This window comes from Podarcis cretensis (assembly GCF_951804945.1).
Source record: "Podarcis cretensis genome assembly, chromosome: 6".
Taxonomy (NCBI): domain Eukaryota; kingdom Metazoa; phylum Chordata; class Lepidosauria; order Squamata; family Lacertidae; genus Podarcis; species Podarcis cretensis.
The window spans coordinates 70748856-70820944 of NC_137175.1; the positions used below are offsets into that span (position 1 = coordinate 70748856).

Here is a 72089-nt window from a genome sequence, read left to right on the forward strand (position 1 = left end):
AGCATTTTTATGAAAGGTAATTTTATCCCCTATGCCAACCTGTTTAATTGTCAAGGGAGGATTTATTAGTTTCCATGACTCCAGACAATACTTTATTCTCACTGAGTTTGTAGCCAGCAGCAGCAGCAGCAGCTAGTTCCTTATTTTATCAAATGAAAGTAGAGAAGTGGTTCATTAAAAAACTAATTCTGACTGGTGATTCGACATTTGCCTGTTTCTATCTCTCCATCTGGACAGAGGAAAGGTGCAAAATGAAGGTATTTCAATGTAACATGGATCCTAAAAATGCCTGTGATTTAAGAGTTATCTCCTTCATTTCCTACAAACCTGGAACCTGGAATGCTTTCCTGAACAGCAGAAATACAATTGTCTCTTAAGTCCTTTAACAACCAAATAATAATAATAATAATAATAATAATTTATTATTTATATCCCGCCCATCTGGCTGGGCCTCCCCAGCCACTCTGGGCGGCTTCCATAAAAACCAAAAATACAGTAATCACACGTTAAAAACTTCCCTGAACAGGGCTGCCTTAAGATGTCTTCTGAATGTCAAGTCAAAATGTCAATGTCAAAACAACAACAACAACAACAATTTTTGATCATGCATCCTACCCATTGAGGAAAATAGATTGTTTTATTACAGAACTCTGGTGTTTTGCTCTTTTAAAAGCTTGATAATAAATGTTTTCCCTTCAGTAGTCCAGAATGTGTCAGCTAGACTGGTGATAGGGAGAGACCGCCGGGACCATACAGTAAGGTTACCAGATGTCTCTGTTTCCCGGGGACATTCCCCAGATTTACAAATCAGTCCCCATACAAAATCATGGAAGTTGAAAAGTGTCCCCGGAATCATTGAAAAAAATCTGGTAAGCTTACCATATAGCACCGGTTCTAAAAGAACTACATTGGCTCCCAGTACATTTCCTAGAACAATTCAAAGTGTTGGTTGGTGCTGACCTTTAAAGCCATAAACGGCTTTGGCCCTGTATATCTGAAGGAGAACCTCCACTCCCATTGTTCAGATCAAAGGGCTTTCTGGCGGTCCCCTCATTGCGAGAAGTGAGGTTACAGGGAACCCGGCAGAGGGCCTTTTCGGTAGTGGCACCCTCCCTGTGAAACACCCTCCCAGCAGATGTCAAACAGATAGACTATGTGAATTTTACTGTTTGATGTTGTATTGTGTTTCTACTATTTTTGTTGGGAGCCGGCCAGAGTGACTGGGGCAACCCAGTCAGATGGGCATATAATAATAATAATGTTCCCCCCTGCACTTTATAACTTCCGGTTCTTGTTTATGTTCATCACAGATACTACTACTGATCACTAGGAATATAAGAGGCTGCTGGATCAGGCCAATGGCCCATCTAGTCCAGCATCCTGTTCTCACAGTGTCTAACCAGATGGTCTGTAGGAAACCCCACAAGCAGGACCCAAGCAGAAAAGTACTCTCCCTTCCTGTGGCTTCTAGCAACTAGTATTCAGAAGCATGGCCTTCTCCTGAAAGTGAGGCAATCTGACTGGTCTCGTGGCTATGTCAGGAACTGTTCCTCTGAACTATGCCCAGTATATCGGAGAGATGTTCCATAGGAACCTAGGAAGCTGCCTTAGACTGAGTCATTATGCTGGTCTGTTTGCCCCAATACTGCCAACACTGACTGGCATTAGCTTTCCAGGGTTTCAGGTTTCCATGTCTACCTGGAGATTCCAAGGATTCAACCTGGCACATATTGCATGCAAAGCAGAGGCTCAGTCACTGAGCAATGGCCTTTCCCCAAACTTCCATGTTTATATGAGGTTGCTGCTGCTGCTGCTGCTGCTGCTGCTGCTGAAGTGTAGGTGGGTTCCCACTAGGCAAGGGACAGTGATTACAGCAAGAACCTTTGTTGAACTACAGAACTGGATAACAGGGGCAAAGCAACTGCTTATATGCATTTCTGAAGGCCTGGGCCACTCCCACTGCCAATGTGATTGGCTGTCTAAACTTCCAAACTGCGAATCATGACTCAGAGTTTAAGGGCCAATGGCAGAGGCCCAAATCCTGAAATGTTCTGTGACTGGATATCATGTATCAAATCAGAACACAGGAACTCAGAATCCTTAGTCCAGACTCAAGCTCAGGCAAACACAGACCACTGACTACATAATGCCACTCATCTGACCGGAATGACCAAGCCATTCTGGGTGGCCTCCAACATAATAAAAACACAGCAGAACATCAGACATTAAAAACTTCCTGATATAGTAAGTCTGTAATTAAAGGGGAGAAATGCATTGTTTGGTGGGAGGCAGGCAACTGTCAAGTTGGCACTGGGTTCTGAAAGCCCTATATTGAATCCCAGGCTACTGAATCTCTTTCTTGATGCGACAAGCCAAATGTGCCATTTAAAACACTTCTTTTGATTCCCACACCATATTTTTATTGCAGAGTGGCTTGAGATTTATGATGACAACGCCAGGTTTAAGACACTGAATTATTGTCACTGCCTCATCTCCTTCTGCTTCTGTTCAGATTCTGTACTGTAAAGACCTGGGAGTAAGCAAAGCTGCATTGCAAAGAGGGGGGAATCTAACCTTTCTTGTGGGGGCAATCTTTCAAAGCTATTCACCGGCCACCTAAAGCAAGGCAGTTGGGAGGGAGGGGCTCAAGGGAAGACTATTGCAATAAGAACCAGGCACAGGTCTCACTGCCATCTTTCACCCATCATTTTTCCGGGTCACTTGTGTGGCCAGAGAGGGATTTGAGAAACAAAATGACAGGTCCCTGTGCAGTAGACACAATTCATTTCCAGAAAATTTTGCCAACAGCTCCACTCACCTGTGCCATCCAAGCCGGCTTCCTCTATCAATTGCCAGCTAATGATTTCTCTCATTTTGACCTTTACTTCACTCATGCTGGCATTCCCTTCCTGCCCTGTGTATTTTCGTCAACCAGTTTTCAGGGTATATCAGGGCAAGTGTGTATTTGAAATAAAGGATAAATTTTATGGTCTCCTTGCTCATCCTTAGAAAGGATTAGCTATTCTGAAATGGTTTCCAAGTGTTTATTATTATTATTATTGCTTTTCCAGCAGAGGTGCTATGAACCAGAACCACTTTGGGTAAGCTCTCAGTGCTGAAAAAGTGCAAAGTTTAGAAGCGCAGTGGTTCAGGCAGGCTTTACATGCCAAAGTCTGAAATAGCTCATACATTTGTATCACAGACTCTTTTACTTTCCTCCAAACAGGTTAAACAATACACAGTCTTTGGGGCAAAATGTGACAATGCTTGAGAAGTGAAGAGATTCGCTGATAGCACTGTATCGAATAAGAATTCAGAGAGAGCTGCTGCAATAAAGGACTCAGAATGGAGATAAATTAAACGGAGGCGTGTAGAAAGTTGAAAATCAAACAGATTCTTCAAATTCAAATGTATGGTATTGTTGCTGCAATCCAGAGCCACGATGCATACAAGAGGCAAGATGTCGACAATCTAGATGGTACAGTTCCTTCCCCCGGCAGTAAGCACCACGGAGAGTGTGACAAGAGAGACAGATGTTCAATTTAGGCAAGACTACATTGCAGACTTTGAGCGAAGGCCACTGAATGTGCCAATCTCATCAACTGAGCCCCCTCACAAACTGTGGCTTTGTTAACAACCTCCATTTATTTTGCAATAATCTTTGTTGTTGCTGTTGTACTTATTAACGTTGTTTAGAGAAGAGGGATTACAAAGGCGGGAGATAAAATAGGAAAGGGAAGATTAAGTTGACAAAGTGTTCGAAGAAGAAAACTCAAGTGCTTTAGGAGTTCAATACCTCTCAGAAATACCACTGTCTAAAGACAAAAAATAAATAAATCTGATTTCAAGGAGAGGAAAACAAACAATATCACAACAATAATCTTTGGACGACACAGCTCTTTCCCTGCCCCACCTGCTTTGCACTTAACAGGCTGCCAAAATATTGTCTGTCTGACAGCCGAGAGTTAAAGTCTATAATTTGTTTGTGGTGGCAAAGAGAATGTTGTAGAAAAATATGTGATTCACAAGAACTAAAGCGTGGAACTCACTCAAAAATGCCTGCCTGATTCCAAAGTATTGATGCTTCTTGGGGGGGGGGAGTTGAATGTCAATTAAAAGCCATTGACAGAGAGAACAGGATATGGTATTAGTACTCTCTGACTAGTTCTTGTGCTTCTAATACATCCGTCATTGTCAGCTGAAGGGTTATATTTAATTCTGAATCATTAGGCATGTCTTCTCACGAAGCATAGGAAATCCACAAAACCAGAATCTTAATAGAATATCGTTGGAGGACAAGCTCAGTTTCATGTCACCATCTTGGAAGGTAAGCATACGCTATTAATATACCAGGTACCCTAAATGTCACTCAGTATAATTGCATCCATGGCAACAAGCCAGGTGCAGACCCTCAAACCGCCCCCCCATGACACCGACGGTGCTTTACAAGTGTCAGTAAGTCACAGTAACCAACAGGAAGAACTATTTGATTAGAATAATTTCCTCTACCCCGATCTTTTTGGGGAAACAAAGAGCCGGCAAAACGAACGAACAAAGAACACTCAAAATATTTGGTGGAAATGGTTGAGAATGGTGGCATGATGAAGAGGTCACAATGCAGCAGCCTATAAACTGATATTCTGCATCTAGATGGGGAAGATGCAGCTGTGTTCCTGAACTACAACTCCCATCACCCCTGACCATCTGGGCCCCATTTTGTTGAACTGCATTCTAGCTAAGTTCAAACAGGCCCCCTTCCTGCTGAACTTACTTAAGATTTTATTTATTTTAGCAAGCTTCTAACTTTGATTTTTATAGCTTTCGCTGATTTTAGTCTCATTGTATTAGGTCTCCAGAGACAACCAATATTAAGCGGAATCCAAACGGTTGAAATAAGTGAATAAATATAGGATTTCGACCTAAATTCCAGAGCTGCAATATTTTAGATTTGTTGGCATCACTTGTTTGTTTTGATTTGGACAGGCTTCAAAGACACAATTTCAAAGGTTGTCAGCCACCTACTATTATCAAACACTAAGGGTAGTATTCAGCATAGTGCTAAATAGATTGTTCTGGCAGTGTAAGCATTTTTGCTTGCCCAACAAAATCATTTCTCCTCTGCTCCCCCTGCACACTTATGGGGGTTCCCCTGACCCTCCACAGCAGATTGCGGTGGGGGCACAGGAACCACGTGGGGGCGGGAGTCCCATTGTGCTATAGGGCATAATACAACAATTTGTTGAATGTGGCTCCAAATATTACTGTATGTTGACTGTAAAACAGAGTCAACAGCTAAACACTATTATATCTAGTTAGATATGAGAAATACATATTAAACTATCAACTATCAACTATCAAAGACTGTCAATAACATTAAGTACTATGATGTGATCAAGTACAAGCTCTCAAATATTAGCATAAAAGATCATTGGATGTAAATTACAGATATCAGACATTTGGTAAACAGGAAAAAACAAACAAACAAGCAGTCAAGAGAATATCTGGGCACTATTCCATACCCAAATTTGTAGAAAAGTATTTTAAAGAGAATGTTAGGAACAAATTCGTTTCAACTGTGCTTAGGACAGCTCAAAGAAAGAAAGTATGCCAACCTCATTTCAAACGGAATGGGGTGAAAAAAATGAGGCATAATTTCTATAGCTTTGTCATGGCGAGAACTCAGGAAAGGAACACCCTTTTCACAAGTCTGCTTAAGATGCAGTTTGCAGAGAGATAGTAACATGTGGCTAAGTTGAGTTAAAAAGCAGCAGTCTGTACTAGTCCTGTCATTTGAACATGATCCTGATTGATCACTCCTTCAAATGGCCTCGATTGTAACGAAAAGCTTTGTGAATATGGTAGGGCTGTTTTTAACCGGTCACAGGAGACCAAAGTGTGGAGGCAACATGTCCAAACCTACTTTATCTAGAAGCTATGCATAATATGATATAAATAATGAGGTGCTATGGAGAGAAGGGGGAATATTTTAACTGGTATTTTTGTTTCCTGACACATAGATTTCTGTGCGAGAGTCCACCAGCAATTGATGGAGTGTGGCAAAACTATGAGATGACATTTCAACAGTTCAACTGATCACATAGTTTAAGATGTTTCTGCACAGGTAAAGCGGATGGCTTTGTACATTAATAATAATAATAATAATAACAGTCAGAAATAGATATGAAAGAGTACAGTAAGCTTTTTTGCTTATATTTGGCTGGGAATGTCCTCTTGCAAACAATTAACCAACACTGTATAAAACACACCAGCTGGCTTCTGCAAGAAAATGCTGCAAAACTGCTGCAGAGATAAGCCGAGCAACTATCCTTAATGCGTTCCAAGCAGAACCTACATAATACAGTTTTAATCAGTTGACACTGCCTATTCACTCTTTGGGGGGGGGGGGGAAATTAAGTGTTTTCTGTTGATGAGCAAGTAATATTTCCCAAGTTGCTTCATTATCAGCACTGTAAATGTTAGCAAGACATTTGTGCCAGAATCGGATGCATCTGTTCTGACAATATACCTAGATCAGGAAAGAGGGTCGAACAGAGTACATTACCATCTCATTGTTATGGACAAACCCCTTGAAAGAAAGGCTGGGACAATGGGGAGCTTTTCTCTTGTATCCATATTTTACATACTGTGTTCTAAGGTTCCTTACTTTCTCATTCATACTAGAGATGTGCATCAGATCTGGACAAATCTTGCTTCAGACAGACTTGAGGCCTGCCTAAGCTAAAAGAAGAACCGTTCCTTAGGGTTCTGAGCTGAAGAAGGGTCTTCCAGTGTGATTTGGAGATGTGGATTTAAAACAAACAAACAAAAAAGCAACAACTGGACAGCCAGTGTTTCTGCACAAATTGAAACATTTCTCCCCAATGTTGTTGTATGAGGAAAACACCAGTGTGGGGAGAGAGTTGAAGGAAATCTCTTTTGAGACTGACAAGTCTAGCTACTACTACTACTACTAATAATAATAATAATAATAATAATAATAATTTATTATTTATACCCCACCCATCTGGCTGGGCTTCCCCAGCCACTCTGGGCGGCTTCCAACAGAATATTAAAATACAGTAGTTGGTCAAACATTGAAAGCTTCTCTAAACACGGCTGCCTTCAGATGTCTTCTAATAGTCTGGTAGTTGTTCTTCTCTTTGGCATCTGGTGGGAGGGCGTGAGAAGGCCCTCTGCCTGGTTCCCTATAACTTGGTTTCTCGCATTGAGGGAACTGCAAGAAGGCCCTCAGCGCTGGACCTCCGTGTCCAGGTAGAACGATGGGGGTGGAGACGTTCCTTCAGGTATACTGGACCGAGGCCTGCTTTACCTGGGCTCTCCAATCACAGTGCTTTAGGAAAGGGGTGCTAAAATAATGAATCAGCTTGTGAAGGTCTATTCTGTGCTCTTTGCTAGTTTTGCTGGTTCTACTTCCTTGGAGAAGGCTGGGCACTTTCTCATTTCCCCAGTCTTAGGTTCATGGAGATTTTTCAGCATTTTACTGCACATTTCTCCAAATACACACATTTTTGTATTCAGTTTTCCTTTCAATATAAGATATTCAAAGTGTTGGTGATTACCTTTAAATGGCCTCAGCTCTGTATACCTGAAGAGGTATCTTCACCCCCATCGTTCAGCCCGGACACTGAGGTCCATTTCCAAGGGCTTTCTGGTGGTTCTCTCACTGTGAGAAGTTACAGAGAACCAGGCAGAGGGCCTGTGGAACGCCCTCCCATCAGATGTCAAGATCAACTACACAACCTTTAGAAGATATATGAAAGCTGCCCTGCATAGAGAGGTTTTTAATGTTTAATGTTTTATTATTATTATTTTTGTATATTCTGGAAGCCACCCAGAGTGGCTGAGCAACCCAGTCAGATGGGTGGGGTACAAATAACATTATTTTTATGTATTTATTATATTTATTATATATATTATATTTATTATTATTATGCCTGGTATTCTACCTTCCTGGCCCTTTTACAAACTGCACTGCAATTCATTAAAATTTTCATTTACATTCTATGAATTGTACAAATACCAAGAAAAGGGAGCTTTTGAAGAGACGTGGGAATCAAGCCAGACCCCACAGGTAAGTAATGCTTTAGAAATGGCCAATTAGGCCAGTGACAGCAGCTTGAGTTTGTGCTTTCATTTAGCCTGCGGGAGCTATTCATTGCCAGCCTTCAGGAGATAACAAAACTACTGGCACACTTGTGGAGAACAACTTAAATTACATAGTCATTCCACACTTCTCATGTATTTGTCACCACTGGATGTAAATATTTATGGCTGTGATAACAAACCACTTATACCTTATTTGGCGATGCTGAAGTACTAGCCAAATTCTAGGGTCACCAGTTGAGAGTGTAGCATTTCTGTTGCAAGCAAAGCTTTATCAGGGCTGTGGTATCTCCAACAGCTGCAAATGATAATGTGCAAGTGTTTTCCCCTCCAGAGAAGTTCCATGTCTCACAAAATGGGTGCAGTGGGGGGGGGGATAATTGCCAGTAGCTGCGATTCACTGAAACAGGCCTAACACCACCAAAGAGACCTGCTCAAAATATTTTAAGCCCTATATCAAAAATTAAAGTAGAAAACCTAATGAATTTTGAAATGGAATCCCATAGATAAGAGTACTTATCCATATCTCAAGTTGAAGTGAATTTTCAAATACAAAGGCCCAATCTATCTCCAGCTGTAGAAATCAGTCACACGCTGTAACTAGTAACCCCAAAATGTGATACACTGTACTGTCTACATCCATTTAGCTCAATGGGGTCCAGGTAAATATTGCAATGTAAAAGCCTGCTTCAATAGGCTGCTCTGTCTTGCTGGTTCATAGTAAATGAAAACTGGACCAATTGCTAAACCACTCTGAGAAATGTAGCTCTGTGAGGGTAATAGGCACCTCCTAACAAATCTCAGGATCCTTAACAAACTACAGTTCCCAGAATTATTTGGGGAAAGCCATGGCAGATGAAAGTGGTACGATACTCCTTCAAATGCATAGTGCCAATGGGGCCTGAGTTTGCTAAATGAAAATGATTTTTTGGATGCCAAACATTGATGTTGAGTACTAATAGCTGAATATAAGCAATATATTTTTTGAGACTATATTACATCAATGTTCTGCAAAGCTGTTCTAGTATTATTGTTTAATACATTGTACTTTCCCCAGCTATAGATCAGTTCAGCTAAATATAGTAGGCCTTTCTAGGGACCAATATATGAATTATTACTAGATCAATTTCATCACAGGTTTCAGCATCAGGTCAGGTGGATCTGAATTGGAACCAAGCAAGTGAAAGGACACAAGGTTGTTGTTGTTGTTGCTGTTGTTAAAATTTATTTGATGCCTTCTCTCACCACCAGCAACACAGACTATCTTTAGAAAAACAAAACAACAAGCAGCACAAAAAATATACATTCATTAAAACCAAAGAGGAAAAAGAAAACATTTAAAACAATCCATGCACCCCGTTTTGAAGGGTCATAAATTGTTTACAGCCATTATTCCTGAATATGGGGGTGATAGCTAAGGAGAAAACTGAAGCAAAAAACTGAAATGTCCACCTCACGCTCTGGCTTAATTATGTGAGGCTTCCAGTGAGTAGAAAGTTGTTTTTCACCATAGTAAGCAGATGTAACACTGAATATACAGAGATGTGGAGTGAGAAAACGCTATTTCTACAGTTTTGTTTTGAGAACTACTGTGAAAAGGACTGCCTTTTGGTTTGCTTGCTTTTAAAAAAAGGAATGATGGAAGCAAGTAGACGAGTCTTTCAAACTTTGGTCAAGATTAGTAGAACACAAACAGGTTTACAAAATAATACACTAGATCAATAAGTATTATTTTGAAGATTTTGAAGGTATTTCATGAATGGCATGATGAAATCTGGAAGACCAGTTTAATGGGAGTCAGAAAAATAAAGCAGGGTTAGAAAGTGTTTAAGAAGTGTAAGAGAGATTCTCTGTTTGTTGAACTGATATTTAGGAAAAATATCTGACCTCTCGGTTTTAGTCAGCTGGATCCAGGCTTTACCATCCATGGATAGAAAGGCTCTATCAAGCTACAGAAAGTTTTTGATTCAACAGAAGGACCTAGCTGGCAGAGAACAAGTATACAGCTTTTGTGTATTCTTGCACAGCTTCCTAGCACAGTTCTGGAGGGAAGAGATGAGTGAATCTGTCAATTTGTGTTTCTTTCAGTTTCATTTTTCCTTTCTCGAGTTCAGATCTCCACTTTCAACAATGGTTAGTGATTTTTTTAAAAAACAAAAAAACCCTCTCATGAAAAATCACCAGAACTTAATGTGACATTCTCAGTATAGACACATTTTTGTACGAAGTTTTGATTAACACCCATTTTTGCAAAGTGATTTCCCCTAATGCAATGTATTTTTGCATGCTATTTTCACTAATTTGTAGTGCAATTCTATAGCTACTTTACTATATGCATTTTTGTACACACCATACAAATTACTTGGCTGGAGAACCACACTGCAAAATTCAGAGAAGTGTGATTTTCAGAGGATGACTAGGTTTCAGTTTGCTTTTGCTCTCCTTTTGCTCTTCTTCTTGCTGTTGTTCAAATGTAATAATTCTGATTTATTTATAGCATGGTTATATAATTATAATTCATTCTGATTTGCTTCTGTGGTGTTTTTACTACAGAATGATTTGTTGTTAATGATTTGTTCGTCCCACTCTTTTCTGTGCGTTTTCCCTTCCCTTCCTAACTGCTTTCCTTTTTTAAAAAAGTGGATTTTCTTTCTTTCTTCTTCTTTTGGTATTAGTGCTTTAATCCTATTTAACTACACAAACTTAAATTTGCAGTATGTGCTTGAGTCCCTCCCATAAGATAGTTGCACTAGGTCCTGCTGTTATGAGATAAGTACTTTAGAAGTGGGACACGGGTGGCACTGCTTGGGCTTGCCAATCGAAATATCATGGTTCGAATCCGTGCGATGGGGTGAGCTTCCGTTGCTCTGTCCCAGCTTCTGCCAACCTAGCAGTTCGAAAGAACACCAGTGCAAGTAGATAAATAGGTCCCTCTGCGACAAGAAGGTAGATGTCATTTCCGTGTGCTCTGGTTTCCATCATGGTGTTCTGTTGCACCAGAAGCGGTTTAGTCATGCTGGCCGCATGACCCAGAAAGCTGTCTGTTCCCTTGGCCTGAAGTGAGATGAGCGCCACACCCCATAGTCGCCTTTGACTGGACTTAACTGTCCAGGGGTCTTTTACCTTTTAAGTACTCTAGAGTTGTACTCTAAGTACTTTAAGTACTCTAGTGGAATATTGAAGCTGCGCAACTACTGGGGGTTTTTTCCATCTCTGGACTTGGGGATTTTCCATGTGAAAAGCAGACCGTGGGATTGGCCTTGAAGCATAGACAGAAGTGGGATGAGTGGGAAGACAAGATCAGCTAAAGCCAAACAGTCCAGCATAATCTCACAGCAACGCAGATCATCTGTTCCCACTGTTCCAGTGGCACAAGAGGAAGACTTAGAACAATATAGACTTGAAGGAATGGCCACAGGTGGGGACTTTACTACAGTTTTGAATAAAATTTATGAAAAATTGGACGCTGTAAGTAAACAAGTGACTGAACAATCAACTAAAATTGACCAGAATACAGCTAGTATTAACAATTTGACCCAGCAAGTTAGATCAAATGCTGAAACTATTGGAAAATTACTGGAAGACACCACAGTAAATCGTAAAACGGCTGAGGAGGCTAAACAAAAAGTAGAGGCTGTGCAAGAAGAAATAAAACCTATGCGCAAACAGATTGGTGAACACCAGGCACTTCTGTCTATGATAGAATTGAAAAATAAGGAGAATAATTTAAGAATTAGGGCGGTACCAGAATTGGAGAAGGAAGATTTAATTGAATATTTGACAAAAGAATTTGTGGAATTTTGGCCTTTGGAAGAGGATAAAGACTTTAAAATTGTAAGTGCATTCAGACTTGGAAAGGGAGGGAGGAAGGTTAAGTCAAGAGACTGCCTGATCTCCCTCAGAACGAAGGAAGAAAGAGATAAGATACTGCGCACTTTCAAAAGACCCTTGAGATTCAGGATTCTAGAGTGGAAATTTACAAGGACATCCCGAAACATCTATTGGAACTTAGATCCAACTACGGAGATTTGGTGACATTATTGAGAAGTAACAGAATTATCTTTAGATGGGAGTTCCCCCAGGGACTATCTTTTACTTTTAAAGGGAAAAAAGTTAAAATCAAAACAGTTGAAGATAAGGAAAAATTTGTGAGTGACTATGGAGAAGACCTTCAGAAAGGGACCGAAGAAGAATTAAGAGCCTTAGGATTTGGACCATCAAGTTCTGTACGTACACCCTTGGGTCTTGACGAACCCGAGATAGCGATACCACCGTCAAAGGGAGAAGATTTTTTGGGAGCTGTAGGAGGAAAGTAGAACTATCTCAACATGTCTCTGCAACTATTAAGTTGGAACATTCATGGTTTTAACTCCCCTGAGAAGAGGAAGAAGATCTTTCATTTATTAAAAAAGGAACAATTAGACTTAATTTGCCTACAGGAAACGCATGTGATTAGGCTTCATAGGAAAGTTTTAATTAATAAGAGACTAGGCCAAGAATTTATCTCATCTGACAGTGTGAAGAAGAGAGGAGTTGTCATCTACGCAAAAGAAAGCTTATCACCAAAATTCCTTTTTAAAGATGAGCAAGGAAGAATCTTGGCAATTGAAATCCAAATACAAGGAGAAAAAATTTTGATTTTAGGAATTTATGCACCAAATGAGGGGAAGTCGGAATTTTACAAGAAGTTGCATGAGACAATGTTGGACTATATGGATTATAACAACATCATTATGATGGGCGACATGAATGGGGTGGTATCTACGAATATGGACAAAGCATAACAAAAGAGGTCAGGCTACCAAAAACGTTTTTTGAACTAACTGACAATATGGATTTGATTGACATCTGGAGAACAAAAAACCCCTTAGGAAGAGAAGGGACATTCTTCTCTGAAGCCAAAATGACATGGACTAGAATTGACCAAATATGGATAACTAGAGGACTGGCACCTAAGACTAGAAAGGTGGAAATCTGCCCAAAAACTTGCTCCGACCATAATGCTGTAAAGATGGAAATGAAATTAACATCAACTGGTTCCTTCAGATGGAAGATGAATGACACCTTATTAAGAGATCAAGAGATCGTTAAGAAGGCCCAAAAGACTTTGAGAGACTAAGACTTTGAGAGACTTTGAGGTAAATTTGAAAACTACAGTTGAAAAAAGAGTAATCTGGGACGCAAGTAAAGCGGTGATGAGGGGGTTTCTGATACAACAGAATGCAATAAAAAAGAGAACTCAAAATGAGAAAAAAGATAAAATTTTGGAGAAAATAAAAGAAGGAGAGAAAAAACTAAGATCGAAACCAAAGTCACAGGAGATTCTGAGAGAAATTAAACTATATCAAGTACAATTTATGAAATTGATAAATCAGGAAGTTGAGTGGAAAATTAAACAAATGAGACAAAAGACTTTTGAATCGGCTAATAAATGTGGAAAACTGCTAGCGTGGCAGTTGAAAAAAAGACAGAAGTTGAATACGGTTACAAATCTCGAGATTGAAGGGAAAAACATTCAGAATCCTGTGGAGATTAGAAAATGCTTCCAGAGATACTTCTAACAACTTTACACCCAGGGGCCACAGAAAGAGACTGATATAGACCAATTTTCAAGAAAATAAGACAATATTGAACAATAAAATAACAGAACAGGAGATTGAAGGTGCCATTCAGAACATGCAATTGGGCAAGTCTCCAGGGCCGGGCGGGATAACCTCTAAGTACTATAAGACTTTAAAAGACTATTTAATTCAACCACTAAAGGGGGTGTGCAACGAGATTATGGAGGGGAAGAAGGCGCCGGAGTCGAGGAAAGAAGCTTTCATCACACTCATACCAAAATCTGAAGCTGAAAAGACACAACTCAAGAACTACCGTCCCATATCCCTTTTAAATGTGGATTACAAAATTTTTGCAGATATTTTAGCTAACAGATTAAAAAGAGTGTTAAATGAAGTGATACACAAAGATCAGGCAGGCTTTCTCCCAGGCAGACATTTGTCTGAAAATACAAGGAACATTATTGACATTTTGGAGTTATTGCAAATGAACATTAATACAAAAGCAGTTTTAATTTTTATTGAGGCGGAGAAGGCCTTTGATAATATTTCTTGGAATTTTATGAAGGAAAATCTTAAGGGAATGGGAGTGGGACAGGGGTTTGAAAATGGTGTAGTTGCAATTTATTCAGAACAAAAAGCAAAATTGATAGTCAATAATGTGGTGTCAGAAGAGTTTAGAATAGAAAAAGGAACACGACAGGGCTGCCCTATCTCTCCATTGCTATTTATTTCGGTCCTGGAGGTGCTCTTGAATATGATCAGAAGGGACCGGTTGATCAAAGGAATTCAGGTCGGAGCTAAACAATATAAACTTAAGGCTTTTGCAGATGACCTGGTTTTGACATTACAGGAGCCAGAATCTAGTACGAAAAGGGTTTTAGAATTGATTCAAGAATTTGGTTATGTGGCAGGATTTAAATTAAACAAGCAAAAAACTAAGGTTTTAGAGAAAAATTTGACAACAATGGAAAAAGAAAGGTTTCAGAAGGAGACAGATTTAATTGTGGTCAAGAAAGTGAAATACCTAGGGATTAATATGACGGCTAAAAATTTGAATTTATTTAAAGACAACTATGAGAAATCTTGGTCAGAAGTTAAAAAAGATTTAGAAATTTGGTCAAAATTGAAGCTTTCCTTGTTGGGTCGGATTGCTGTTATAAAGATGAATGTATTGCCAAAAATGTTGTTTTTGTTTCAAACTTTGCAGATTGTGGACAAGATGGATTGTTTCAAGAGGTGGCAGAGAGATATTTCTAAATTTGTCTGGCAGGGCAAAAAGCCCAGAATAAAATTTAAAATATTGACTGATGCTAAAGAAAGAGGGGGGTTTGCCCTGCCAGACATGAAATTGTACTATGAATCAGCAGCATTCTGCTGGTTGAAGGACTGGCTACTTCTTGAGAACACTGACATTTTGGACTTAGAAGGGTTTAACAATGCTTTTGGGTGGCATGCATATCTGTGGTACGACAAGGTTAAAGCTCATAGAGCATTCAAAAACCATATTGTCAGGAAAGCCGTGTTTAATGTCTGGACCAGATATAAAGACTTATTGGAAAGCAAGACCCCAAGGTGGTTATCACCTATGGAAGCTAAGGTGTCTTACCAGACATATTGGAATAAGTGAATGGTAATTTTGTTAACAACTGAATTCTATTAATATGTGCAGAATTACAGATATGAAGATAATGCCTAGCCATATGACTTCTCCTTTTATGAACTCTTTCTAAATAAATACAAAGATCCTGTGTTCTTCCTTAAAGATAACTAACTTTCTATTGAAACAGACTAAAGAACTAAAATGGTCTTTGTTGGCCTGACTGTATGATATTGTGAAGGTGAGAGAGGGCCTAATTTTTACCTTGAGGTCTTAAATGAAGATCTACCCAAATATATACGTCAGAGAATCTTCTGGCATTAACACTAACAGCTAGAGCAAACACTTTGTATTTGTATTAAAATAAACCCACCAGGAAAGACACACACAAGGGTGCATGTGTGTTTGTGAGTGAGAGAGAGAGAATGAGTGAGAGACAGAGAGCGCTGACAACTACTCTTAATTCACTTGCCAGTGTTTCCTGTTTGGAATTGTCTTGAGAAAAATAATTTGATAAGCATTGGCAGGCAATGCATTTCTCCCCAGATATTCAAAAGAGGAGCTACATTTTTTTTAAAAAAAACCTTTACATTAAAGGAGGAATTTTTTTATAGCAGTCTTGCTAAAATAATTATAGCAATTACATACGTTTGGCAGTGTTCAAGAACATGAGAAATGGCAGAGGGGAAGAATAAACTATTTCCCCTTCGAGGCTGCATTCTCTACATTCCCTCTTTCTAAGTTTACCCCTGAGAACTACATTTCTACCTAAATCAAATTGTATTGAATCCATCTTGAATTCAGATGTTCCTAATTTTAGGGTCCTTGTCATATTATTTGTCTAATGGGTGTTCTCAGCTCCTTTTATCTTTATGCATTTCAAACCACTTTGCTAGTTCATTCCCCACCCCGACTGCCTAGAAAGTCTGTACTTATGACCCTCGGACTTTATCACTTTATCACCATGGATATCTAATGAGAATGTGCTTGTAATTGTTAGATGCTATACTACTGCAATTAAAAACCACAGATAATCACTCCTATTTTTCTATATATATATATATATATATATATATATATATATATATATGATAACGCTAAACAGATTTCCACATAAATGAAGTCCACAGTCCTATGTACTGAGGTAATTATCTATCTACTTTGTTAATGGCCTACGTTTATAAGGGTGAACAAAAATAACTTCTCATAGGTATCAGGTTGGCCACTGTGAGGACATGACGCTGAACCAAATGGGTCTTTGGCCTGATCCACAGAGCTCTTCTTATGTTCAACTTTTTAAAAGAATTTCATTTTTGAACAAAACATAGAAACCACACAAACCTTCTGAGAAGTTCATAGTGCCATGCAAAGATTCCCCTGAAGTTCACTCATCTAGGTACAAACCAATCATAGGAATGCTTCCACTAGGTGTGTGTTAAAACAAAATAAAAAAATTCCTTCCAGTAGCACCTTAAAGACCAACTAAGTTAGTTCTTGGTATGAGCTTTCGTGTGCATGCATACTTCTTCAGATAGGTATGTGTTGTGCAGGAGGAGGAGGGGAAAGACTATCTTTTTCTTTTTGAGGAAGAGTATGACAGGGAGTTTATATGTGAGAGTGATCTGAAAGCACACAAAACCCCTGGCTGTGTCCTAAAAATACAATTTGGGAAACTGCCTAAAGTCTGAATGGACGGCTGCTGATATCCCCCCCAAAATATCCAGGTGAACAGCCCTGAGATAGGGTGTTTTGAAGGTGCATCCCATTTTGAGCTGATCTGAAAGGGGTCTGGATCTGACACAAAGAGACAGGAAACAAGCATTTTTAAAACAGAGTTCACATTCTGAACACATACAAACATACTGTTGCTTTTGCTCCTACCTCTGGCATTTAAAAAGGCAACCCATTAATGCCTCTGAGGTCTATTTGAGGTCCAACTCCTCCTCAATTTCTGATATCCATTGTTCACCAATTTGCTTCTCAGCAAATGTCGATTCAAAATGTAAGTTCAGCAGCAAGTTTTGTTTAAATTTCAAGTGGTAATATGTTTGGAACAAAGAACAAATTCAGCAAACAAAACGAAGCATAATTAGCAATTATAGTCTTAATTATTCCATGTATTTCTTTTTTTCCTAATTACCAGAAGAATTAAAATATTAATTATTCACCAAATAATATCTGCATATAATTGTTAGTTTGCAAACTGCACATAAAAAGTCCATCACAAGTACTAAAACATTCAGACTGTGAGGATATGCTCATTTTGACTGGAAGCCTGTTTCAGTTAGAACCTGCTCAGGAACATGGAACCTGAAAATCCAAACAATGTAGGATTAGGGAAGGATCATCTCTGGAAATTAGCACAGTGAGGTACTTCATAGATTAGATGGAGAGGACAGACACCCAAAGGAAACTTCAGTTGCTATTTCAAATGTATTTAGTGCCACTGTCGACAGCATGAGGCCATGGAAAGTGGTCAATAAGGTAACTGACAGACCTGATTTCTTATCCTGTCTTAAGATATATTTACACAAGGACAAGAATACAACACAATTTAAGCACTCAGAGATCTACTAGGTTAAAACATGCTTCACTGTACATTGGGTTACTATAGCTAGAATTCGTGGTCCATAGGACTGAGTCAGACCACTTATCCCTCTAGCTCAATATTTTTCTTCTTCTTCTTCTTCTTCTTCTTCTTCTTCTTCTTCTTCTTCTTCTTCTTCTTCTTCTCCTCCTCCTCCTCCTCCTCCTCCTCCTTCTTCTACTACTACTACTAATAATAATAATAATAATAATTTTATTATTTATACTCCACCCATCTGGCTGGGTTTCCCCAGACACTCTGGACAGCTCCCCAGAATAGTAACAACACCATAAAACATAAAACATTAAAAACTTCCCTACTGACAGGCAGCACTGGAGTCTATCCCAGCCCTACCAGGAGATGCCAGTGATTTAAACTTGGACCTCCTGAAGGCATACCTTCCAGCATTTCTCTGATGAAAACAGGGGCTATTATTATTATTATTATTATTATTATTATTATTATTATTTGTACCCCACCCATCTGACTGGGCTGCTCCAGTCACTCTGGGCAGCTTCCAACATATATAAAAACATAATAAAACTTCACACATTAAAAAGCTTCCCTATACAGGGCTGCCTTCAGATGTCTTCTAAAGGTTATATAGTTGCTCATCTCCTTGACATCTGATGGGAGGGTGCTCCAAGGGTTGGTGCCACTACTGAGAAGGCCCAGTGACAGCATTTCTGATGTTAAAAATGGGCTGGAAATATTCAAATTCAGTTTCATATCATCTCTCCCGAGAGATGACTCCAAAAGCTGTTTGACACAGTAAATCAGACTTGAACTTTTAATTGCTCAAAAGGTGTGATGACTCATCTCAAAAGCATTCCTCTACCCCATCCCCACTCCCAGGAAGCTCCTCCATATTGTTGCTTTTAGCTAATTCGTACTTCTCCTCAGAAAAAGCCTAAATATTCCCTGCTGCAAAGGAGCAACCATTCCTTCTTTTTTGTCTCAGTGAAGAGTAAATCTTATTTCTAGTCAGGCTCACCTTTGACATTTCCTAGAACATAGCAGTTGTTAGAGCTGCCTCTAGGTCCCAGCTCACAGAGGACCAACGCTAGGCTGTCGTTATGTACAAAAGTCTTTATTGAGGTTTAGTTTCCATTTCAAAGCCGCAGCGTGCAGCTCTACGTCTTAAAGCCTAGACCGGCGAAGTACCGTCTGAGTCTCCTCCCCTATGACACCAGTTTAAGATCCTAGCCCTGCTCCACCTTTTACGCTGCTCTCTCCTCCTCTGGGTCCTCCTGCCCGCTGGGGCATTGCCCTTTCTGGACTCTTCCGACGCTGAGTCGCTTAGCTCCTCCCCCTCCCTCCGGCGGGCTTTAGGACCCGGTTCCCAATCCTCATTCTCTGCTGTCCCGCGCTCCTGTACATTTGAACTTGCCTCTCGCGCCAACCCAGTGACCTTCCTCCTGACTGTTACACTACTTCTGTCACTGCTTCCCTCTTCCGGGATACTGGCCGGATCTGACCTCCCCTCCGTTGTCTGACTCTCCGATGGAGGTGTGGTCAGCCCTGCCTTATCTTCTCTCCCTGGTGGGGAATGCACTGGCCCTGATCCTTGGGACTCTTCCCCCCCACTCTGCTCTGGTGGGGAAGCTGGTCCTGATTTCCAACTACTGCTCTGGGAGTCCCTGCTGCCCCCTTGCTCCTGGGACGTTCCCCTTGGGAATCCCCTTCCCCTGGCCACTGGCGCCCCCTTCTGTGAATCTTCCAATTCGCTGGAGAGGCTCATGGAATCCCTCGGTCCACTGTCCTCTTCTCCTACGCTCCCCTCGGATTCTTCCCCTTCGCTCTCCATCTCCTCTCTTCCCTGTGCCTCTGCTCCTGAACCCCTGACAGCAGTATTCTATTTTGTTAGCTTCCTGAAGAACATTTTCCCTAACTGAGGAGGGGATTGTCCTAACTGGCCCAGGAAGAGGGGCGGCAGTTCTTTCTTGCATTGCTTTCACAAGCACCTTCTTTTCCCTGTCTTCCACGGAGCACGTTCAGGTTTTGTTCAATGTTAAAGAAAAATTAGCAAAAGTGGAGGAAGGTTAGCACCATATCAAGATTGCAGCGATTGTTTTGCAGCAGCTCTCTCCTGGCCGTGGCCCCGACACACATCCATCATGCCATCATGTATCCATTCAGTGCACAATTGGCAGGGAACGAGATGGAAACAGTCCATCAATCTAATGTCACAGCTGTAATAAAAATCTACAGAAAACCTATAAACAATGGTTATACCCTCAGTTATACAGCTCCAATGTGCTGACTGGTGTGAAGTGCGCCAAAGAGTTGAGGCAGGGAAGGAATTCATGGGAGGTTGGAGGGGTTGCAACTCCTCAGCAGCCTGCCATTGAAGTCATTTTGCAAGCACCAAATATTGCAGGTTACAGCCTTGCAAAAGCCGAAAAAAGGAGATGGAATAAAAAAAAATTGCTGAAATTCATACACACAAAGAGCAAATAATCTGGCAGCCACAGTAGCTACTGCCGTGCATGTTTTTGTTGAATAAACCCTCTTTTACCTACAAATACAAAGACATAAGTGCCCATTTGTTAGGGTTATAAAGCTCTCAGATAAATAGTCAAAAGTACTTTAGGGAAGTATGTTTTCCATCTTTGCCAATAAATGGGGAGATGTGTATATATTCCTCCTTTGCACTGTACCTCAAACTGCACTTAGCAAAGCCAAGGGTGATTTGAGGTTTTTCCTTCTTTAAAAAAAAGAAGAAATTGTTCTCACTTTAGAATAAGAGTGCAATACTATCAAGAGTGCAGAACTCAGTAAAAGACTCTTGGTAAGTTTCAGACTAATGGATCATGTGACAAGCAATCCCGTGTTTTAACAATCCCCACTCTATGTCAAGCTCAACATACAACAGTACAATGGCTTGACAAAAGGAATATATCCAGAAAAATATGGAATGCAAAACATGATTTGTTTATTTAGCTAATGTTGGGTTGTTGTTGTTGTTTTTCATGTAAAGTGAACTAGGAAGATATTCCTACAGATGAAATGGTGAAAAGCAGATTACCCAAGGGATAATATCAAGGATTGCCAAACTGGAAGTTATGAACGTCGCACTGTCAGGGCATCAGAAATCAAACAACTTGACTGTGCAGAAAAGACAGAAGCTTGCATTCCAACAGTGGATTATGCAAAAATTCAAGGGCAAAAGCCAATGTGGAAAACTTCCTTTTAATTCTTACACAAGTGATATGAGATCTAGAGGCCTCCAATGTGTTGAATAATGATTAAGGATCTCTTCACAGTTTATGTTTCTATCCATGTCTATTACTAAAAAAATTCAGAATGTGACAAACAAGGGGTTCAAAGCACATGTATCTTATAGGAATACTTATCATCGCTTATCATAGCCATGACAGGCCGTTTCTTTGAATACAAAAAATCTACTACATTAACTATGCTGCGTGTCCATGTATGAGTGATGTAAGGAATCCTCACAGTACACTCCTAGACAACGGGAGAAGCTAACCCCCAACCAGCAGTAAGATGCACTTCCCAAGCAAGAAGTTTCTCTCCCCACTGCCCCAAGATCTTACCAGTTTTCACGGCAGCAAAAATTTAAATGACATACCACAGCACTGGGTGGAGAAGTTTAAAACTCTCCACATGGCCCAGAACCCCAATGGAGATGCCATTGATCATTTTGGTGAGCAGGGATGGAGCAGCAGTAATCTGCACGGATTAGCTGAGGAGGAGGGATGTGTCCCCACGTGTGTCTGTGCATGTCTCTCTGTGTGTTCAGGACTCCTGTGCATGGTGGCCTACACATACCCATGGCTGCCATGTGACACACGCACCACAAGAGGAAATCAGGCCACTGGATCAAAAAAGGTGAAAGAACTAAAGCCACATATGTCTACTTAGAAGTAAGTCACCTTGAGTTCAATGGGGCTCACTCCCACATTAGTGTGCCACAGTCTCATGGAAATCAGAGAAACATAAGCTCTTAGCTCTGCTGTTACACAGCATTCGTTTCAATGGGATGGCTGAGGAGTGTCTGATGTGCACCAAATCTGCTTTTTTAAATCACCAGCGATTACATTTAAGAACTGCATCATGATAAGGTTGCTTTGTTTTGTTGGATGTAAGGCTCCAGCAGAAGAAGCAACTGCTTTTTGCAGTTATCTGTACTTCATGACTCTTCAGGTCTGGGTGTTTCTTGAGTTGCTTAATCTGCCAAGGTTGGGGGAAGGGAGCAAAACAACAACAACAACCCAGTTTGCGTTGCAGTGTAGCTTCCTTTGTTTAACTCGGCTGTCTTCATACTCCTCTCTTGCCCGCTAGAAGATTTGTGAAAGATTTTTGGAGAAATGTTCCTGTTTATGAAATCATAATCAAATACTTGTGGGGTGAGTTGGCAGCGCAGTTGTTGACAGATGTGTCTCAGGCCTTTGTGTTGCAAGATAATGGTTTGAGTTAACAAAAAATGTTTTGGTGAGGTCATGGGTCTCTTCAGCATCAAACACAACAGAGCAATCTGGGTAATGAGGACCAGCAGGAATGGCACTGAGATGATGCAAATACATAGTTTTTTATTTTAAAAAAAAACATAGTTCTGACTTAGGGCTTAGCAGTTAACTATTTTGGAAATAAACAGGCTTTTGCTTGCTGACTTTAAATATCACAATTCTCATCAATTTGTTTTCCACCATGCAGGATCTGGGATAGTATGTGCTCTACAGCACAAGCTTGAGAAATGTCAAGTGCACATTATAGGATTTTGCATAATTACCTATCCGGAAGAACACTAGCACTTATGTTATCAGATAAATATAACAAAAGTATCTTAATTCTTTGGCAAATGAGAATACCCAAACGCTTATGAATCTCCCATAATTCCCCATCTCCAGTTGATACCCAATGGATCGCTCTGTCATGCTGTTCATTTAAGTTATTGTAGGCGCTGTGGGTTAAAGCCTCAGCGCCTAGGGCTTGCCGATCGAAAGGTCGGCGGTTCGAATCCCTGCGGCGGGGTGCGCTCCTGCTGCTCGGTCCCAGCGCCTGCCAACCTAGCAGTTCGAAAGCACCTCCGGGTGCAAGTAGATAAATAGGGACCGCTTACCAGCGGGAAGGTAAATGGCGTTTCCGTGTGCGGCTCTGGCTCTGGCTCTGGCTCTGGCTCTGGCCAGAGCAGCGATGTCACGCTGGCCACGTGACCCGGAAGTGTCTCTGGACAGCGCTGGCCCCTGGCCTCTTAAGTGAGATGGGCGCACAACCCCAGAGTCTGTCAAGACTGGCCCGTACGGGCAGGGGTACCTTTACCTTTACCTAATACTACTAGAAGCCTTCATCTTTCAAAAAGAGACTTCTTTTTTGCTCTGCATGCTTCATTGTAACCACTTAATTCCTCTCCTCCACCACCCTAAAGCATCTGTGAGAGAAGCATAGCTGGAGACACATCATTCTTCATAGGCTGTGTGGCTCAGAGACGGGCGTCGCTAGAGTGCAGAAATGTTCTGGGAATTATAAATTGCTGGAGGGATTCCAGTGAAACAGAACCAGCCACCCAACTTGTTCCACACTTAAGTAATGATAAAGGAAGTTAATTGGTGGCTGTGGGTTGGCTCCCAGGAGAAGCTTTTAGGAATGATTCCCATGAACTGTTTGGGGGTGGTTATGGACTCAACCATATTATCATATTGTTCTCGTGAAGACTAACTATCTGATGACAGTGTCTGAGTGAAAGCAGCATCACAGATCTAAGGGATTCTGCACATGCAAACTTCTTTCTGAAATGAATCTGTGGCATCTGTGGCTAGGAAGATTGTCTCTCCTCCCAATCGGTGTTGAGCAGAGGTGAGACAGTGGTCATATCCTTCATAGAAACTGAAGCACATATCAATGTACAAAATCTTGCCCTTTTGATAATAGGGTGCTTTCCCCAAGAAAAAATCGCTACAGCTCAGCACAGCCTTTTCACAGCCATTGTTGAATGGAAAACACACAGCTATTAATGGCTTTTATTTTATTTAACAAAACTCTTTCCTTGGGCTTCAGGACATTTCAGCAACATCATCTGCTAATCTCAATTTGACAAAGAGCTTGTTATGCATTTGATGGTATGAATCGAAGTGACTATCACTTAAAGAATAAGTATGAAAGAGCTTGGAGACAATTGGTAATATAAAAATTGGCACATTGTCTGAGGATTTCAAAAAGAAAAAATCAGAATTGATAGTGGCTTCCAGAGAGAGAGAGAGAGAGTTTGTAATTCAATAAGTACCATATACTTTTATTTTTAGATTATTAAATGCTTGCTTTGAACAATGACTCTTCTTTCCATTTAAATATATTTAATTTAGTAGTTGCAGTTAAGGACTGAAGTGTTGTTAAATCCACAGTAATTCAGAGCAGGGCTGTCTTTGTGGTTCTCCCTCTTCTGTGGCGTAGCATCCCTGTCAAGACAAAACAGGTGCCCACTATCTGCACTTCCCAGAAACAGATGAAGACATTTTTGTTCTGACTAGCTTGGTGTTCCCACCTGGATGAATGGGTCTCTGTCATAGGTCTGCTTTGTTTGTGTGTTTGTTTTCTGAACTACATTTAACTGGGAATGAGCTGGAGATGGGCTTTTGCTGGTATCTTGTACATCACCTTGAGATGTGTGTTTGAAAGGCAATCAATCTATCAAGCATTATTTTTACGTGCTTCACTTTTATTTTCTTTTTTGCTCCCTTGGAAGGTGGCTAAGAGGACATTGGATGTGGCCACCACCCATTTCTTCTTTAACAGAGGGAATCGGTTCGTTCCAGCTGCTCTAAAGGTCTTTAACGCCAAAGTAGCCCCAAAACTTCTTTACGACATTCCATTATGGATTACTGCAGTTAACCAATCGTTGGAATGCATCCAATCCAATTTTCTGAGGAAAATCCTGGGGCTTACTGAACACTCTTACTGGTTGTTGGGCAGAATAAACGGAGATTTTGTGATAACCAAATACCAACCCCATTCCTTCAGGAAATCCCTCCTACAGGATGTACATTTGTCTCCTCTGGATATTATTAAATGGGCCTTAAAGCAAGGGCAGGAAATGTGGCCCTCTAGCCCTCTTTGGGACTCTCCCTAGGGCACACACCACACTGGCCCTGGCCCTACCCTCAAGTACTTTTGTCTGGCTTGAAGGCACCTGGCTTGAATGTTTGTGTATGTGTGTGAGAGACTGTGTGTTAAAACCTCTGGTTTTTGCTTCGCAGGAATGTAGACTATTGTACACAGGTAAAAGTCACACCTCTTTGGCACGTGGCCCCCAGAAGGTGATCTACAATGGAATGTGGCCGTGGGGCTGTAAAAGGTGCCCCACTATTGCGTTAAAGCAGAGCTTTCCAAACTGTGTGTCGTGATATGTTAGTGTGCTGACTGCAGTGTGTAGGTGTGTCCCGCAAACACTCCCTGCACTCCCCCCGGGGCTGGAAAGGGGTTAGTTTAGCCTCCAGTTTGCTAGTAAAACTGAATTTCTGTGTCACAAAATGATGCACGTCTAAAAAGTGTGTCACCGACATGAAACGTTTGGAACGCTCTGCCTTAAAGACTTGGAGGTTCCACTCTGCTTTTAACCAAATAAGGTTGCTCATTTATTGTTTTAACAGCCGCTCTCCTAAGTGGACTTTAAAACTAATAAATTCTGTATGCAGGATCGGAGCGAAGGGAGGGCATAGATTGAAGTTTAACAGAAGATATGAGAAAAGTTTGCTTTGGAACACATAGGGTGGTGCTAATTGTTACAATATTCTCAGAAGGCTTTTAACAGCAAGACCATGGGTAATCTGTTCCAAATACTGAAAGAGCTACAGTATTCAAATGCTGGAATACTGTATTCACGTCGCTGGTGCTGAAATGAGTGAAATATGTTGTTACTCAGGGTACAGATGGCCTCCCATTTCTACGCCAAATTAGTGATAGTTTTTCTCCACCCTTTAACATCTGCCCCGAGTTTATAAATTGTTGCATTGTAGTTAACTTCCTTAATTAGAGGAAAGACAAAGTATAATTTGAAAGCACAGCTAGAATTCATTTTCTAAACTGTACCACCAGGGAGAGATTTCCAAGTTTTATGCTGGGGGGTGGTGAAGCCTACCTGCAGATGCATGTTTGTATTTAATTTAAAGTTCTGATTCTGCTTCAAAAGTCACACACCCGTTGAGACTGCGTCATCCAGGAAGTCCATTGGCAGCTGCTGAACTTGCCATCCGGAAGGCTTTCCACGACATGTGGTAGTTACTAACCCAGGACTTCACGGAATAGGCATCCCTAGTTCCAAAATTCTCTTCATCCAGATTTTATGCTCTGATTCTGGATTTCTGAATTACACGGTCTTTCTATGGTGTGGAATAACTGATGCATTAGACAGGTTCTTCCTTCTTGTGCTTTCATCTCTGGTTTGTGTGCAATGCACCATGTTGGCAGAGTTTGCCACCGTTTCCGGTTCCTGAAGCTCATTTGTATCTGCCCTGCGTTTCCAGGCTATATACATTAGCAACACTCTGCAGAAAGACAGTCTTAATTTGGGATCCACAGGGATACCTGGCCTTATCCTGAAAGGGTCTTGATCTGTTGTGCATTCTTCACATGAACATGCTAGAAAATGTGTCTGGGTGCTCTGTTACCTCTTCCTTTATCCCTCAAGAACTCACTAAGCTTATCTAGAGCAGGAGAACGGGGAAGAGGTGAAGAAAGTAGTCGGTTCTCCCAGGTCCTGACATACAAGTTCAAGCATCTCTGGCAGAAAGCTGATGCTACCCATTTGCACCAGAGAAATCTCTCAGCATATCTACTTTGAGCTGACTAAGACAAAGAAGGACAGAGCCATCAGACCAGTGGCATGAGAGAACAGAAGTTTTGGAACTCGACTAGATCCAAAGCCCATTAGATCCTCTTGAACCAGGAGCCCTAGAACCAGGAACTCTGGCACCTGTACCTTCAGAACTTACACCCCTGGTGAATGGTACCCTCTACAGAGGCGAACCCTACAGCTTATAGGTCCAGACAAGAAGCCTTGTAGGAATTGTCGGAAAACTGTTAGGCTCCAAGCCAGAGGCTGTCCCTTTAAGGTCTTCCAAGAAAGGGATGGAGCCTGAGAGAAGTGATCTGGCTGTGGAAGTATGAAATTGACACGAATCCATACCTTTCCAATATCCCTAATTTTGAAATGATTGTAAATGTGAAGCTCCCCACAATGTGGCTCCTGCTAGATGTTTTTAGACTACATTTCCCATCATCCCTGAACACTGGCCAAGCTGGTTGAGGCTGACAGGAGTTGTAGTCCAAAACATATAGAAGGCGCCTGATTTGGGGGAAGTTGGTATGTATCACCATTTTCATGTTGAATTTTACAGTTGTGCAAGTTTTGTTTACAAGTGTGTAGGGGTGCATGTTCACACTGCACACGTTCAGATTACATCTCCCATGCCAGATATCCAATAAAGGAACAAAATGGTGTAAATGGTCTCAAAACTATTTTATAATCATCACCACAGGATCTAAACTACTTGCTAATACCTGGGAAATCCTAGTGTTATTCTGATCTCATTCTCACTGGGAAGATAAAGCTGCCTATGGGCTGCACCACCTGACATGGCTGGGTCCTACCCTATTCAGAAAACCCCTTCCATGTAGTAAACTAGATGCCAGAGGAAGGGTGCTTTAGCCTTCTCCCTGATACACTAGATTTCTATATACAAGGACTTACATGGACGATCATGCCGTAATAGGAGCCCTCACCTGCAGTCTGAGGCAGTAGATCCCAGACACAATTTTGCCAATCCTATAAGAGGGGGAAATATTTTGTTAGCGCATTTCTTACATGTTGCCTGATGTCAACATGTTGCGATGGAAAATATGCACAACATAATCTGGCAGTTAATTTTTCTTAATTATGTCCAAGAAAAAGTCTGGACTGCTCGTATGGTTCAGTATTTTTTTTTTTTTTTTGTGTGTGTGTGTGTGTGTGTGTGGCTGCTGTGATATTAATTATCACAGCAGCTTGGTTTCTTGAGCCATTCATGTCTGTTAGCTTGGAAGTAGATTAACTGCCCAGACTTAAATCTGGCTATGCCATTACTGTACTGTTGCACAGCCATGGGGTGAAAACCCTTATATGGTACTGCACTGCCCTCCACTGGAATTCCGTGGGGAGGGGGGAGATGCAACATCCATCTTTAAAATCAGACTTGGACGTTCCCTTATTGTTGCTGCAATGTTGCAACAAGAAAAATACTTCAGGGAATAGAGTTCTTATTTTGTGTAGGTCCCCCACCTTATCTGTTGTGATTCAAGCCTCTGTTTACCAGAAGTGGTGGAATAGGATTGGATGCAAAACTGCCGTGTGTGTTTAATTTATGGCTGCTTTCCAGTTTGCCCCACATATTTCCCCCCCCCTCTCCTTAAGAATATCATGAAGAAGAGCTGATTCAAGTGCACACAAGTGTTAGGGGTTGTAGCTCAGTGACAGAGCATTTGCTTTTCCTGAGGAAGGCCCTGGTTCAATCCTTAGCATCTCTAGGTAGTGCCAGGAGAGACCCACATAAACATTTGAAATCCTGAAGAACCACTATTGGTCAGGGTAGACAAAACTGAATCCCCGCCAAAGTGCAAGTAGCTAAATAGGTACCGCTCTGGTGGGAAGGTAAACGGCATTTCTGTGTGCTGCTCTGGTTCGCCAGAAGCAGCTCAGTCATGCTGGCCGCATGACCTGGAAGCTGTACGCTGGCTCCCTTGGCCAATAAAGTGAGATGAGCGCCGCAACCCCAGAGTCGGCCACGACTGGACTTAATGGTCAGGGGTCCCTTTACCTTTACCTTAGACAAAATTGAGGTAGTCGGACCAATGGTCTGATTTAACATAAGGCTCCTTCCTAGGTTCCTGTGGAACCTAGAAACAGACCTTCTCATTAGTGACATCCATCATCCGAACACGTACCTTCCATGTGTCCTGATTTTCCAGGGACGATCCCAGAATTATGAAAGCCATCCCGGCATCTGATTTGATCCCGGAATGTCCCTATCTGTGCCACCAATGTCGATCACAGGGAGGAGGATGAGCCAGAGCTTGTCCCAATTGGTGGTGGTGGCAGGGCTGAGAGGGAGTATCCCGTTGTCTCTCTATGGCCTCTCCCTGGCCATTGCCCCCAACCTCATTTGGGCAGGTTATAACAGCTGCTGGGGAGCAGTTGAAGAGGAGGAGAAGCTGCCGCCACTGGCGTCCAGCCCTGCATGATGAGCTAGCTCTGGGCAGGAAGATAAGGAAAGCAGAGTCTTGAATTTATTTACACACACACACACACACACACACACACACACACACACACACACACTTGTGTGCCTGTGTCTAATCTTGCCCCTTTCTAAAATGCTATTTATTGGTGTTTGTTTTCCTTTTTGTAAATCTACCAAAGAATCAAATCAAAATCAGGTTTAAGGGTTTTTCTCGAAATAGTGGAGGGGGCATGTGCTGTGATGAGTTGGTGGTGGCACTCGTCCTTCTTCAGACAGGAAATACTTGGGGGGGGGGATAAAAATGGGGTGACGATGGACATCAATTTTGGGAGCTGAGAAATGTCCCTATTTTCATCTAAGGAATGTTGGAGGGTATGTGAACACTCTTCCTCAGGTAATTTATGAAGTGGAAATGATAATAACTTTTGACCACCTCTTAAATGCTTACACACTTACCCAACGTTTTCTGAGTTCTGTCTCTTAATTTTGGTTTTGTGCACTGCTCAGTTTTATTGTTGATTTTGTCTTGTTTTATCTGGTTGTTTTTTAAAAAATAATAATAATAATCTTGAATTGTTGAACTGTTGCATTTTTATTGTAAAGTGGTTTGTTGTATATAGTGAGCCCCCCCCCCCCGATATAAAACCTGTATGGTTAAACCACAGAGCCTAGGACTTGCCGATCAGAAGGTCAGCGGTTTGAATCCCTGTGATGGGGTGAGCTCCCATTGCTCGGTCCCTGCTCCTGCCAACCTAGCAGTTTGAAAGCACACCAAAGTGCAAGTAGATAAATAGGTACCGCTTCGGCGGGAAGGTAAACGGGGTAAATGGTGTTTCTGTGTGCTGCTCTGGTTCGCCAGAAGCAGCTTAGTCATGCTGGCCAACCCCAGAGTCGGTCATGACTGGACCTAATGGTCAGGGGTCCCTTTACCTTTACCTTTACCTTTATGGTGCTATTCTAATGAATGGATAGTCCCACTTCAACTATTCACACAGGTGACATGCAATTTAAAATCTTTAAATATATATTTTTTTAAATCAACCATAGAAAGTTTGCTCATCTACCCTTTTCACTCTCTGACCTGCTTCTTCTCCTTTTCCTTATCCTGACCAAGGAACAATTCATTGGCAGACTTTTCAAATGAACTGCCTGAGATGGCATATTCTCTGCACAAGGACAGTTATCACAGTTTTGGTAGGCCCTAGGAATCCAACAATCTGATCAGGCAATTATGCTTTGGTCATCATTCTGCAATCTACAATTTCATTTCCCTTAATGGGAACAGGGAATCCACAGCAGGCGCCATATAAACGGCAGTTGCAATTGTTGTCCTTCAGCATTACGTATCCAAGCGCAAAATTTGAGCCTTCGCTAGGAGGGGACAGGGGAATCCATCAAAGAGAGATGCGACTCTACTCAGAAATGTTTTTTCCTGGCTCTTTCCTCCTGAAATGTTTCAGAAGGCACTGTGGAAAATTAATTTTTGCGCAGCAGGTGCTGCTCTTCTGTCTGGGTGTCTATCAAGGTTCCCATCTATTGTGCTCCTCCATTATTTGTCTATTTCATTAACAAAAGGGAAATAGATTATGTTGCTACAGCAACAGCTTGCCTTCCATGGAACAAAGCCTTCATTGGAAGTGGAAGTGGGATTTAAGTTAAAAGATGACATTTACCTTACTGCAGGGAAACGGACAACACAAGGTCCTCTGCTTGAACGGAGCTCTACAAAAACATCAGAGAAAATGTTCTCGGAGGCAGAAAAGGCTAGTGAGTTACGTAGTGACAGCAGGCCTGTGCAGTGAGCCTCCAGGTCCAATGCATGGGGGATTCATCAACATGGTTCATTAGTAACCTCACCAACCTATGAAAGTGTGACATCAGATGCAAATGTCCCTGATGATGAAGGTAAAGGGGAGGGGAACCCACTAAGGAAATGGAGTGGGAAATTGTATATCCCCCAAGAGTATCAATTCAATAGATATTGTACATGTTCTCTTGAAATGTGTCACCCCCTCCCACATACTCAAACCATTGTAGTAATTACCCAAACCACCGTACTAATTACTGTTGAAAAGCAACTTCTCTATGAATTCCTACAGTTGTTTAACATGAGCCTAGGAACGGAGCCTAGGGATGCGGGTGGCGCTGTGGGTAAAACCTCAGCGCCTAGGACTTGCCGATCGCATAGTCGGCGGTTCGAATCCCCGCGGCGGGATGCGCTCCCGTTGCTCGGTCTCAGCGCCTGCCAACCTAGCAGTTCGAAAGCACCTCCGGGTGTAAGTAGATAAATAGGGACTGCTTACTAGCGGGAAGGTAAACAGTGTTTCCGTGTGCGGCTCTGGCTCGCCAGAGCAGCTTCGTCACGCTGGCCACGTGACCCAGAAGTGTCTGCAGACAGTCTGCAGCCTATAGAGTGAGATGAGCGCACAACCCTAGAGTCTGTCAAGACTGGACCGTACGGGCAGGGGTACCTTTACCTTTTTAGGAACAGACAAATCAATCCATTTCTGGCCCGTCTTGACAATTTTTATAGATACCCATTCTGTTCTGTTTCTGCATTAATCTCCTTAATTTGTTTTAAGAAAACCCCTCTCAAAATAGGTATTTGAAACTCTCTCTCTCTCTCACACACACACTCCTGTTTAAATGTGTACTGGGATATATTCAAACTGCCAAGAACTGTGTCACATTGTTATGATATTTGGAAGAAGTAAAATACCTAGTGAACAGCTAAGCTTCACATTGCACTGAGAGATGGATATCAGGTCATTTCATATAGGAATTTTCAAAGGCAGAACATTCCCTACATGAGCCTCTGAATTTGTGAAGGGCAACCTCCATCTTGATTCAGAACTAGGTTGGAATCGGCTCTCTCTGATAAATCTTGGGAATTCTGCAAAATTGCCATATGCATCCTGATGGGCTTATTCTATTGCCCCCCCCCCCCATGCTCCCCGCTTCCAAAGCCAGGTTTAAAACAAAAAGAAAAAAGGAAGAGTTTTAGATCTGGATGGAGGGGGAAGTAAGAAACAATCAAGAGAATTCAACCAAAAAGATATGCTCATCGAAGAAAAGGTTGCTTGGTTCAGACTGCTCTAAGCACCTAGTTTCAAAATGATTAATGAGAGGAAAAAAGTTAATGTTAAAGACAGAATTTCTTCGCTTGTACCCACAACTGCTGCACTTGCACTGCAGCTGACTTTGTAGTTGAAAGAACTGCGCAATGATCAGCCACAGTTTCAACGGATGAGAATTTCATCTGAGAGTAAAGGGCTTATATTAAAAAATTGTTTGCATAAAATCTGCAAAGCAGCCTGATCTTGTGTAGCACCTTATTTTACATTTCAAACTGGGAAAGAATTTCTTGAGGGAATGACACTTAGTTTGTAAAACAAATGAGAATTATAACTTGTTGGACGCATCTGCATCCTGAACTGGGCATAAGTTATAGCACGATCCATATCATTGCTAGTCAGAAGTAAGTCCTATTGAATTAAATTGGCCTTACTTTCAGGTAAGTGGGATTAGGATTGTAGCTTTAGACACGTCTATTAACTTCAGTGGGCCTGCCATTTACCTCACAATTGTTGTCTGTAGTGGGTATAATCCTGTCTTTCTGTCTGATCTGCATTATGGATGGTGTAATGTCTAAAAATCAGAGAGCAGAAGATGTAAGACCTGTGAGTTCAATGAGACTTACTCTCTACTAAGCTTGTTTAGGTCTGAATCCTGAATGAGTCCCACAATCTATTCAAACCCAAGTTCATCTTTTTTCTCCCTGTTACATGAGGGATAGTTTGGAATAAGGCCCAAACTAAATGAAGGTCTCTGAATGTGAATAGTCTTTCGTTTCAAAATAAATAAATCAGCTCTATGCTTTCAGAATAACATGCACAGCTACCAATCTTCATTTTCCTACTAGCTGGGGAGAAACCGCAAGTCGCGAAATTAGAAAAGCCACTAAAGTTACAAAGTTCTGTGCATGCGATAATTGAACTGGTTATGAAGAGAACTGTGAAGGGAGCTCACAGGAGAAGCGGAGAATGCAACGCTCAACAGAACAGAAGCAGCAAGAGGGAAGGAGCTGGGCTTTTCTAGGCCAATGAGACACTGAGGAGGACCGGAAGCCAGATAATGAGAGTGGATGCAAAATTAGAGAATGGCTTTTCAATAAGATCCATTTTAAACGCATATAGGAAATTGTGACAAGAAATGACCCGAGCTGAAGAATACTAAATCTTTAGATTGGGGGAAGCCAACATGGTAACCTCCATATGTTGTTCAACTCCAGTTCCCATCATCCCTGATCACTGGCCGGGTAAATGCTTTTAAAAATAGATAAGTAAGTGAACAAAGTGTGCAGGTCTCCACATGGAAAGCTTATATCAAACATTGCTTCAGCACCTTCTTGAAGCAAGAGGAAGAACAAGCAAGTAGTATGTCTTCTGCATGGAGAAGACAGAGAAATGATATTGGGTAACGGAGAGAAGGCAGAACTGCTGAAAGCCTACTTTGACTTGGACTACAACTCCCATCATTCTTAGCCAACATAGTCAATGGTCCAGGATGATGGACATTGTAGTCCAAAACAGCTAGAGAGCACCCCATTAGCTACCACCGATTTACCTAAAGAGCAAGGATGCCTCCATTACTCCTTCCCATGCCAAGCCTTGCAGTAAACATTTGAACAAGGTCTTTGTCTCAAAGTCTGACATTTTTTAGAATATTCCACATATATCTTAGTGAATTCAGTTGGAAAGCAAGCAATCGTCCAATTTAGGATTCCACGTGAGAGACCCCACATCACCCCAAGATGAAACTTGCTGTTGGGTCATTCCTTACAACAAACTGAGAACTCTAAAGGCTATAAAAATAATAATCACAAATTCATGGCAGCCCAAAAAAGGTCACTAGGAAAATAAATATTATTTTTCAAGGCATTAGCAAAGAAGCTATCTATAGGGAGCATAACAGCAGTTGGCAACTACATCAAATATCCCCGTTGTGGTATATCTTTATCCATTATTAAATAACATGATTTCTCTATCATTTAAATCTATCTCTTTCAAAGCACAGCTCCCTCACTGAATTTGTTTTTACATAAGACTTCATCTGCTGTTTCAACTCAGAGCTCAGAGTCACATCTGTAATTTCCTTCCTCCCACCTCATTTTTATCTACAAGCCTGGTTCTGTATATAAGATAAATATATCATTATAGACTTCATGAATAAACGCAGCTCCCTAAAGTGCATCTTCAAATTTTGTTTTCAGCATTCGTTTCCCCAAAAAAAGTTTACAATAAAACAAAATAGGGAATTTGCCTGGAAAGTGCTGGAGAAAACCTACACTCTAAACACTTCTACTACAATAGAAAAATGTTTCTTAAAAAAATCAATGACACTGCCCTTCCCAGTTGGATATGAAGACCACATTAAACAAACAAACAAAAATACCTGTGCTATCTCAAGGATCTTAGCACACAAGCTGTGATCTGCTGACCCCTGCAAGCAGGTCATGAAGTGCCACTCAGCAAAAACCAAGCGTTTACGAAGTGCTGTGCTATTGAGCAACTACTTCAAAACCACTGTCTTGAACTCTGCATTTCACATGTATGTTCAGACTTCTGTATCAGGGAATACAGCAAAGAGTGGATCTTCGTTGCCACAATAAATTTAACCTTTGTAGCTGGGATTTTCACCAACTCACAAAACACTGTGTTCTGTTGTTGATTAGGGACATATAATGCTGTCGGAACAAATCTTATTTGCACTTCTTGGCGAATGCTATGGTTTTACCAAGGTAAAGGTAAAGGGACCCCTGACCATTAGGTCCAGTTGTGGCCGACTCTGGGGTTGCGGCACTCAGCTCGCTCTATAGGGCGAGTACAGCTTCCGGGTCATGTGGCCAGCATGACTAAGCCGCTTCTGGCAAACCAGAGCAGCGCACGGAAATGCCGTTTACCTTCCCGCCAGAGCGGTACCTATTTATCTACTTGCACTTTGACGTGCTTTCGAACTGCTAGGTTGGCAGGAGCAGGGACCGAGCAATGGGAGCTCACCCCGTTGCGGGGATTCGAACCGCCAACCTTCTGATCAGCAAGTCCTAGGCTCTGTGGTTTAACCCACAGCGCCACCCGCGTCCCATATGGTTTTACCATATGGTTTTACCAAAGGGCAAAGCAAAAGGTCGCTAGCGCAAGACCCACTGAAATGAATGGAGTTTGTGCTAGAGAATTCTGGAGCGGCTCACATTCATTTCAAAGGGGCTTGCCTAGGAAAACTCGCTTATTTATTTATTGCTTTGGTATCCCCCTTTGTTTCTCCAAGGACCTCAAGGTGGCGTACATGGCTTCCCCACTCTTCATTTAATCCCCACAGCAATCCAGTGAGGTAGGTTAGGGTGAGAGGCAGAGACTGGCCTAAGGTCACCCGGTGAGCTTCACAGCCGAGTGGGGATTAGAACTCTGATCTTCCAGTTTCTAGTCCAACATTTTAACCACTACACCACACTGGCTCTTCTTCTGGGTTGATTGGGCCTGGAATAGAGACAGACAAATCTGTTGGTATCGGATTCTTTCTATTTCTCATTCCCACCCCCATCTTAAGATCAATAAATCAAACATTTTATTTATATGCTGTCTTTGCAACATTAAAACCATGCTCAAAGTCACTTGCAACATATTTTTTTTAATTATATAATTACAATTATGGCAATAATAATAATAAACAGCAAATCAAATATCAAAAGGTACACAAGCGAATTGAACAATTTCCACATACAAGATTTAAAATAAATATACAAAAAAATTAATAGCAATAGCAACTCCTCACCAACAACAGTCTGTTCAGCAGCCTTGGCTTTTGTAGCTGGAGTCAGTCCTGGCCCCTCCCTCCTATTCCAGGTGGGAAAAGGCCTGCAAAGCAGGGAGCAGGTCTTCGAGAATTTACAGCCAATTTCATTTCTCTGCATTACTATATTGCTTTGTCATTTTTTTAAAAAAAGTTGTCATGCAAATTTATCAGCATTTCAGCGAAAATTTATCCACATTCAAATGTTTGTCTGCAATTGTGCTCGATGTACACATTGTTGCAAGCATTTTCACCACTATAATTCATTTTTGTAGGTTGTTTCTACTAATATATCATTTTTATGCCTACTTTCCCCCAATACATCTTATACACATTATTTGGCTGGAAAAATGTATCTCAGGATTCAGAGGAATGCAAACTTTAAAAGGCAGCTGTGTTTCAGTTCACATGTTGTTTCACAAAATGTGAATTAGGAAGGCTCGGCTTAAAATCTGAACAAAACAAATTTCTCCTCTGTCCCTAACCGGACGTCAATATTGAAAGTGCAAAGTTGGAATTGCATGTTCTTCTGGTTGCAAAATAAAGAATGCGCAGAATGTTAGCAAACCTCAAGTCAGACAATATAATTTTTGCCTTTCATTCAGAATTAAATAATCAGTTGAGAACTTGTGTACAGTTTAGACTGCACTGAAATCATTAATAAGAATTCCTACCAAACATTAGTATGCATGGACATCAAAGGGGTAAAATGGCTGAGTCTGGCATATTTCCCTTCTAACAGGGAAATAGTTGCATGCAACTGATCATAGTTCAAACAACTTCGAAAAATAATCTTTAATATTTAAAGGAAAATGCTAGTCAGAGGTTCCATAACTTCAGTAGATCTTTGTCATGTATTATTTACCTTTTGGAGGCATAAAGAGCTGCACTCCAACAAAAATTGTAAGGATGGCTATCAAAGTAGACCTTCGATAACGCTGGGAATAGAACAAAATGAATTTTCAAGACAGGGCATCTTAATGAAGGATGCGATGCATAGATGTTAACAGTAGATATTTAGAAAACTGGTTTGTCTTAGTTTCTGTTATATATATATAAAAACAGCACAATCAGTGGTTATTATATGTGGTATTCACATCATATAACACAGAATGAGAATAATTTATGTGAATACGTTGCAGTTTTCCATTGCCTAAAGTTTTGAACCAGCTGCCCAGCTTTCCTTAAATAATAACAATTCTTCTTCATCTGCGGGGAGGCTGATCTCTGGCTCCAGTCCTATACAGTCATACCTTGGTTTTCAAACAACTTAGTTCTCAAACAAATTGGCTCCCGAACGCCACAAACCCAGAAGTGACTGTTCCAGTTTGCGAACTATTTTTGGAAGCCGAATGTCCCATGGGGCTTCTGATTGGCTGCAGGAGCTTCCTGCAGCCAATCAGAAGCCGTGCTTTCGTTTCTGAATGTTTTGGAAGTTGAACAGACTTATGGAATGGATTCTGTTCAACTTCCAAGGTGTGACTGTATTCATTTACCTGGGAGTAAGTCTCCTTGAATCCAGTTAGGCACACTTCTGAACAGACATGTATAGGATCGAACTGTCAAGCAAGGAAAGAATGAGAGGAAGACCCTTTGAAATAGTATTTATACTAGAGATGGGGAGCTTGTGGCCATCCTTCCTGACCATTGGCCATACTAGCTGTGACTAATGGGAACTGGTGGCCAACAATGTCTGTAGGGCCAGAGGGTCACCACTCATGACTTATACCCGTTGGTCTTTTTTACAAGCATTTATATCCAAAGGTCCTGTTGAGCACCACAATATGGAAAAGTAATTCTTTTCCTTGTATATTCCTGATTAAACCCAGACATGTAGCTATGCTAAATGAAGTAAAGGAAAATAACAGACAAAATGGGGGGGGGGGACAGTATCTAAGGCTAAGCACGGCCTCATGCAACATTTCTAACAGAATATAAGCTTTTCTGAGAAAGCTTTCTACATGGCACCCATTGACTGAAATTTGAAAATGCCTCCTAAAAGGGATAGCACGCCCTCCAACATTTCTCCAATGAAAACAGGGACATTGTATTCCATAATATTATTCATAATAATTTTATTATTTATACTCCACCCATCTGAATAGGTTGCCCCAGTCACTCTGGGCAGCTTCCAACACATATAAAAACATAATAAAAGATTAAACATTTTTTTAAAAAAACACTTCCCTGTACAGGGCTTCCTTCATGTGTCTTCTAAACTCCTTACCCTCAAACATTTCTCCAATGGAAATAGGGACATCCTAAGGAAAAGCGGGACATTCTGGGATCAAATCAGAAACTGGGATAGCTTCTGTAAATCCAGGACTGTCCCTGGAAAATAGGGACACTTGTAGGGTTTGGAATAGTTCAGTCTTTGGCAAGTGCATTGTTGAACAATCCATATTCCATGAAATCACCTAGAGTGCTTTGGCGGTGCAGCCATTGCCTTTTGGCCTGAGTCAAAACTGAATTCATCTGCAGCTGAACATATTAACCACTAGGAAAGAATCCATACTAGGCCAGTTGGCTGGCTGCTGTGGGTTGTGTGTATATGCTTTTCAGGTTCCCCTCTGGTCATCCCTTAGAGTACTTAGGCCAGATGTTTTTATTAGAAATATTGCAACAATACAGTCTGTTTAAGTGTCTCCTGCTGTTAGACCTGGGATCCAGCCCAACACAATACTCTGAAGCATCCTGCATCCAAAGAAAAGTGAGGAATAAGCAGGTTCACAGTTAGCAACCAAGGGATTCACATCAAATAATCCAATACTGCCTGAATAGGGAGAGGGGGTTTTCAGTTAGCTTGCCTAGGATGCCCTTAAACCCCTGTAAGGATGTGGCCAACCAGGCCCTTTGATCAAGATACTTCAGTGAGAATACATACAACCTCACAAGATAAACCAACAGCACCCTAGAGGCCTAGTGGTTCTTCCAGCTTTCTGGTGCTTAAAAATATATATAGCAGGATGGGTTCTTCTGTTGCATGGGCAAAATTGCTAAGGATGGTTGCATATTTCTAGCGTTATAGTTCTAAGATACGTTCAGTTGAAAAGAAATGTTTTACCACCATGACCCTACATGCAAACCTGTGGCAGGAGCTAGAAGAAGGGCTACCTTGGCAGTGACCAACAGTGCCAAGTGAGGTCTGCTGATGTTATTCGCCCACAGCCAGAAAGGAGATTCAAGATACACAGCATGGGGTGTAAAGGTTATATTCATTATTATAGTGGGGTAGGAAAACTGGAAGGGCAGATTGTGAAGCTGAGGCTCCAGTACTTTGGCCACCTCATGAGAAGAGAAGACTCCCTGGGAAAGACCCTGATGTTGGGAAAGATTGTGGGCACAAGGAGAAGGGGATGACAGAGGACGAGATGGTTGGACAGTGTTCTCGAAACTACCAGCATGAGTTTGACCAAAGTGCAGTAGAGGCAGTAGAAGGCAGGAGTGCCTGGTGTGCTCTGGTCTGTTTAGTCTGAACTACTAAACAACAACAGGAATACTGGAAAAAAAGAATTCACATCTTTCAACTGTTGCCAATGCTGCAATGCCAACCAATTTTTTTGTTTCATATAGTTCATAGGTAGACGAGTCTAAAAATCTTGGGACACAAGTTTTCATGGCCCTCTAGCGGCCAAATGAAGGCTCATGTACCAGAAACAAAGTATTTGGCATTAACTCTGGAAACATATACTCAATTCTGACCAAACTAAGTCTCCTGCTGTACATTTTGCTCTAGGAGGCTACGTCTGGTCAGAATCAAGTATACGTTTCCAGAGTTAATGCCGAGTTGGCGCTAAATGCATTACTTCTGGTAAATGAGCCACCACTGCTGCAAGAGAGTCGTGAAAATTAGTGTCCTGGGCTTTTTAGATTTGTCTACCCATGTACTATCTGAAACCAAAAGGGCTCATTGGTTGCCAGATGTGAAATATATTGGCATTATTTTCAGCTCTCCTATTGCCTTATGTAGAACAAGAAGATTTGCAATCAGTTAAACTGAAAGTGTGGGGTGCTGGAATCTGGATAAGTCAGGTAGAGGCACATACTACCAGTCCCAAGCCCCACAGATGATTGGAAGCAGAATAATCCTTCCTTCACTAAGGGAACTATGGGGATACAGTATGTGTCAAGCATATGCAAAACAACAACAACCCATACTTCAGCCAGCACAGGGTAAACATGCCATGCTCCAAAAAATGCACATGCCAGGAATACACTAAGCAATGGAAGGTGGTTGGAAATCCTTGAACAAGACTCCCATTGACAGGCTTCCTTGGTTGAAATATGCTCTTAGTGAACTGAATTTTGCAATGCAGTTCTCCAACCAAGTAATGTGTAAAAAAATGGTGCATTAAAATGCACGTATTGGTGAAAACAACACACAAACAAAGGCATTCTGTACATTTTGCAAAATGTGAGTATTAGGCAAAAAGGAATGCAAATTTGCCTATTCAGAGAATTTTGCACTAAAGTGCTGATGAATTTTCATGAGGACTTTTTAAAAAAGTCAAGCTGATGTCAAAATATGGAGAAATGAACTGAAGATTTGGAAAATGTGAAACTCAGAGAAACCAACATAGACAGATTTACTCATCCCTACCCATCACATTCCTCAAATGATCCCCACCTTGCACCGTTATGCTCTGTGTGTCATTTCCAGCTAAGAGTTTGGCTGGCCAAATAGCATAGCCCACATCTGAGACATGCAGCTATTTCATTTGCTTACAGGCCTGCTGCCTAGGTTGTCTATCCATTCAGGAGACTATTAACCTTGTTCATGCTAACAGACCTGGAAGATTTGTGGCCAAGCAGAGATGGAAACTTGAAAGACCTGAAAATTCCACAGGGTACAGGATACGACAGTACCCCCCAGTTCTCAGCAAACACACCCAGAAATAGAATGCTTGAAATGGTATTAGACAGGGACAGAAAAGGGGGGCAATCTCAAAATATACGCCAGTTTAGACAGTTTCAGACTAATTGTACACATCTTGTGCTTTTTGAACATTTTACCTCTTTAAAAACAAGCCCAAGCTAAAAGAATTGTTTTATTGGTTGCAAAGGAAAATTCACCCTCACATATGGAAACCGTTAGAATGACGATATAGCATAAGTTTATTGTTACAAGAGTAGCCATGCTGCAGACTGAATGAGGTTTGTTTGTTTTTTAATTCGAGCAAAGAAAATTCTCAAGCACGGAACGCCAAACTTGTTGGTCAGACATGCATCGCAATCCAGTGCATGCTTACTCAGTAGCAAGCCCTGCTTTGTTCAGTGGGGGTTACTTCTAGGGAGGGGTGAAGAGGATTGATGCCTAAGTGGGTTTACTTTAGGCCTGCAGCCTGCATTAGTTAAACGGGTGTGCTTTCTTTGCTTGTCTTCATCCTGAATGTCGTGCAGTGGGTGGGGTGAATGATTAATGCAAGACACCGTGTGCAGGAAGAAGCTGAGCAACACAAAGTTTTTGTGCAAACAAGACCGTATCATTAGGGAAAGTGATGTGATACACTCGAGGGGTGACATGTCGCTAGTCAGGCAGTTCCTTAATACATGGTCCTAAAATAACCACCAGAGCTTTCTTGCAGGCTTTGGGCACAGTTTGTTTGTTGCAACTAATGATGAGGAAATTAATTTTCATAGAATCATAGAATCTTACGAGTTGGAAGGGACCCACAGGTCATCTAGACCAACTCTCCTTCAGAGAGTTGAACATGGTATGAAAGAGGAATTCGTTTTATAAATACAGTGGAACCTCGTGTTACAGACGAGATCCATTCCAGAGGCCCATTTGTAACACGGAACTGACATAAACTGAAGTGCCACATCTGCACATGTGCACTTCTGCGCATGCTCAGAAGCACGTTTTAGCAATTATGTGCATGTGCGAGTGGTGAAACCCAGATGTGACTCATTTTAGTACTTCCGGGTCGTCGCAGGACACGAGACGAAAACACACAACATGAAGCGGACATAACATGAAGTATGGCTGTAACAAAAAAGCAGTTTTGAAAACAGTAGACATTTATCAAAATACAGATAAAATCAACAGTTTCAAAAAATGTACATAATGAAATTACATGTCTAGGTTGCCTATATTAGATTTATACACATGCATACATTATATCAGATACTGTAATTCAAAATAAACTGAGATTGTTGGGTGTGGGTTTTTTAAAGAAAGCAACAATAACACCGACAACCATTGACTAACACACACAAGCACATTATACTAAGGGAAACCAGGTGGAATGTATTTGTTTTTTTTTTTAAATAATATTTATTAACATTTCCAATAAAAACATAGAAATACAAACAGCAACAATAAAAACAAAACAAACAAAAAAAACAAGTATAATTTCAAACCTTAATTTTCTCAACCTATTTTCCCCGACTTCCTCATACCTCCCCGTTTTGTATTCTAATTTCATTATCCAATCAGCAAATCCATTCCCTTGTTTCCCAAAAGTTTTTTACTAATTCCATTCCTTTTCTTAATCAAGGTCTCTGGAAACCACATTATTTTTAAACCCCTGTCAATCTAACATTCACTAATCTTATAGTATTTATTAAGGTAGTCTTTAAATTTCTTCCAATCTTCTTCCACTGTCTCCTTCTCCTGGTCCCGGATTCTGCCCGTCATCTCTGCCAGTCCCATATAGTCTGTCATTTTCATCTGCCATTCTTCCAGGGTGGGTAGATCTGGTGTCTTCCAATACTTGGCAATAAGGATTCTTGCTGCTGTTGTGGCATACAGAAACAAAGTTCTATCCTTCTTTAACACCACATGGCTAACCATACCCAGGAGAAAGGCCTCTGGTTTCTTCAAGAAGGTATATTTAAATACCTTTTTCATTTCATTATATATCATTTCCCAGAAAGCCTTGATCCTTGGGCACGTCCACCAGAGGTGAAAGAATGAACCTTCATTTTCTTTACACTTCCAACATTTATTATCTGATAAGTGGTAAATTTTAGCAAGCTTGACTGGGGTCATGTACCACCTATAAATCATTTTCATAATATTTTCTCTCAAGGCATTGCACGCCGTGAATTTCATACCGGTGGTCCACAACTTTTCCCAGTCAGCAAACATAATATTGTGTCCAATATCTTGCGCCCACTTAATCATAGCTGATTTAACCGTTTCATCTTGCGTGTTCCATTTCAACAGCAAGTTATACATTTTTGACAAATTCTTAGTATTGGATTCTAACAATTCTGTTTCCAATTTTGACTTTTCCACCTGGAAACCAATTTTCCTATCCAGCTTGTAAACCTCCATTATTTGATAATAGTGAAGCCAATCTCGCACTTTGTCTTTTAGATTCTCAAAACTCTGCAATTTCCACTTATTACCCTCCTGTTCTAGGATTTCACAATATTTTGGCCATTTAGACTCCGTATTAAGTTTTTTCAATGCCTTTGCCTCCATTGGTGACAGCCACCTTGGAGTTTTATTCTCCAACAAATCTTTATATTTAATCCAGACATTATACAATGCTTTCCTGACAATATGGTTTTTAAAGCCTTTATGAACCTTAACCTTGTCATACCACAAATATGCATGCCACCCAAAAAAGTTATTAAAACCTTCCAAATCTAAGGTGTCTGTGTTCTCAAGAAGCAGCCAATCCTTCAACCAGCAGAAAGCTGCTGATTCATAGTAAAGTTTCAAGTCTGGCAGGGCAAATCCCCCCCCCCCCTTTCCTTTACATCAGTTAAAATCTTGAATTTTATTCTGGGTTTTTTGCCCTGCCAGATAAATTTAGAGATATCTCGCTGCCATCTCTTAAAACACTCCATCTTATCAACAATTTGCAATGTTTGGAACAAAAATAACATTCTAGGCAATACATTCATCTTAATAGCTGCAATTCGACCAGACAAGGAAAGCTTCAAGTTTGACCAAATTTCTAGATCTTTTTTCACTTGATTCCAATATTTCTCATAATTATCTTTAAATAGATTTATGTTTTTAGCTGTCATATTAATCCCCAAATATTTTACACTCTTAACCACAGTTAAACCTGTTTCATTCTGAAACCTCTCCTTCTCCCCTACTGTTAAGTTTTTCTCTAATACCTTAGTCTTTGATTTGTTTAATTTAAATCCTGCCACTTGACCAAACTCTTGAATTAATTCCAAAACCCTTTTGGTGCTAGATTCTGGCTCTTGTAATGTAAGTACCAAGTCATCTGCAAATGCTCTCAATTTATATTGTCTCGCTCCAACCTGAACCCCTTTAACCAGCTGGTCTTTTCTTATCATGTTGAGCAAAACCTCCAGGACTGAAATAAAAAGTAATGGGGAAATTGGGCACCCCTGACGTGTCCCTTTTTCTATCTTAAATTCTTCTGTGACTACATTATTTACAATTAACTTTGCTTTTTGTTCAGAATATATTGCGGAATGTATTTGAGGCAAAAGGTCATATCCTGAAGTCAGCAAACATTTTTTTTTAGCCAGATGTAACAAGATTGGTCACACTGGCAAAAGGGTCGTGCGAAACATTTTGGGCTCATGAGCTTCAGCGCTGGGTGTGTAAGCTGGCACCATTAACTCAGAAATTCCATCAGAAAACATGATGTTGTTTTATTAGCAGAAATTCCGCCACATTTCCCTAGTTTGTCAAATGTCATTTTCCCCCTCCTGTTAGAGACAAGCTTTACACATTACCGGCTACTCTTTCAAATTACAAGAACAAATATATCAACTCAACATACTGTTCTCCCATATAATGAAAAATTGATTTCAAGTGAAGAATTGCATACAGGGCTAGAGCAGTAAATTGCCTCCTTAGTGGCTTTTTGCATTCCCCATGAACGTAATTGAATGTCACTCATCCACGTTTGCAGACACGGTCCCATTGACTTTACATGAAGGAAGGAACTTGCAGGGTACAAGTTCAGGAGTCCACTGTGTGGCTTGTGGATTACATGGAGCCTGTCCACCCTTTAAAAAGCATTTCAGGGCAGAGGGTTAGCAAGGTCAGGTGGTACCCGTGCAAAAAAAAATTGTCACCCCCCCACACACATCAACGGCTTGGGGTAGGCTTGGGAGTTGTGGGCGGGCGGTGCGCCGACTGTCACCCCCCTCAGTGATGACACCGGGGGGGTCCGTATCCCCCCACACCCCCTTCCAATGCCTCTGTTTCATGGGTCTGCTTACTTAGCTCTTCACAGTGGGTTTAGATCTATTGATTAGAAGTAGCATCTCTGGAAAGTTGCTGCTGCAAAGGAATTTGAAACTCCCGAGCAGCTAAAACATAGAATTACCAGCGGTGTGGTTCATGGCAGGTGTTCTATTCTTTGACCAAACCTCCTTAAGTGCTGTCTTAGAAGGCTGATGTGGCTAAAATTAGACAGGGTCAGTAGGAGGGCCGTGTCGACTTCACAGAGAACCCCCTTAAGTTTCCCTGCATAATTCAACCACTGTTAAGAGGCAACACCAAAGCCTTTAAAAAAGCAACGACAAGGCCAAGAAAAAGGTGTTGCAACAGGGGTGGTGCAACCAGAACCTGTCTTCTTCTCAATTGCCTCCCATTTGTCCACTAGTGGTCCACAGAACAGTATGATCAATGGAAGTATCGACACATATTATGTGCTCAAAGCTTCCTTAGCAGCCTTTCAGATCTCTGCCTTATACCAACTCAGCTGACTGCCACCGACTCTCCAGGGTTCCAGAAGGCCTATTTCCCCACCCTGGCTGGAGATACCAGGGATGAAGCTTGGACCTTCTTCATACAACCCATCATCTCTATCACGGAGCTGCTGCTAAAATGGAGGTGAAATTCAACTGACACTTAAAGGCAAACCCACCTAATTCACATTTTCCGAAACAATACGGAAACTGAGATAACAATTATCCCTTCCAAGTTGCACTTCTCTAGATTTTGCAGCTCAGTTCTCCAGCCAAGTAATGTGTGCATAAATACGTATACCAGGGCCAAATGTGCATAAAAAATGCCTATATTCATGCTGATGCAATGTATTTGGGGGAAACTGCCTTGTGAAATGTCTTTATTGGGCAAAATCGCACACACAAAATGTGTATCTGAGGATAAAGTTGCACAAGATTGTTCATGAAATGTGGAGAACTGAACTTAAGAATGGAAAAATGGGAGCCAGAAAGGAACCCAAATTGACCAGTGTGCCCAACTGTAGCTGCAACCCCTCTCAGTCAACGTTAGTAGCCAGAGCTTCTGGCTTCTTCTGCATCCTTCTTTGGGGCTCATGGTACCTCAGTTGCTTCTGTTAACTTTTTATACTTCAGCTGAGACCCCAATGGATTCTCAGGCAATTTAGCCTGCTGTTTTTTGCCTTGCCCACACGTCTGTACACACCGGAGGAGGGACACACAGGCGCAAATGCCAGGCAGATTGGGTCCTCTGCTTAACGTCTCCCGGAGGCCAGCTCTTCTTCTTTAAATCGAGTCTGTCATTTACTCACAGGTCCCCACGGTGTGCAAAGTCCAAGAACAGTCTTTCGAGTCTCCTTCAGAGAAGGAAGTGCTGGAACCTTAGCATTCGCTTGGTAAGCCTCTGTGTATGCATTTAGAGGTTGAAAAACGAATAAATGGAAAGTTGAGAGCAGCAATCAGCACAGCCAGAGTTTGCCCCGAGGCAGCATCCTTGGCAAGAAGGCAGCAAGTGCTAAATGAAACACATTACCAGGCTCATAGGTAAGGAAGCCTATGCGCAGTGCTCCCCTCCACGCTAAACATAAAGAATAAAAAATAGGATATGTTCCAGATTTTCCCTATTAATGTTAGCCGGGCCCTTTTTTTGAAAAATAAAAATGGTGCATTGCTGAATGCTATCCCAAGTGTGTTTACGCGCACACACATATAACAAAACATAGGGTGAAAAGTACATTTTACTAAAATTAATTTAAAAAATTATACGGGGGAGGGGGGGAGATTGGACACCAGTCAGACTGGCAAAAATTTATCCCTCCCTTTCCCCTTTATGCTTAAAGGGTTGTGGAAAACTTGGTTCATTTATGCATGTTTGGTGGGAATGGCCCCATGTTAAAAAAAACTTCTGGAAGAGAGTATTCTCCACTATATCTGCAATTAAAAGCCAACCTCTTTTTCCAAATCCTGCCTTAGCACTACTGTATTTGGACATATACCTGGGCTTCACCCTGCACCACCGTGAACCAGCAGAACAATTAGTGATAGCTCAACAATGGATGAACCAGACTGAAATACCCCTCAATATATGGGAAAATGATATCTGGGATACAGCAATGTCTGGGGGTCTCACCAGACACAGGAGGACAATTAAAGGCATAATGATAAGGGACACCTGCCGAGAAACATGGATCCCTTTCTTTAGCTATGTTATTGACCTAAATCAAGACCTTGTTATACCTACTGCTCAATCATCTCAGTGAAGAGGTTACATTAAGAAATATGTTTGAACACTGAAGCTCATGTCTAAGGTCAATGGATAGCCCAAATACCATTAGTTGTACTGCTGGATAAGTGTTTAATGGTTCTTGTATAATAAAAATTGTTTTTTAAAAAACTTTTTGAATGTATACATTTTCAATGAATACAAGGAGGAGAAGAAAAAGCCTGACACACAATGCTGTTCGCATTTGGGCTCTCTTTTTTTTATTGAATAGCTTTTGCTAATCGCTAACACTTTCAGCAGGGTTCCTGCTTTGTGGAAGTGAGTGTGAATTCCCCTAAATGTGAATTTCTATGAACTCAACACCTGCTAGAAATGCCAGAAACTGCAAATGAAAGTAAATGCTTGTCCTTATTCATTTAGGATATGAAATAGTTAGAACTGCAATGCATCGCCCAGGTGGTTTGGTTAGAGTAGATGGGGTTACTCCAAGGTAAGTAGGCTGCATACTTTCAACATTCAACATTCACTATTTTATTTTTATTTTTTTAAAAAAAAATCTTGGCAACAAAGGCCCTCTTAAATGTATCCTGAAACACTTTTGAATTGATAACCTCAAAATGAATGTGCCTCAGCCAGATTGATGTAATTCATTCTGCTTTGAATAGAATAAAATAGTTGAAATCTGGTTCTGTAAAGTGATAGCATGCTGTTAGGACATATTGAAAAGATAAAGCCATTCTTTCTAATGAACTCTTTTAAGTGAAATTGATCTAGAGGACAAAAATATTCAAGTTGCTGGCTGACCTTTTCCGTCCTATAGATGAGGATGTGCATAATGCATTATTCTGCCGGGTATGCATTTCTTATTACACAGTAATAGGGGGCCTCGGTGCTTTACATGTGACCATTAGAAAGATAAGAACATAACCCAGCCTTCATAATGTAATTGAGTGCTTCAAAAATATCTCTAATGATTAATATACCAGACATTATGCAATGCCCCTGCAAGGTAATTTTGGCTTGACACAGAATAATGAATGTTATAGAACTTCGGTAGCGTAAAAGACATTAGGCCCCCGGGCTGCCATTGCCAGTCACGAGCCAATCACAATACACAATGTGGGTGTAGAAAGCTACCTCATTAATATCAGAGAGACTCCAGTTTGTTTACGTAAAGCCACCCAAAGAAAACCCTGTGCTCACGTAATACAAATATTACTTTGGCCAACATTCAGAAGTCCAGGCTTCAACTTTTACTCCTGCTGTTTTAAAGTTCTACTGTCCCTGGACCTTCGTACTAGAGTGAAGTCAACACATCAGAGATATCCTGTCTCTGTTTGGCAATTGGGTGGGATGAACATGGGCGCAAAGTTCTGCTGCTCCTGGGAGATCTATATTGCATTCACACTTGAGGTCAAACTGGTCATTCTATACGCCTTGTGTGTGTGCATAAATGTTCACTAGCCTGATAATGCACTAGATCACATGTCACACGCAGCACTGGGAAGACATTGAAACAGCCTTCCCAAGAAAAGTGTTCATCTCTAACTGTAATGGGTGATATCCAACTAATTTACTTAAGTGTATGGATATTAATGGATCTGCTCTAAGTAGGACTAACATTGGCTATCACACAATGTCTACAACTACTACCATCGATCAGCACATTGCTTTAGCTTGGGTCATGACGCTGATCCACACAGCATGGCATTCTCCATGTTTCAGCCAAGGAAGGGATCGCTTTTCCATGTAAAAGCTATCAGGAGATAAAGAACTTCACAACTTTTAGAAGACATCTGAAGGCAGCCCTGCATCAGGAAGTTTTATTATGTTTTATATGTGCTGGAAGCAAATCAGATTGGCTGGGGAAACCCAGCCAGATGGGCAGGGTATAAATAATAAAATTATTCATAATAATTATTATCTTCAGCAGCTTCCTCTTGGTTAATGTCCTAGTCCTAAATCCAATGGCTGGAGTGATAAACTGAAGTGCTGAAGCCTCGAATGGGAAGTGTTTGTGTTAACCGACTGATACATCCTCCTCCGTTGAGTAGCTCTGGAAGCAGCTCTGTCCTATTGTCAAAGAAAGTGGGTGGAGACAAAACAATACAGCCCTAAAAGATTTTCAACTTCAAGTGCTATAACTTTAAGTGCTCATAACAGCCTCCATCCTATTGCAGCAAATTCATCATCTTACGTCGAGGACCACAGTGTCATCTGCATGTTTGTCACAGGCAAATACTCTACTCTCTCTTGAGGAAACACAATGTTTTCACAAAGTATTGAGTTTTCAAGTGGTTCTTTTTTCAGAATACTGTACACATTTCATTAGTTGCAAATTGCTGGGGGTCCCCTGCTCCCCAATCACCACCCCGGGATATATATTTTTACTCTTTCTGGGCTCTCTTTGCCAAAATCATACCAGATGGTAACCCTGTCTGCATATTGAAAGTACCATCTACATGATAAATAAGATCCAAATGCCCACACCTGTATTTCACAGTCTACATCTGGAAATAGCTACCATACTGTTGATAGCTTGCATATTCATCACTGAAATCAGATTCAGAGGCACCCCTTCTGATTCATGCTTTTGACCCAAGTCTAGGGAGACCATTTGTTTAAAGCAGACATTTTATAATACCTAGGAAAACATAATAAATCTTTGGGTGTGTAATAATAAGCAGGGTTGTTGGGTCTTGGTGTGTATATGTGTGTGTTTAGTTTTAGTCCCACACATTATTTGCAAGACATTTTAAAATCAGCATTTTCTGGCTTATTTTCTTCTAGTCTCTTTTGGCATTTTTTATTTTTTTTTATCTTTTGCTCTGTGACTTGACTTCCTTCCCTGCTTTCCCCTCTTCCTTAAATAACACCCAAGGACATAAACTGAGATATAGATAGAAGTGCAAGAAAAGCACGCAAGGGTTAAACCCTAACGAATAGGGATCTTGACTCCCAAAGGCATCCTTTCAAAAGCATAACTATCTTGGGGACTTCAGGACAAGGTCACTTTTGTGTGTTTCTGATATAGGCATTGATTGCTGACTTCTCATTTGACCTTTTGTTATACATGCAATTTGCCGTGTTATCTTGGTTAGCTTGCTGCAAATTCAGAAATGAAATAAAAATATGAAACAGAGAAGATACAAGTTTTGAAGTCATTAAAAATAATAAGTTTAAAACCTTTTAAAAACCAACCAAATTTGGGCTCTAAATCCCAGCTAACACAGGAAAGGAGCAGATGAGATCTTTGCCTGCATCCAAGTCTCACACAGCCTAATTGGAAGCTGTCTTGCTCATAAGTAGGTGCTATTGATTTCAATGAAAAGCAGAATGAATCGTGTGCAATTGCAGCCTTAGTGTTCCTCAATGTTATTCTCTGGCTTTACTTTTTGTCGCACCTGCTACTGTTATCATTTGTGGGTGGGTGGGTCCATGCAAACAGAAAAGGATACACATATCTTGATAAAAGTGTTATGTCGGTGCTAAATGACTTCCAGGGGCAGCAAAAAAAGAGCACTGTCGCAAAAAAGCACTGATGTTTATGATTTAACTTATATCACTTACTTTCCAAAATGGCTTCTAAATAGTTTTAATTAAGGATTTATGAGATGCTTTTAAAAAAATGAATAATGAATAGATCCTAGAAGCATGGGGCATGTTCAGCAATGTGTACAAGACTAACCAAAATATCAGAAAACGTTGCTAAATTTCAGAGGGTAAAATGGTCTCTACAGAATCAATTTTGGCACCTTTCACGGTCATGCTCAGAAGAAGGACAGGCTAAAGGAATCATAGATACGAATCTATAAGACAATTTTTATGTTCTCATTGAGTGATTACAGACCTTTCTTCCCAGGACAAATTGAACTGAATGAAGGTCTATTTCTTTGTAGCATCAGGAAAGACACTGAGGTTAATGCACCCACCTACCAAGTGGAAATGCAAGAACATAGTTGGATGTGGAAGTTGGATGTGGAACTGGTCTTCACCTCATGGGTGGAGCAACTGATGACTAGCTCAATCCATCTGATTGTATGTGTACCTTGGTGAGTTCCCACTTATTAAATAGTACTTTGCATCTATTCATTATTAACTTTCAGGATTATACTTCAGTACAACAGATTAGTAAAGTTATTATTCAGAGAGTTATGTTTCTTGAGGTTACAGACGTAAGGTGATGGAAAATATGGTTGATTTTAGCATGAGGTATTTCCAATTGAAAAAGCCCTTTGAAATACCTGATAACTAAAGAGTGAGACTAAACATTGTTCCAATAAGTTTACTGTCTAACCATGGTCAAGGGTAAGTTACATCAAAAACCAAGAATGAGAGAACTCAATAGGATAATGAGCTAATACAATTTAAACACCATTCAGATATTGTAAAGGGAAGAAAGAAAGGAGTTGAGTCATGGATAGATAGGTTTTCTGAAGTCGTGGGCCTTAAGAGTCATTTCAAGGATAAGAAATGGAGGATACAGCATTTGCACATGGGAAGATGATTTCAGGCGCTAGAAGAAACGAGTGAATGAGGATGGAGGGTCCCAAAGAGCGGAAATCTTCAGGAGGAACATAATAAGCATAAGAAAGAAGAGAGAAATGAGAGTTTAGAAGGGAGAACTGCATAAAGCTTTGAAGTCAAGGACAAGGAGTCTCTGCTAATATTATAGACATCAAGAAGCATAATACGGTCAAAAGTATTAGTATTAGGCTGCATACCTAACCACATTCCATTCAATAGGACTTATTTCTGAGTAGATATGGTTAGGATTGCACTTTGTGTGTGCCTACGTGTGGGCGTTTTCTGGGAGGTTTCTTGGCCGTGTCCGGGAGTGGAGTTCACAATTTAAATCACTGTAGATCTCTGGTGCTTTATTGTTTTCATTATCTTTCAGCATTTTATATCCTCTGTATCAGTGGTTGGCGAACTGGAGGCAAGGGGCTAAAGAAGAGGGAAAATGTGTTGTATGTTATAAAATTACAGAAATTTCTCAACAACATGTTAATTAGAACGGATAAGGAGAAAGTGTGGAACTCCTTGAAAAAGGAGGTAAAACCAAACTACACTGCAACTAAGTGCACCTGTGCTCTGAAGTACACCAAACTTTGCTAGACTGCAACCATGCAATATTATTGTTGAAGAATTAGCTTAGGAATATTGTCTTTGAACTAAGTGGGACTACCTCAAGATTCCTGATGCTAGGAGAAGAACAGCTAATTGATTTTGCATAGGTGTGGCCACAGAACAAGTGCAAAGAACCTTTTGCTGGCAGATGTGTCTGAACTACAATTCCCATCAGCCCCAACAAGCAAGGCCAATGGCTAGGGGTGATGGAAGTTGTAGTTCCCCTCACCTTCAATGGCAGACAACCTGTCAAGGTCTGCAAACATAAAAAAACTCTTATTGCAGCTTCATGACAAGAGCAATTGAATTCTTCCATGATTGTTTGTGACACTCCGCCATTACAGCAATTTAGTTTCACTGTGCAGGTGGCTGAGGCAAACCGATAATAACAGCTGCATAGACATCTCATCAAGCAGTGCCGAGAAGAACATAAATCCTACCTTGCGGCTGCTATTATTGCTTTACTTGTTTAGGTATTATATGTAGTGGCAATGCACCCCACCGCCCGCCCAAAAACACCATATTGCTGTCCTTGCATGATCTCAGAGCAAGCATGACAATGTTGTCCGGCGTGTTATTGGCTGACAACAACTAACAGAAACACATACTGCTACCTGTGTATGCAAAGATATTCCCATTCAAGAGTATGTTGTCTTCTCTGGGTTGCTGTGAACTCCGCTATGTCACTTTCATCTCTTCGGATACTGCAGGCAGCTCAGATCTCCCAGCTCTTCTTTGCATCCATTCATTCCCTTGGATGTTCTATCTTCTTCAAACAACCGGGAAGACTTTGATATTTTCTCAGCTGTACTGAACATCCTCACTCAAAATCCCTCCACTGCTCTGGCCACTTAGCATAGCTGCAGTGGGCAAAGGGTGTTGTGTAAAGCCTTTATCACATCATCTTGAAAATATCAAAGAAGAAAGCCATAGAAGCCTGCTGAGCATAACAGTGACAACAAATTAAATAAAAAAAAATGGGGAAAGCTGTTGTCTGCACCTCATTATAATGCCTGTCAGGTGTCCTGGGTACTTGTGAGGTGTTTAGCTGATACGCTAAAATGGAAGGGCTGGTGCTGCAGTCGGAAATACTTGAATGGGAGTGGAGTGGACAGGCCACCATAGTTTGTGACCTGTTAAGTGAATGTGTAGGCCAAATTCAGATGTTCCATTCCTACATGGGCACATGAGGAGGTGGGCAAAGAGAGCAGGTGTGTACTTACTCCTGTTGACACCTTGGATCACATTAGCCAGAACTCACTGGAGGTCAGTTCCGGCACCTCTCAGGTGGGCACCATTACCTTATAAGAGAACAAGGGAGGTGCTCATGATGAATTCTGACACCTCCTTTTCTGGAAAAATATGCTGGGTTCAACTGGATCCCAGTGCTAACAATAACAAACTAAATTTGGACCTCGACACAAATCTGAAGAAAGAAGCTAAATAAAGTTTCCCCACTTCTGCCAATGGAATTAGCACAGTGTAGGCACAAAACCCCTTCCTTCAGTTTACAGTGTTTGGTTTTAAAAGTTGCAGGGTTGTCAGTGTTTGTAAAAAGCAAAAAAAGGAGGAAAAGGTTCTGACCTCCCTTTGTCTCCTCAGCCTGGTCCTTGGACCCTTGTCGGCACAAAAAGAGTCCACGAGAATATCCTTGCAGAGTTTTATTCTTAAAAGTCTTTGTGCAAAACACGACTGAATAACTATACACACCAGCACTAACCAACCAACCAACCCAAACACCAGCCTCAACAAACTAACATTTCTCACTCTATATATACAACTTGGTGCAGACCGCTGAGTCATGCTGACCCAGCTTTATTCACATTAAAGAAACAGCGGCCATTTTAGCCGTGACAAGGGTTTCCCCAAGACTTGTGTGCTATAAGCCAAAGCTCTTCTAACCCAAGGTCAAATGCCTCTTCTTCAAGCCAATTCGAAAACAACATGTTGCTGAGATTTCCAAAGTGCTTTCTTTTCCTGTGTAAATATAGTTTTATCAATATAAATGACTGTTTATCGCCAGCTGTTTAAAACATCTATGATTTTGTAGGATGAGAATTGCTAACCCCCTGCCATCACCCATTTAAATGAATTGGAAAAAAACACTGGGTAAATTGCTGCCTGAGATGTACAAACACAAGTAAGTCAAGTGCTCATAATTGTGGGAGTCATTTTAGATCATTCTAATTTAGGTTTCTTACCAGAAGTTCAATTTCCAGTAGCATCAACTTAATTGTCACCCTGATCTACGGCTCATTCACAAAGCTAACAGAATTACCAGGGAGGAATTCATAGCAGTGGCTCGTGGCCTTCTGAGCACACCTTAAGAACTTAAGAGGTGCTATTGGCCTATGTCTAGAGGCATAAATGGATGCCCACTAGCCTACACTGGCTGCTGTAGAAACCCGGGTATCAAGAAACCTTTATACACATTTATAGCACAATCTAAGGCATGTTTGCTCAGAAGTGAGTTTCACAGTGTTGAATGGGATTTTCTTCCTCATAAGTGTGTGCATAAGGTGGCAGCTTTAAATTGCCAGCTACTACAGCAAATAAGGTAAGCCATTGCCACTGTGGAGCTTGCAGCGTGAGGAGATAGCAGTCTATTTACCTCTTGTATGATTTCTGGATCCCAGCTAGACCTCCCAACTGCTTATGTGTGCATTTAAGCAGCATGTGAAAACAGATACTATGCAACAGCCACAAGTACGGTAACTAAACCTGCAGTAACAGGGACATGATTCAAAAAGATTATAAGCCTCTAACCTCCCCACTATAACTTCATACCACCCAAAGAGATCATATGCTTACTCTTCAAATTGTTTACTTTTCTATTGAATTTTATTCATACTTCTATTTAATTTTATTCATTTAGTATTTATTGTTACAAGTGAGACCCACAAGAAAATGTGGCCGTACAGAGTGCTCTGCTTCAGGATCATCAGTGCCACTCCACTCCACTCCCAGCTTTCAGTTATCCTCCCTACACCAGACCCTCCAAGTGCCCCTCTTTTCCAGGGACCTCCCTGATTTAGAGAAGCCATCCCGGTTTCTGATTTGATCCTGGAATACCCCACTTTTCCTTAGGGTGCCCTTATTTTCATTGGAGAAATGTTGGAGGGTATGGAGTTATCTGACCCCTGAGCCACCCAAAGGCAATCCTGTACAGTGGTACCTCGGTTTAAGAACTTAATTCATTCTGGAGGTCTGTTCTTAACCTGAGGTACCACTTTAGCTAATGGGGCATCCCGCTGCCACTGCACCGCCAGAGCATGATTTCTGTTCTCATCCTGAAGCAAAGTTCTTAACCCGAGGTACTATTTCTGGGTTAGTGGAGTCTGTAACCTGAAGCGTCTGTAACCTGAAGCATCTGTAACCTGAGGTACCACTGTATAGGGAAGGGTTTTTTTTACAAAAATGTTTAATTTTTTATTATGTTTTACTATATGTTGGAAGCTGCCCAGAATGGCTGGGGCAACTCAATAATATATGTGGGGTATAAATAGTAAACTTATCATTATGGAATGTGATGTCCTTATTTGCATTGGAGAAATGTTGGAGGGTATGCTACACCCCAGAGTAAGTCAGCAGTCTGTGGCCACTGCACTTGCTGGGTCTTCACTGAGTAGTTTAGGGGAAGGTTTCCTCCTTAGGATCCCCCCCTTTATTACTATTTTTGAGAACCTTGGGTTTCCCCCCGCATGCTGCTACCTTCCTCATGTTTCTCAGCAGCCTCAGTCGCATCAAAGCACCATCGTAACTCACCACTTGAGCTTGCTATTAGAAGATATGCTAGAACAGGGGGTCTCAACGTTTTCCATACCTAGTGCTAACTTGAAAGGATTGAAAACTACTGAGACCCTCCTATCATGAAATGGAGGCACAGCCAATCACAAAATGGGGGCTGGTGGTGGAGGGGTTTGACATGCTGTCTCAGTCCAGCCACCCTCAGAGACATGCTTGGTGGGGACACAGGAAAGAGCCTTCTCAGTGGTTGCCCCAGACTTCACAACTTTCTTCCTAGAGAAGGCTTCTTTCTTGCCCTTCCACCAGCAGGCGGATACTTTTTTCTTCCAACAGGATCTCTTCCATCTCTCACACTTAGCCAACCATTCTATCCATTTTCCTTTCTTTCCCCTTCAAGTTAACATGCTGGAGCCTTGCTGTCATAACTGCTGACTGGGAGTGGCCGCCTAGACCATATAACACCAGTTCTGAAAGACCTACATTGGTTCCCAGTATGTTTCCGAACACAATTCAAAGTGTTGGTGCTGACCTAAATGGCCTCGGTCCTCCTGAAGGAGCATCTCCACCTCCATCATCCAGCCCCGAAACTGAGTTCCATCACTGAGGGCCTTCTCACTGTGAGAAGTAAAGCTGAAGCTACAGGCAACCAGGCAGACAGCCTTCTCAGTAATCGCACCCTCCCACCAGATGTCAAGAACTATCTGACTTTTAGAAGACATCTGAAAGCAGCCCTGTTTAGGGAAGTTTTTAAGGATTGATGTTTTGTCGCTTATTATTATTATTATTCTGTTGGGAGCCGCCCAGAGTGGCTAGGGAAACCCAGCCAGATGGGCGGGGTATAAATAATAATAAATTATGATGATGATGATGATGATGATGACAGCATGCCTATGTGAGGGAATGGGTTTCCATGCGAAGAACCGCCAAAAAGCTGAGGCCCAACACCTGCAGTTTTAGAAACACTGTGGCAGATGATTGTAGGGGAGAGCAAGGCATCTCCAACCTCCTCTGCAAGGATATATTTTCTGTGACCCACAATATTTCAAACTTTGCCCCCTTCCGCACAGCCTGACATGGGGCTAGTACCAAATGCATGCTATCCAGCTTCTCTATCAAAGCAGCGCTATTTCCACCGTGTCAGTCACTGTAATCTCTAGTCACCCAATGCCTGCTAGAGGAGCAGAAAATAAGTGGCGTTTTCAGATACGGTAAAAAGTCCAAGACTTTTCTATTCCACACTTCATTCCCCTCATTCCTGTAGGGACCGCAGATGCAGAACAGAGGTCATCTGTACAGCACTCCTTGTCAAATCAAAGATCATTGGGCTCAAGTTCTCCACCAGAAGCCATCCCATTAAAGCCACACTTCCAGCAGAAATATCAGTAAATGACATTTTACTCTAGAAGGCAGCATTATCTCAATAACATGTAAGTGAAAGTGAAGAAAGAAAGAAAAAAGAGAAACACCATGGTTACATCCCATGACTGATGCTAGAGACACAACTTCTGATATCCTGGAGGTTGAACCAAAGTAAGAGTGCCGCCGCCAACACAGTTTTCTGGGAGTTCTGAAAACTGCAAGTATACAGATTCTATAGGGCAAGGGATTAATTGAAATAGGATATTGGTAACTGCATTGGTAGCTAGCAACCAACTTCTGTGAAAGCCATTTTCTAGATTTTCAGCTGAGTGTGTTTTTAATCCATTCCATTTATGAATCACATCCTGTGAAATTGCTCAAAGCAATTTAACAATAAAAACACATGTAAAACAATTTCATATATAAAAACCAATTAAAACAATTTCATATATTGAATCAATTTTGAATCCAATACAGGTATGGACTGATATAAAAAATATATGTCCACTTAAAAAGTTTGTTGAAAAGATAAAGTTTTAAGAAGAAAAAGAATAGGTATTCAATAGGAACTGAAGAGATAATAGAAATGGCACCTGTCTGATGTATAATGACTATATATACATACAATCTCAATAAATTGTGCAATTTTTACTAAAACTCTCTTTGTTGATCTGTCCCCACCTTCTAGGTTCCACTTGAGGAACCCACAAAACTACTTTGAGTTTTCCTTTTGGCAACTTTCTGACTAGAAATGTGTGTCTTATCCTCCATTTTCTCCTTCCTCTTCCCCATGTTCTCCGATATCCACAGGAAGTCAATGGAGATATTATTGCTTTTGCAAATGAGTTCTGTGCAGCTGGGATTCTTCTCCCTCTCCCCAATGTGCAAAAAATAATTTCCCAAACCGGTGTACAATTTAGTGATGTGCCAGCACATGAGCCTTCTGTGAAAATTTTGCACATGCATGGGCAACATTGCTGACTGCACAGATATCCACTCAGTTTTGCAGCTCATGTTTTGAAGCCTGAACATACGCACAATTTGAAAAAGGGAAAGTCTCAGCAGCTTCAACCTAAATTGTACACTGTGTGTGTGTTTTTCATATACGTGGAAGTCCATCCTATCATGTGTAGTTGTGGGTGGGAATGTACATACCGATGAGGATACTGCAGCAGTGATATACATTTGCACTCAGATGCACGTTCAAATAATACTCTTTGACATTTCAACCCCCTGCCTAGTGCACAAAATAATTTGAGCATCCAAATGCTGCTGTTGTATTTTCCCTGGTAGTAAAAATATTGGGCAAAGTCAGAGAGGGCTATTGGCTGCACCAGTGGAACAACAGTATCTATGTTCAGTGATTGTCTAGTGCACACTTGTGCATTATTACCATAGAGTTTGGGGAAAGATACAAAGGAACTCAAAGCTGAGGTAAACTGTGCATGTGCACAAATTGCATATTTCAGAACTTTTCTTACTTAAAGTGAAATTCGCACAAGCCTGCTGGTGCTGATGGTATAGTCCAAAACATCAGGAGGGCTACTCTGCGCAACATCTTTCTTTCATGTTCAGATGCCCAAGCTATATTTGCTTCTGATGGAGGAACCATATTCTGATGGAGGAACCATATTCATATATTTGCTTCTGATGGGTACATTTACACTGCAAAGAATCAGTTATATATACCACTGAGTGGCATTTCCCCCAAAGCTTTCTGGGAACTGAAATCTATAGACATGTCATAAGAATTCTCTGTTGGGATCCTTAGCCTCTCTCACAGAACTATTAATCCTCAGAGTTCCCTGGAGTAAATGAATTATTTTTAGGATGCAATTCTGTATCCATTTACCAGGGATTAAGTTCCACTGAACTTCATGATACAGTCGTACATTGGTTCTGGAATGCCTTGTGACTTGAACGTTTTGGCTCCTGAACGCAGCAAACCCAGAAGTGAGTGTTCCAGTTTGTGAACTTTTTTTTGGAAACTGAACATCCGATGCGGCTTTCGATTGAGTGCAGGTAGCTTCTGCAGCCACACCTTGGTTTTCAAATGACAACCATATGTCAGGAGTGCTCTGATGGTGTTTCCTGCTTGGCAGGGGGTTGGACTCAATGGCCCTTGTGGTCTCTTCCAACTCTATAATTCTATGATTCTATGAAATGTTTTCAGAAGTTGAACGGACTTCCGGAACGGATTCCATTCAAGAACCAAGGTATGACCATACTTGCTTCTGAGTAGGCATATACAGACATATGCTGTTGAGGCTGCCTATGCCCTAAATTAGGAGCAATCAACAAGTTGCAATCCAAATGTTGTGGATTACAATTCCCATCATTCCTGAGCATTGGCCATGCTGCCTGGGGCGGTGAGAGGCAGTAGTCCTTAACACCAGGAGGACATGACGTTGCCTACCCCTGCTCACAAGGTTTACATCAAGCAATGGCTCATCTGTATCCACACCTTCTGTTTCCATAGAAAATCTGCCTGTTGTCAAAGTAGACGTTCCCACATAATTTCTGTTACTTCCTTAAGTTGCATTCCTACATCAAGACACTGCCAGCTAGATGGGATTCTGCAAGGACTGTAATGTTACACAACTAAAGAAACAAGAAAGGAGTCCTCCGAAAGTAAAAGAAAGTACTGAGGATGAAAGCATGGGTGACAATCTTATGGTCCCCTAGGACCTCTGTCAGCAGAGAAGAGAATTGCCTTGCGGAAAAGACCCAGCTGGCGAAAAGTATGTCAGCTGCAGGAGGTAAAGAGGGGAGAAGTCAGGCAGGAGTAGAAACTAGTGAGCCACTCTGTGGACATGTGGTGCCAAGGAACAATGTCCCACAGGCTGAAGGACCAAGGATTCACATATATGTATAATGGAGCACAGAACAACACAAGCGTCCCCGACTAGCAGAAATCACACCTGCACTTTGCACCCCACAGAGAGATTCAAGGTGCCTCATTTCCTGAAAAACAGGTTTACTTCAGAGTCTGCAGCAGGCCCAAAGGGAGTTCACCAACAACCTCAGTCATTATCTCACAGCTTTCCCACTTGACTGCTATTTTCCCATATATGCACCATCTCCCCGCCCTCTCCATCAGGAGCTGCTTCAGAGCACACCCTCGGAGTCAAGAGGGTAGACAGATTCCTCTGAAGCAGTTAGCACCGCATGGAACCAGTCAGCAGGGATGCCCAGTAATGAGCCCATCTGTACCATCTCCACCCTGACCGATAAGAATTAGCTCCATTGCGCTACAAGGCCCAGCAATACATGGCAGCTTCATATGGGAGCTGCAATTAGACGTGCTTTGTTTTCTTTCCTGATCCACATAAAAGAAAACTCTTGTTTTTGCACACCGCCAGAATGATCAAACATAAATAACAAATTAAGCCAAGATTAACGGTTAACAAATTGCAACTTTAACTGCAAACTGAGGATTACTTAAGAGTTAACCAACACTATTAAAAATTCGAAATGGGAGATAAGAGAGCAAAAGTTATGCTAATGTGTTCCAGTTCCATTGTGCCATAATAATCTTAATAAATTCCAAGAATCCTTGCCCTATGATTTTGTTACGCTCAACGTTATTATACGGTGATGTCTAAATCATAATGCAGAGATAATGCGGAGCTGGTGGGTGCCACTTTCTGAGGTAAAAATGTCTTTGCTGAAAGAATTTGGCTGCCTCTGACACTGCCTCATGCAGTTGTGTGTATGAGGAGGATCATTGCTGGGGCAAACGGTCATTTGTTGGGCAGGAGAAGAACAGTTATTTACTGGTGATTTTGAATGGCATAGAAGGCTCTGATTGGCTGATCCAGGGGAATGTCAGCCCACTGAACCAGTCAGATGAGTAAAAGGCTGGAGCTTGCTGGCCATCTGATCCGAACTCACACCCTCACTCACCTTATTTCCCCTCACCTCAGCATTTTGTTACACCATGACCTGGATACTTTTTTTAAAAAAAAGGCTTTTTAAGAAACACCATCATGGCAGTGCAAAGCTCTGAGGCTGGAGGGATTTCTCTTTCCCAACTCTTCATTTCACCAGTTTTTCTGAACCACAGAAGACTCCCCAAAGTTTTGAGCATCCTCACAGAAAAGGCATCAGAGAAACCAAGCAACTCGATCTTGCCCCTATGCGGCATGACAACGGTTTGAGTTGCTTATATATGTGGTTTCCTTGCTGCATAATTTTCTTTGTATCGACAACATTTTTGATACTGACATTTCTTTAGAACACCCCTCTTCTTCCATTACATTTTTGGAAGAGAAAGTAATTGCCCCATGTTAAACACAGACAAAACACTGCATAGCTAGCTCTTTAAGGACATTGTATTTTGCAAATACCATTCCTTATCTTTGTTTGTTGGTTTAATTGGAGTCCATGACTCCATTGTGGCCGGTGGCACAGAGCTACGGAGACCTGTGGTTATACTATAGAAGGCTAGAATTCTGAACAAACACGTGAAATTTCGCCAAAAGAAGAAAACAGCTGGCAGTTGGTTTTGGTATGCATATATGTTAAGGATCACAGAACATGTAAGTGGGATAAAGTCACATTTCTCCTGTGCCCGACACAGTCAAAGTGCAGCCAAGGAACTATATGAAGTGACTTACATGGCTTTGCTGTGTTAGCAAGAGGTTGTGACAGTTTCCCAGCTGGAGCCTGGGATGTGGTTGCTCTTTGCCTTCATTCTTGCAAGAATTCTGTCATGAGAGAATAAGGGAATGCTGACTCTAGCCGGCCTGCAGCTGGTCTGAATTCAGGAACCTGAGCATACATCATCGTTTATTATTTTAGCCTTGTGTGAGTGCTCTTCCTCTAGGACTCTTCCTTTCCCAGATACCTTTAGCAGATCCATCCCTAAATGAAACGGAACTTGCCTGTTACATCCCTCTGGGTCCTATTTTAACTTCAGAGGCTGTGTTTTTAAGAAAAATAATTGCAAGTTGCTGTTCTGTGACAATATCAGTCAGAAGCAACGGAGCTATCTCTCAAGTTGACATAGCATACGGAATTGTGTTGTTTCACATCAGACCTTAGTGCGGTGTTTTCCTTGATGTCTAATTCTTTGGCTGAAATTCAGTTTCGGCTGGCTTGTAATAAGCTCTTGCCCGAATCCTGCTAAGATTGAATTGTTATTGATTGGTCTGAAGCATTGGTGTAGAAGGGTGTGCTCCCATGACTTGCATTTGGAAGGGTCAGAGCTTCTGACAGGTGATTTTATTAGAAATGGTGGGGTCATTTTGAAGCTCAAAAGATTACATAACCAAGCATATTTTTGCTTGCCTGCAAAAGCATGCTCTTTTTGTGTGAAAGGCATGTCTGCTTCATGTACCTTCAAAATGATTCAATCCTGTGATCCAATTGTCATCAGACTGGCTGCCAGGATTGCATGAGGCTCTTAATAGAGCTTTTTAAATTACATCTAAATGTACAGATTACAGACCAAGCGTAGGCAAACTCCGGCCCTCCAGATGTTTGGGACTACAATTCCCATCATCCCTGACCACTGGTCCTGTTAGCTAGAGATGATGGGAATTGTAGTCCCAAACATCTGGAGGGCCGGAGTTTGCCTATGTCTGTTACAGACCCTCCAAGTGTCCTTATTTTCCATGGACAGTCACAGATTTACAGAATCTACTCCAGTTTCTGATTTGATCCTGGAATGTCCTGCTTTTCCTTAGGATGTCCCTATTTTCATCAGAAATATGTTGGAAGGTATGGAGTTATGTGACCCCTGAACGAAGGAGATAAGTAACTATACAATCTTTAGAAGACAATTTCTAAAGGCAGCCTTGTATAGGGGAGTGTTGTTGTTTTTTTAAAAAAGTTTAATGTTTTATTATGTTTTTATATGTGTTGGAAGCTGCCCAGAGTGGCTGGGGTAACCCAGTCAGATGAGTCGGGTATAAATAATAAAACTACTACTACTACTACTGTTATTAGTATGGAATAGGACATCACTATTTTAATCAGAGAAATGTTGGAGGGTATTCAGATAATAATAAAATTATTATAATGTGTGCTGATCTTCAGTGAAATGCACTGAGTAGTTTTCATTCATTTTCGCAGAGTGTGTATCAGGGGCAATTTTAGTGGATTCTGATCCATATTGTTACTGATTGATGAAGCCCTCAAGCAGGACAAGAACACAACAGCACTCTCTCCACTTGTGATTCTCAGCAAATGGCATTCAGTCGTACCACCTAAGAGAAGGCATGACATAGCCACTGTGGCTAGTAGCCTTGTCCTCCATGAGTTGGTCAAATCCTCTTTGGAAGCCATCAAAGTTGACAGCCATGATGTCTTCTTATCCTTACAATTCTGTGTGGTAGATTAGGGAAAGAAATAGTGGCTGTCCCAAAGTGAACCGAGCAGGGATTTGGGGTGGGTGGGGGTGTCTTTCCATGCCAACTGCCACACTTTCTGTCAGGAGTTCAGCCTACACTCGAGTGGGACCCTGGCAGAGACACATGCCCAACTGGCATGTTCTCTCCCTCCTGGTCGATCGTTTGGGAGCTTCAAAAGTTTTCTTCTGTCCGAACATCACAGCGACCGATGCCAACCGACACCTGCATACTTAGTGATCCACAGAGTTTGCACAACTTGCATGACAGACCTCAGCAACTCAGCATTTTGGCTAATCTACTTTATTTACATATAAACACATATGGAGCACTGCAACATGGCTCCCTCTCTCTCTCTAGCATCAGACAGCAAAGAGAAAAAGAACAAAGGACAATAGTCCCACTTCATGGAACACAGTAACACAAACATCACTTTCCACTCTGTGGAGTCAAAACATACACTGTCATGTGACAGACAAAAATCCCATGACTGCAATCATAGATCAGGAATTCTAACACTTTCTCCCTCTCAAAAGTCAGATCTTTTGTTAGCACTGTTAGATGCAAGGAGCAAGGGACCCTGTGGCTCTCTATCATCACTGACCCTGGAGTTGGTGGGAGTTGCAGTTCAACAACATGTACAACATTAGCAGATGACAAAGAGAACCCTGTTGTACTTCAGGGGAAGTTTCACTACCGAAGTATCAGATGAAATAATACATTGGCGCCTGTGGCTACCCTAGCATTCAAACCCCTGTTCTTCTCCAGTGCAGTCTTTAGCATATGTGCCGCCGAGGTGCAAAGATCCGCCCAGCACCCCCAAATTTAGTTTAGCCCCCAAATTAACTTTTGGTATGATGTAAGAGTTAATTTTGCATGCACGGCGCCGTTGTGAATGACAAGCACCACCACTGGCGTGGTGCGTCTTTGGTAAATGAGTGCACAAAGTCGAAAGTCCTTTAGTGAAAAGTAGGTATACATTTTGGTAATACCAAGGTATATATGTATATTGTTTTTCTAGCTTGATCAAAAATATTTATTATGTCATAACAGGTAGATAGTTAAGAGCTTAGGTGGCTTCAGCAGCGGGTGCCTGGCGCCCCCCAGAATTTGGTGCCTGGGTGCCCCGTACCCCTTACACCCCCGGGTAAAGATGGCCCTGTTCTTCTCAACACCCCTAGCAGGTCTTTGTAAAACCTAATTTGTAAGTATTTTAGGACATTAAGTCTAAATTCCAGTCCTTCTCTTGCCTTTGAGAGCTTTTTATATACTTTGGTTTTACTTCTGTACTTATAAATCTCAAACTTATAATTTATGTGTTTGACTTGAGAAGATGCATGGATGCAATTAGCAGCATTAGACTTATTTTATTACTAAGTCTTTGATTTAGGTTGCAAATGGTGTGAAAATCATAATTTCGAAGTGAATTATAGAGTGGTTTTTGTTGCCCATTTGAATTTGTCAAGGGGTTGGGGTATAATTAGGAAGGAGCCATTTATTTTTCATCTTTGTTGTTTAATTGAGCTAATATTGTCTGCTGAAGAACATGAGGACATGTGGCTTGACCACTAGCTGGAAATTGAGGCAAAGCTATTTTGAATGGAAGAAGGCATTCTGAAGGACAATCTTGCTTCTAGAGATGTTGGTTTTTTTCCTTGAAAAAGAAAGCATTTTGTTGGCAATAGAAACCTTTCTCTCTCTTTTTTTCTTTCTTCTTTTTTGTGTTCTTCTGTTGGACAAAATCCATGGGTCATTTGGTATGCTACTCTAACTGTTCCAACGTAATGATCTATTATTATGTTAAGTCATCATTGTATTTCTGCTCCAACAACAATGCAGATAACATTGCATCACACTGAAAAGGCTACGTTGCAGTGTTGTGTGTGTGTGTGTGTGTGTGTGTGTGTGTGAGAGAGAGAGAGAGAGAGAGAGAGAGAGAGTTAGCAACATTTTTGCAATGCTTCACAACATCACATACATGAAAGTTCCCAGCATTAAGCAAGATTGTGAGAGAGGGATTGCTAGTCCAGTGCGGCTAGTCTGTTGTGTCAAGTATTTACCAGTTACTCAGTAGTCCCCAGGTAACCAGCTTGAATTCCAACTGCATGAAGAAGGAATAGCTGATGCTGTGGGAGGGAGGTGTTACTACACAATGCTGAACTTCCTGGGAAAAAAATAGATGTCGTTCCTGCACTTGAGAGCCATTTACTCCTTCAATATATGCATTCAGCCTATACACAGAAAGGGGAGGAGAATTGCACCTGGTAGACCCACTCCTCACCTACATGAGTTCAGTGAAAAGGGGGAAAGAGGATTCTATGCATACATAGCTGTACAGACCCAGGCTAGCCAATGGGATAACTCCACCAATTTCACTTAATGGTCATGCTTGTATTCAGTTAGTAGCATTGCTGACTTCAGCATGGGACAACTGCTACACCTGGATGGATCCTTTTTACTGGTATAATGGGAAGGTTGGCAAGGGTTGGACTAGTTGACCCTTGGAGTCCCTTCCCACTCTTAAGGTTCTATGATGCAGTGGTAGAGCGCAAAATTAGGGAGGAACAGACCAAATGGCACTCTGAGCCATGAAGCTCACTGGGTGATCATAGAGTTTCCATTGCTTCTTATCGACTTTCCACTGCTCCTCAGCCTCCTCACAGAGGTTTTGTGAAGATAAATTTTGTATTTGGGTGGGGAGAACAGAGAATGTGGCCTTGAGGAAAGGCAGGAGACAAATGAACAAATTATATCAGCCCAGGAAGGGCTTTTCAGTGCTACTTAAATGGACACGGTTGTACTGAAACTGGGCTTTTGCTGTGCACTCTGATCTGTGGTGTTAAATTCCTCAGCAGACATTATTAACTCAATTAATCAGAAAGGGGATAAATTAAATTACTAATTCCTAATTATCTAAAAATAGTTAAACACGAAATGAACAATTAGGTAATTTGCCCTAGAAATTAAGATCTTTTTAAGGCAACAACATTCTAAATCAAAATGATGGCATGAAAATAAGTGTAATGTTGCTAATTGCACCCATTCATCCTCTCAAGTCAAGTATGTAAATCTGCAGCGACCTTATGCATTTTGACAAATGACTACAAAAAAGAACAAAGGCTCTTCAATAGACCAGCCTCCCTAATAAAGAGATGCAGGCAGGGACAGAAGCATGTATTTACCTCTGTCTCTTCACTGTCTTTAAAGAATAGCGGTGAAGACACGTCAACAAAAGCCCTCATCAGAACTGATATGAACTGCCAATTCAAGGGAATAACCTGTTAGCATTGCCCCCTCTGCTCCACGTCTCCTCTTATTATTTTTGTGCTGAATTAAATTAAAATTCTGATTTGCAATGCACTTTGTATGCCATGGCTCTGCCTGATTATTATTTGTTATTATAAGTGCATGTTTCCCCTTCACCACTCTTTATTAGCCTTTTCTTCTGAACACTCAAGAAGAAGGTTAACGACTTTAATAATCTAGTAATCAGCTTTTGTTTACACTGGATTTATTATTATTATTATTTTGAGGGTGCACACATGGAACATAGAAGATCCATCTCGTTTGCATAGTTCGTGAAGCTGTGTTTTACCATTTTATGCAGTTTTACACAGATTATAGGGGGGGTATATCAACAGCCATGAGGTGATATAATACACAGTTGAAGACACAAGGCACAAACTGCAGCCAGATAACCTTGGTTGGCTCACATGCTGCATTTTGGAAGGAGACTGTTGTCAACATGTTTTCATACAGAAACTTCCCAAAGCGACAAGAAGAACATGTTGCTTAAAACACAACGATTTCACTTCTTAATTTCCACTCTGTTCATGGTATGAGTCTCCATTCATTAAAGAATATTCTCATCCACACCTGCTCACTGTGGGCCTAAGCTGCTCTGTCACCTTTGCTGGGAGGGGAGAGACCCTGTGGAAGCTGGTGTCTGGTTGTGCCCCCTCAGAATTTTGCACCCGGGGCGACAGTCCCTTTGTGCCCCCATGCTATGCCTTCCTGCTACCCAGGAAGTTCCCACCACTTTCATTTCACAGCCAGACGAAGATTTTGAAGCAGAATTCCTCTCGTTTTCTCCCAAAGTCTTCCAATAAAATGGGGTGTACTGTGAATGACAGGATGCTTTTATGTTAAGGTTAACTAAACTATAATTGAAATGTACTGCATTGGATGATGACCTAAGTTCAGCTCAGGTCCCCTTGAGAAATATATTCACCACAGCAATGTCGTTGTGTCTGTTTGTGTTACTACAGTGGTACCTCGGGTTACAAACACCTTGGGTTACAAACACTTTGGGTTACAGACTACGCTAACCTGGAAGCAGTACCTCGGGTTAAGAACTTTGCCCCAGGATGAGAACAGAAATTGTGCACCGACAGCATGGCAGTAGCAGGAGGCCCCATTAGCTAAAGTGTTACCTCAGGTTAAGAACAGTTTCAGGTTAAGAACGGACCTCCAGAACGAATTAAGTTCATAACCAGAGGTACCACTGTATTGTGGTATGTTCAGAACTTGATATTTTGGGTTGGCTCTATCATTAGGTAGGGCAAGGTGGCTGCCGCAGAAAGCTAATTTGGGGCAACATAAAAGGGCAGCAAAATGTCTCTTATTTGATGTAATGTTCTTGGGAATGCAACAAAATTAGAATCTGGTAACTGGTAAACTGCCACTCAGTCCACCGAGGCTCAGGCAATCGTTCTTATCTTGTCCATATTGCCTGTTCCATTCAGTCATCCACTGAGAGTGAGTGCAGTGGCACTCAGTGCAGTGTTGTCAGTTTGGGGGGGGGGGGTGTCTCCAAATCTGAAGGTCTTTAAAGGCCTTGGCAATAATTGTGGAGATAATTTTTCTTTGGGGGGGGGTTGGGGGGAAAGCAAAATATTAACCACATAGATCTGGGAGGCCATCAATGTGTCAACTCACGATATGGGGGCACCAAAATGTTCTTTAAGTGCTTAGGGTCCCTAAAGGTCTTAATGCAGCCCTGTGATGCCATTTTGATGTGCCACGTGAATGAAACAAACTGTCTGTGGCTGATGTTCAGACAAAAGGCAAGCAACTGTGCAAGCATTAAAAGAGAAGCAACAGAAAGCTCCTCTGGAAATGGATCATGCCTACCGCTGGCTGTGCCTTCGGGGCCCGACTGCTGATGCTACCTGCATTTAATGGGAGCAGAAAGTTCACAACAATGGGCCCGATCAATCGCTATGAATTTATGTAATGTTATTTATTAGCAACTGCAAGCCCCCTCACCCTTCCATTCATCCAGGTCAGCACCTGAGATGCATCGGCTGCCCAGAGAAGGGATAAAAGAGAAAAGTGCAGATGCCCTGGTTTCCTATAAGGTCGCTGAGGTCCTGCCGAGTGTGCCAGATTCCTGCTGAGAATCCCATTCAAATGCATTGTTCTGCGCAACAGGGGGCTGTACACTCAGCAGTACCTGCAGGAACAGGCTGGGCACTTTATAGCAATAACCTGTATAGCTAACCCTTGCAAGTTTGCAGAGAAGGATTAAGGATTGTGCTTTACTTTGAAACTCTCAAATTTATGGAGCTATCGCACCTGTATTAAGTGTGTGCATCATCTTGGCGGCTATTGTAACCTTGCAGTGCGTCAAGGCACTCAAATTGCTGCCCAATGGGTCTATATAGATTTTTATTTTTGACAGGGAAAGAGATCCTATCTTTTATTCTGGGTTAGGGATGACTGGCTCTCCTCCCACATCTAATGCAGCTTTTGATGTTATGGCCTGATTAAATTTGAGCCCAATGTGCCAGACTGTTGTAACAAATAATACATCTTCTCCCTTTCTTTTCCTTTTGTTGAAAATACAGTCTGGCTTTCAGAAATCATTGTGGCAACTGTAAATGATGTATGAAATGAAAAATCCTGCTCACTTTGTTAAGAAGGGGAACCTGGCAGGGCTAGGCTGCACGTTTGCTGCTGTGCTTTGCTCTTTGCTGAGAGATGCAATCACAGGAGTTCACCCTGACTGGCACCGGGAAATGCTTTCCCCCCACCAAATGAATGATAGTTTGCTGCTAAAGTGAAATGCAAATTGAAATCTGAGCACCACGTGGAATTTCCAGGACCTAAATCAACCGAACACAGCACCTATTTGGTTCCATGCTGCCTCATTTCCCTCCACCTCATGCCAGTTTTATTAATATTACAAGCATTCCAGATTGGGAAGGCAACTATTCTTTCTGTTTGACTATACTCCTGTGGCTGTGAGAAATTACAGTAATCATTTCGATGGGGATAAGCTTCAAGCAAATGCAAGGTACATCACTGAGTGCTTTTGAGGGGAGAAGGGAATGTAAACAAAGCAATAAGAGAAAAGAAGCCAGAATTTTGCTTTAGATGGGCCTAACTAGGACACGAGAAAAAACAACATGGTCTAGTCCTCCCATGGAGCTGTGGCCATAATTTATGGAGCATCTAGCATGCAAAATGTGCCAAGTTCAATTTGTGCCAACCCAAGGAAAACAACCACACACACACACACACACACACACACACACACACAGAATCAAAGAGCAGGTGATACATTCAAGATCTGCCGTCTTTCAGAGTAGACAACACTGGGCTAAATGGACAAGTACTCGGACCTGCTGTAGGGCAGTTTCCCATGTAGGACAAAGTGATAGACTCAAGCCTCAGTATCTCTACACAGATGACCTTAGATAGCCAAGACATCTGGGAGTCTTGGTCAGTTAAGCTATAGAGAGATCCTTGGTTCAGTCTAAAGAAGGAAGCTCAGATCACCTCTCCCCGTATGAATTGACCCAGACCCTGCACTTATCATCTGAGGCCTTTCTCCATGTCCCCCATCCAAGAGGTTCAGAGGGGGGGGGGGCAACAAGAGAACAGGCCTTTTGGTGGTGGCTCCCTGATTGTGGAATGCTCTCCCCAGAAAGCCTTGCCTGGAGCCATCGCTATATGTCTTTAGGTGCCAGGCAAAAACATTCCTCTTTACCCAAACCTATGGCTATTAAATAATCTATGACTTGTGAAGTGGGGGGAGAGGACTGTTATGATGATGAATATTTTACTATTAGGCCATCTGTCATTATGTCTTTATCACTGATGTTCTGTAATGTGTTTTTAATGTTGTACACTGCCCTGGGATCTTCTGATAAAGGGCGGTGTATAAATTGAATAAATCATCATCATCATCTTAGGGCAGGCTTCCTCAACCTCAGCCCTCCAGATGTTTTTTGGCCTACAACTCCCATGATCCCTAGCTAGCAGGACCAGTGGTCAGGGAGGATGGGAATTATAGTCTCAAAACATCTGGAGGGCCGAGGTTGAGGGAGCTTGTCTTAGGGTATGTTCACATTACTGTTTACTTTCCACCCATTGCTCTCCCACTGCTAATTTTGAAGCTGAGCCACATGTCATTTGCCATTAGCAACTTCAGTCCAATTAGAAAACTGGATGTGAGGTAAGCAGCCATGTGAACATACCGTGATGTGATCAGCCTTCACACAGATGAAAATGAACAAGCAAGCACACTTGACAGCTTAAGGAATAGGAGTCCCAGGAAGGCTGTAGGGGCAGGGAAACCCAAATGGTCAGATGCGTTGGGTGAAGACATCCCCACCCGCTCTCTGATGTGAACAACCCCTTGCAAATGCAGCTTGAAATGCATCAGGAGTAAATAACCTCATTGCATTTCAAGTCACTGATGTGAACATACCCCCACTCTGCCACACAGTATATGGTTCTATGGGCAACTCTCAAGGCGGCGGTGTAGAAAGGCAGAGTAGCAAAAGAGAAAAGAAGCCTCAGCTTGCATTTCGGTCTCTGAATTGCATTGCCTATGATGACTGTGACCCTGACTCTAAGATGCAGAATGAGTAGCTCCTATGGGGCTTTTTTTCTAAAAAGAGCCGTATTCATGAATCTCGTTCAAAGATGATAAAACAAGCTGAAAATTCATATTTCTCTGTTCTTCCTCCATTCTCTTCCACTGAACCAGCTGCAAAGGTTATACACCTGCCACATCCCCTGCAGGCAACCTGCAAAATGGATGATCAGGAGGGGGAAAGCCAGAAATATCTAAAACTTTTCTTTGTGTATAAGCAGCTCGTTTCTGGTTGGCTTCAGAGATGGCTCCCTCAGCCCCTTCAATTCACAGTTTTCATGTATGGCAAAACTAGTTTAAAATGCAA

At 41.5% G+C, this 72089-nt stretch overlaps 1 long non-coding RNA gene across 5 annotated transcripts; it reads left to right on the forward strand.

The window, feature by feature from the left end:
* The first annotated feature begins 1931 nt into the window (after positions 1-1931).
* Positions 1932-51501, forward strand: LOC307218953. 5 transcript variants are annotated; one of them, XR_013840181.1, is made up of 7 exons: positions 1932-2244; positions 3227-3499; positions 4231-4327; positions 6018-6121; positions 8046-8092; positions 30784-31005; positions 51208-51501. It is a non-coding gene; the product is annotated as an uncharacterized lncRNA (long non-coding RNA). The 5 variants fall into 5 exon arrangements; XR_013840182.1 differs by having other exon boundaries at positions 3227-3478; XR_013840183.1 differs by lacking the exons at positions 30784-31005; positions 51208-51501 and adding an exon at positions 46400-46623.
* Positions 51502-72089: the final 20588 nt, after the last annotated feature.